The 72,089-nt window shown below is 35.9% G+C and overlaps 1 pseudogene; it reads right to left on the reverse strand.

Annotated features, from left to right (window-relative positions):
- Positions 1 to 10,183: 10,183 nt before the first annotated feature.
- On the reverse strand, positions 10,184 to 58,486 carry LOC101420473 (aquaporin-10 pseudogene; annotated as a pseudogene).
- Positions 58,487 to 72,089: the final 13,603 nt, after the last annotated feature.

Here is a 72,089-nt window from a genome sequence, read left to right on the forward strand (position 1 = left end):
GACTCAGATGTGACCTTTTCACACAAACCTCTTCTGTCACTTTTACTGAATGTGTGGTTGATGCTGGGGTTAGTGTATACCCAGGAGACTTCAATCTCTGGACTGGCCATGTGCCAACTGAGCCCTGAGTCTCAGCAGAGTTGCAGCTCCTACTCTAAGGTTTGTTGGGCTTGTATAGTTCAGCTAACAGGGAGGTAAAGATGGTTAACCACCACATGAGGGAACCGCGAGTGCCTACAACTCCAAGCAGGAGAATCACATCCATCAACCATGTGGGACCTAACCCCTCCTCCATATAGAGGTGGAGTGGACATCACCATATCAGGGGCTACAGAACAGAGGAATAAAATATGGATTAGAATGGACTTACTGGTATTCTATTATAGAACTATTGTGACTAGTAATGGAAGAAACTGTAGCATTGATGTCGAGAAAGTGGCCACAGTAGTTGCTGAGGACATGGAGAGGAAAGAAGAGATGAGATGTGGGGGAACTTTTAGGACTTGGAGTTGTCCTGAAAGATATTGCAGGGATAGATGCTGGACATTATATATTCTACCAAAACCCACTGAATATGCTGGGGGAGAGTGTAAACTACAAAGTGAACTATAATCTATGCGGTGTAGCAGTGCTCCAAGATGTATTCACCAAATGCAATGGATAGGATGCATTGATGAAGGAGGTTTTTGATGTGGAAAGAGTGGGTAGGGTGGGGTGTGAGTATGTAGGAGCCTCTTATATTTTTTAATGTAACATTTTTTTGTGATCTCCAAAAACTATAATAAAAAATAAATAAATGCTCATTAAAAATATGCAATTAAGAATGCTATTTAGGGAATCAATTTTTGTAAGTGCAGAAGAAATTAGAAGACTACTGTACTAATCTTGATGGCATTTAATTATGACTTTGACTAGAATGGTTTGTGGTAGGAATGGGGTGTATAGATTTAGAATATGCTGTTAAAACCAACATGGGATATGAGTGAAAGAAAGAAATCAAGATTAACCAGATATTTCACTATAGCAAATCGACCCATGGTGGTAAAGTTTACTGAGATCAAGAAAACTGGGGAATAAGAAGCTTTGACAAGGTTCTGTTTATTTATTTTGAGATGCCTATCAGAACACATTGCAGGGAAATAATATGATTGGTACTTTAATATGTCCAGGGTCTGCATTTCAGGATAAGGACAGGGCTAGAGACAGAATGTCATTGACATACAGATGTTATTAAAAGTCACAAGAATGGATGAGAACACTTATTTGAACTTTTTACTAAGAAAATAAAAAGTGTCCAATAATGAACCATAATGCACTTCAATATTTAGAAGTTGAACAGAAGAGGAGGAAAACCCAATAAAGGAGACTTAAATGACATCAATGAATTAGGAGGGAAATGTGGAAAGTTTGGAGTGAAAATAGCCAGGAGAAGAGAGGATTATAAGATGGAAGAGTAATCAAATTCTGTCATGATGTCAATGGAGAAAAGATTAGAAAAGTCATTGTATTAGTTAGGGTCCCTACAGACAACAGATGGCACATGCAAATTAAAGTAAAATGAGAGGGTTTAATTAAATGACTTTTTATAAAGATATGAAGCAGTATAGGGATACCATAAAAGATAGTAACAGCAAAGTTTTTACCATCCTTAGGCCAAAGCAACCAGAGGATAAAGTGGTTATATTAGCCTGGGAGGAATTTCACATAGAGAGGACTCCTATATGAGAAGCAGTGACCATGGTCACAGAACATAATCAGCTCACAGATCCCTGCAAAGACAAAGCTTAAGAATTAAATATCTCCACCTAATTCTCATTCTGTCCTCTAATTTTCTGCTGGTGTTTCCTGTTTGGTGAATCCTATTAGAGACCAAACGGCAAGAAATCAGTTTATAATCCACACAGGTAAACCTCCCAGCACAGAACAATCTAGGAAAAGGTGGGGAAGGAATCTGGAAGGTGGCCAAATGGAAGCTATTTGGCACAATGACCAGTTAATTTGCAAACATTCACCTTATGACTGACTTAACACCAGAGAAATGCTAGATGGTTGGTTGGGACAGAGACACAACTGAAATGAGTTGAGAAAAGAATGTGAGGTGGGAGTGTGGAGAAATAAATGTGGCTATAAATAAGATCTGAGATATGGAAGGGTGAAGGATTACTAGAGTCAATTGTTGGACCAACTGATTTTGTTGTTGTTGTTTTTGTTGTTGTTTTAGACAGAATATTTTAGAGAATGTTTGTATGCTCAGAGGAATGATTTAGCAGAAAAGGACAAATAATTGAGAGTGAGGGAATAGTCACAGAAAGGAAGACCTTTAGAAGACCGGAAGAGGAGAAGTTCAAGAGAAATAATTAGCATGAAAGAAAAGGTTTGGTGTTTGATGGAAACAAGGACAACTGATGCATAGTTAAAGCAGGAAAAACAGTGTATTCATGAATAGATATGGATGGGTTGGTTCTTGGGGAATGAGAAAATTAGGGAAGTTCTTTCTGATTACACCTATTTTCTCAGTTTTCAGATGAGAGTGAGGGATGCAATAGAAGAGTGAAGAGGAGAAAGATGAAAATTCAGACTTCTTTTGGGGAATGGGAAATTGAACCCAATAGGAAAATTCAATCAAACTGCCTGGAAGTTGTGATTGACTACTTGGCTCTTTAAATTCAAGTGAAACTATCAATAAAAATGTGTGTTTCTTACTAGAAATGTTTTGCTTCTTGGTCTCAGGCACAAAGGAGGTAGGAAGTTATGTTTAACCAAGGTTGAACTTACGCCATTCATATTCAATAAATGGAGAATCAAAGACTTTTCTCAAGGAAAATTAAATAGACCACATATTCTATACTTATAAGGAGGGAAATGAGAACATAAAGTTGGGTATTGACCATAGGAAAGTGATAACCATTTGCTTGAGTCTCTCTGAGGTTAAAGAAATACTGCAAAGGTTATATTACAGTAGATGAGTTAGAAAGGAAGTACTGGTAAGAAAGGAGGAGAGTGGGAGCTCAAGTTTATATTTGATGGAATTAATGTATATATCCATAGAAATGTGACTAAAGTGATGTGAAGGAGAAAAGATAGAGAAACTGAGTACCAAGGTTCTGAAATGATCATCCATGAGCAGAGAAGTTACCAAGAAGTTTGATAAAATATAGTGGTGGGAAGACAGGCAGTGAACAGGGAGAGGCAGTAGAAGGTAATGTGGAAAGAAATGGCTGTTAAAAGCTCTGGGGTTTTGAAGAAGAAGCAGAGAGAAACTTTGAAAGAAATAATAGAGAGCCAGGAGGATATGTATCCCAGTGACAAAGTCTATGTTACATAGGTAGTGACAGGTCAAAAGAAAACAGCCGTCTTTTGAGAGGGCTTCAAAGGAAGTAGTCTCATCAGAAACTCAGTATATTTCATTTTGAGCAGGAAGGGAACATGCTAAGATATGGCTGAAGATAAAGGGGTCTTTGTTGTTGATAAAGATTATCAATGAGTAGAGGAAAAGAACAGGATAGAAAAGAGGGGGCTGAAATTAGATCAGATAAAGGTTTGCACAGAGTGGTCAGGTTGTACAGAGATGTCTCTAGACAAGGTTTACCAAAACACCAAGTAAAGTAAACAAGCAAGTGAGTTATGAAAGAATTAATCCTGACACTTTTTTGGGGGAAAGTTGGGTCACCAGTTAATGTTAAAAGTAAGAAATCATAGACAATTTATATAATCATCTTAGCTATAAAGGAGCTAACATTAACAGTAAAGAGCTCATTTTTTTAACTTTTGGTGCTGTTTCCATAGAAAATAGAATCCACTTAGCAAAAACAAAATGTCTCCCCAGTTACATCTAGGACTTTTTATGAACTGTCTTATAAGGATTCAGAAACAAGTACAATATCTGGCATAAAGTGATTCTCAATAAATATTTGTCGAATGCATGGCATTTATATATGCTCTTCTGCTTTGGCCTCTTAGGTGAAATCTGCTGCCTCTAAATGATTTGAGGGAGTCACTTTGCCCCAGATCTACTTTTGATGCTATCTGTGAAAGCATTGCCTGGTGACACCCTGCCTGCCATGATGCTGAAGCTCTGCTGTGGTTGACAGCCCCACACCTGCCTGCAGGAGTGGAGAGAATGATTCTTTACACCTCTCCTTTCCAAAAGAGCTCCATCCTTCTTCCACTTGTGACTGCTGTCCCTGGTACCCTTCCTGCCTTGAATATCAAGTCACATAAATATGTATCCGAGGACTTACTTTTCCTGCACATTTCTTGCTTGCTTAGGTATAGAAAGTTTATCAAAAGACTTGATATTTGATTTTAAAATATCTGCCAATTTGCATACAGGGCAACACTTATTGCAGTGATGGAAGGCAAAATATCAAAAACAAAGCTTTTGCATTTTTTAATTTTTTTATACCCCAATTTATTTTTACCTTAATTTTTCTAAATTAATATGTATTCTATATCTAACCTTTAAACTCATCACTATATTCCATTTTACTATTAATGGAACCTGGCAATATATTGGGCTTTACCTTTGAAGAAGTTTTGGATCACAGAGAGGTTTACAAAGGCAGGGGAGGAATACTGGTGTGGGATGTTATTGACAGGGGACACATGGTTGGCAGGGAGTTCTACAGGGCATATATCCAGGGTACATAAAAATGTTTGGATATTTTCATGGCTACAATTAAAAATAACAACTGAGGGAATGCTAAGTTCCTAGCCAGGGGAGCTCTATCACAGTCCCTAAGGAACAGCAACAATCCCCCAAGTGCAAAGGCAAAGACCAAAAAAAGAAGGAAGGTCCAAAAATGAGCCCTTGATACTAATAACTATGCTTGTGAGCCTGTGAACCTGAAATAAGAACAAGGCCTAGAGCTGCAGGGTGCCTAAGAGTTCCCTCCTGAGACCCTCCGTGTTGCTCAAATGTGGCCAGTCTCGAAGCCAAACTCAGCATGTAAATGTATTGCCTTCCCCCCAGTGGGGGACATGACTCCTGGGGATGAGCCTCCCTGCTGCCGAGGGATTACTACCAAGTACCAGCTGATGATGTAACTAGAAAATGATCTTGAATAAAAGGGTCAACTTGGGCCAGCAGAATATCTCAGTTTACATATAATACCAGAAGTTAAAAATGCTTTTTGACCTGAATAAATGGGGGGAATGGAAAGGACAAATAAGTTTATATGGCTATGAGTATCCAAAAATAGCTGGGAGGTTTTCAGAGGGGTTGCCCTTATGCACACCTGAGCAGAGTCCCAGAGACAGATAAAGTAGATACAACCCCAGGTATTGGTTCTTCTGAGGGCTACAGAGACCCACAGGTTCTATGGTCATGGCAGATGGAGTTCAGTGCCATCTCAGTTGGCCCTACTTTGGAGTTTGTGTTTCTGTGTGATGGAGCTGGACTTAGATGTGATTTTTGTCCACAAGTCTCTCCTGTTACTTTTACCAGAACTGTAGTTGTTGCTGGGGTTTAATGTATACCCAGGGGACCTGAATCTCTGGACTGACCATGTGATAGCCAGGCCCTGAGCCTCACCAGACTTGCAACTCCTACACTCTGGTTTATTGGACTTATCCCACTCAGCTAAAATGGAGTTGAAGAAGGTCAACCACAACACCAGGGAGCCAAGAGTGCCTCCAACTAAAAGCAGGAGAATTGCATCCAGCATCCAGCATGTGGAATCTAGGCCCCCTCTTGATATAGATGTGGAGTGGACACAACCATTCTAAGGTCCACAGGATGGAGGAATAGAGTATGGATTAGAGTGGACTTACTGATATTCTATTCATGAACTATTGTGATTAGTAATTGAAGAACATGTGGCATTGGTGTGGAGAAAGTGGCCATGATGGCTGCCGGGGGTAGGAAGTGGGAGGAAGAGGTGTGAGTGGGTGCATTTTCGGGACTTGGAGTTGTCCTGGGTGGTGCTACAGGGACAGTTACTAGACATTGTATGACCTCCCATGGCCCACTGGGTGGAGTGTGGGAGAGTGGGGGCTATGATGTGGACCATTGACCATGAGGTACAGCGGTCCTCAGAGATGTATTCACCAAATGTAATGAATGTCTCATGATGACTGAGGAGTTTGTTGTTATGGGGGGAGGAGTGGGGTGAGGGGGGTGGGGGGTATATGGGTACCTCATATTTTTTGAATGTAACATTAAATAAAGACAAAAAATATGTAAATTGGAACAAAATCTAAAAAAAAATTTGCCTCAATTGTCTAATGTTTCCTCCTATTTTACTGTACATGATGTTGAACAGAAATGAATTGTTTTTCTTTATTTCTTAAGGTAACTGCATAGCAAAGTTTTTTTAGGATTTGGAATATGTCCATCTACTTCTCCACAAAGTTACCATGTTTGCCTATTATTTTAGAGAAGACTATTACTAAGAGTTGAGGGGGAAAGAAAAATGATACATGCACCAATAGAAGCAAAACTGTTTCTTAACTAATGACTAGATCTAGGTGGATCCAATTTGGTGGGTATTTTTAACTCATTAGAAATTTATTTTAACTTTTAAATAATTCATAGAATTGAGAAATTTTTACAATAAGCTACACAAATAAATATATTTTCTAAATTGAATAAAACAGAATCTCATAAAAAGTAAACCTCTATCAACAAAATTCACTTTTTCTTGTTATATCCAGAATTTTTTAAAAATTAAAATACTGATATAAGTAATTTATGCAATGACTTGACAAGAAAATTTTGCTCCTCATTTTTTCCAGAACTATAATCACTATTCAGTTCATATAAAATACTTAATAATAAACAGGGTATATAAAAGAAGGTAAGCCACGTCTTAATATTTTAATTTAATAATTCAATGAGGCTATGAGGAATAGGAAATGTTATATATCTGGAAAAGTCATTACTTAACTTGCCATATTTAAGATATTTTTTTCTGACCTACATTTTGAGTTAATACTTTTGACAAGGTTCTTGAAAGGTATGAGTAATATAAAAATTATAAAGCACTTGAGAAATATAAAGGACTACATAAATGCTTGAAGATGGCTATCTTTCTGTAAAGAAAGACTGAATTTCTATTTCATCAACATAAAATGAAACACTCTCATATTGCTTGAGTGTTATGAGATGGAAATCAAATCTAAATTATTCACATAATGAAGAAATAGTTGGCATAAAATAAATGGTGACACAAAATTTACATATTTCAGCTCTTACCTGACCTTTTCATATTATCTAAAAATCTTTGCCTGCAATAAATGACTACTTAGTCATCTAGAAAATCAAATTTACTTGGGCCAAATACTTTGTAATAAAACTGTCCCATAAACTAAACTGTTCTCTGAAGAAACTATTCATGAAAGGAAATGTAAGTATCAGTTGAAATATTGTCCCTGGGGAAAAATTTAAATGTATCCAGAGAATTATTTTATTGATTTTTACAAAAAACTCGTCAGTCAATTGACCCAGTGTGTCACCCTAGACGAGTCCTTTAACTCTGAGCCTCAGCTTCTGCAACCATAAAAAACAAAGAGGATAATAACACCTGTCTGACTTATGACCTCACAAGGTAATTGTATTGTGATGAGATGTGTGAGTATTTGCTAACCGTATTTCTTACACATTTATGTGAAAGGAAAAGGATGCCAAAAATCTTTGGTTCTCACTTTCTTATTTTTTTAAACTCTGCTCAGGAAAAGCAAAATATTTGGTAGATATTTTGTAGATATTTTATAATATTTTTAATAGATAGAATTACCCTATCTGTTTTCTCTGCCCAGGGGCAAAAAATTCAATGAAAACAACATTTAGTAAAGGGGCATGATTTAATTATTCCTTATTAACATTTTTTAATAAAAAAGAGTTAATTTGTAGGCATAGATTTTATATGCCGTAAAAAGCAATAAGATAATTATAGTTTTATTGTTGGTATGTTGCAGGCTGTGTAAATGGCATATGCAGATTTTGCAAAATTCATTTTGTTAGTGATTTACTCATATAAATCATCATCCCAAAGCACTGTCAAATTTGTGAACCTGAACCAATTAAATGTCAGATATGGACCTTTATTAATAACCAAGGCAAATGTAACTTTTTTATTTATTTTAGCAGCCAATTTAACACATATTTCCTTGAGTGAGTCTTGTTGAAAGAGTTAATTAAATATATTCAAATAATATGGGTTTATATAAAACAAAGATAAAGAATAATCCTAAAACTGTGGAAACAGAAGTAATCACTTTTAGTTTGGGTGTGTATGTGTGTGTACATGTGTGTGTGTGTAAAATATAATAAATATAATAATGTATTATTTTATTTGTATGAAAATGAGACTATTTTATAGATGTTTCTCTATAACTTGTTTTTTAACTTCTCATAGCTATCTATCTATCTATCATTTATCATGTATATCAATCCTTCCATCCATCCATCCATCCATTCTCCGTAATTAGTTATAGAATTTGTGCACATTGAGGAAATGTGGGGCATAGAATTAGGGTTTGAATTTAGCAAATGGTGATGTAGTAATGAATTTTTGGATTAGAGCTGGATAAGCCTTCTTTCTTATGATGGCTTAGTTAATACAAAAGAAAAATTTAAATTACTTAATGTTTAGGCCGCTTTTATTTTGGTTACAACTTAATACAAATTCTGATACAGTTAAGGAAATATTTAATGTTTATAAATTTATTATTTAAAAAACAGATCTATAAAATCTATGATATCAGAAATCATTACAGTATTTTGACTATAACATAATTGTATAGGTTGTAAGTATTCCTACAATTATACAGGAGCAATAAAATTCATTTCTTCTTACAAAAATAATTGTTTACCTTCACTTTAAAAATATACAACTAATCCTTTTTTGGTTTATCAGCATTAGACTAAGGAATTTTCTGCTACATCAGTGGTGTAGATCCCATTAACTAGCCTACTGAGATTTTCTTATCTGAAACTTCACACTTTGAGTGCCCTACTTGTTTCTCACACTCTCATTCAGAATCTGATATATGGATAATTTTATAATATCAGTTCAGTTTTGTTTTGTTTTTAATGTTAAAATAATAGTAAATTTACTCAATACTTCTTGAGGCCATCCTTCTCAGATGCTTTAATATGCGATAGAGTCCTTAGTCTTAGTTGTCCCTGAGGACAACTGGCACCCGCACCACTTTCGCCAAAATAAAAGTGGAAATTAGTGAAAATCTCATCTTCCAGAAGCCTTCACTGATACCCTATTACAAATATATTTTCCTAATCTGAAGACAAAAAATTATCAGATATAATTGTCAACTTTTTCACAGATTATCAGAAGTATCGTAGTCCTAAATGCACTTAGGGGTTTTGTTTCTTTTGTTGTTGATGTTTGTTTTGTTTTAGTTTTAGCTTTTTTAGCTTTGAGGTTTCTTTTTCTTTGGAAAGGAATAGGAGAACATTGCCTTGTCTGCAAAGAGAGGATCTCCTGTGGGGAGGAGTGTGAGAATCAGGGAATCGGTGAACTATGAGCATTTTCCTCAGTACTCGTTTCCCTTTAGCCTCCGACTTATTTCTATAGGGCAACGTCTTCCTTGGAGCCGTCTTGCCCTCTTTCCTTGCCCTGGTGCATTTCATTGTACTTCACTCTCTCCTTGAATGACACAGTACTGTAATATCTAGGTATTGGACTGTGCCTCAGTTTCTCCATTTTCCTGTCTCAAGTCGCTTGAAGGGCGGTACATCCTCTCTCCCATCTCCCACATTCTCATGACATTCCCATGACAGGGACACTTCCCCCCATTCTGAGGGTGCCTGGGTCCTGGGAGTGGGATACCCCAGTAAGGGTGAACGTGGCTGGTGCTGGAATTAGGAGGGCTGGTAGTCTGGCAGTGAGGACCAAGCTTTGGAAGTTATGCCCCTTGGTGGATAGTCTCACCCCACCCCCACCCAGCAGATTCCTAGAGCTCTCCCCATCCTGAATCAAGTGTGTACACACTCTGGGTGTACTTTGAGGAACTGCATTACTGGAATCCCTCAGAGTCAGAAAACCCACTGGAAGAGTAGTGGGTGAGGACCTCATCTTCCACCATGTCTCTCCTATCCAGGCATCCTTCCCAGTTTAGGAGGAAGAGATGGTTAAATTCATGAAAAGAGAAATTCAGGCCCCTACCCAGGGCCTAGCATTTTAACAAGAGAAAGAATGTCTGTCTTGTCATGAGGCCTGGGTCACTGGCCCTCTCCAATGTCCATGAAGAATATAAGAGTTGTCATCAATCTTAGCTTACACTCCTGCATCTGCACTGAGGCAAGAGTTTTTGATTCTGAGGCTTTATGTAGGCAAACTCAAGATATTGAGCTGGCTTGGAATCCTCAGGGTGATGCAGAGCTACCATTAGCAAATATGTGGCTGTGTCAAGATGGCACTCACCATGGGGGCTGCCACAGACACCCATGACCAGCCACTGCCAGCACTGAAGACTTCAGGGCCGCAGCCAGCCATGTAGGTGAAAAGCTGGGGACCCAGGTCCCAGGCAGGGTTGAGTAAGAATCCACAGTTGACATCATGGTTATCCTGATACCCAGGACCAGCAGCCCCACTATTACATGCTCCAGACCTGCCTGCTTCCTTTCTTCTGTGTTTCCAGGATGGCCAAGATCCCTACGATAAGGATTCTGGTATCTCATACCTGATCCAGGAAGGCATTGTTCAGGATCAATGTGGGAAGGGTAGGTAGCAAAGATGGAAGCTCTCTTCTTGAGACCAGTCACTGTCAGGTTTCCACCTATGTAATTCTGTAGGGCATCATAGTAGAAGGCATAGGTGCATCCCAAGGCACAGAAAACAGACAGTACCTGTCACAACATGTATACAGGGAGCTTAACCCAGGGGAGGCATCCCAGGAAACACATGGCCATGGGAAAGGTTGGATTCAGGTAGGCCCTTGAGACATCGCCACCCATGTAGACGGCTATCCTTACCACCAGAAAGGCAGCCAGAAATACCGTGAAGAACTTGTTTTCGGTTTCGCCACTGGTGACAACCTTGACCATGGCCCCCTGGGTGAGGAGCATGAGCACAAACACACCATAAACTCTGCCAGGTACTGTCAGTCCAGGAGTTTGGGAATCCTGAGCTGGTACTGTTTTGAGGCTGGGAGAATATCTAAATTAAGGTATCATCAAGGCAATGCTTTCTTCCAGAAGACCAGCTGCCAGCAAACTTAGCTCCTAAGCAAATGGTGGCATCTGCTGGTCTCTCCCTTCTCTTCCAGGTTTCATTGCTTTCAGCTTGTTGGCCCCATGGCTTTCTCTCATTCTGAATTTCATTCTCTTCTAAAGGACTCGAGAAAAAGAATTAGATCTCATCCTGAATGATATAGGTCACACATTAACTGAACTACCCTCAACAAAAGATCCTACTTAAATGGATTTATACCCACGGAATTTGATTATATCTGTGAACAAGTTTTTCTGGTAAATACAGCTTCAAAGCACCAGCCTTCACCCTTTTGCCCTCAAAAAAACAAGATCTTCCCATATACTAAATACATTCATTCCGTCAAATATCCCAAAAGCTTTAAGTCATTTCAGTAACAATACCAAGTGCAAAATCTCATTAAAATAGTTTACACATGTGGTTCTGTCCTGGGGCACAATGTGGACCTGTAAAACCTGGGGAAGGAGTTTTCTGCTTCCAATATGCAAAGGAGGCACAGGCATATATAGCATAAACATTCCTATTCCCATAGGGAGAAATTAAAAAGGTAATAAGGGTCAAGGCCTCAACCAATTCCATTATACCATTGTGTTCCAAGTTTTAAGAGTCCTCTATGGAAAGATGTTTTGTCCCCTGGGCCTGAGGGAGAGGCAGCCCCACCCTTTCCAAGTGCTTTCTCAGCTGCTATGCTCTCCTCAAACACTGCGGTGATGGCCAGACCCAGGGTACAGGCTCAACCCTCACAGAACAGTGGGGTGGCAGCCAGACTGTCCCCAATCCTGGGGGAAAATGCTTCACGCTCTCTAAAGACCAGGGCAAACTCAACTTTTTAATCAGAAAAATGTGCTGATGCAGCATGGTATAAGTGGATTCTCTGTACACTAGGATGTTGATATTATAAAAGAAACTTTGGTCTACTACTCCAATTTGCAGACATTTTGCTCCGGATTTCGTAAGGCTTTACTTGTTTGTAATTTTCTAAACTTTAATAAGGGGACTAGGTAAAAAGAATCTCTGTAAAATGGAGGGGATTTAATCCTCAGTTTGTGAAAAAGGGGAGCAGAAAAGAAGAGACACCACAAGGAAGAAAAAAGAAAAAAGACCATAAAATAGGTCCAGAAGTCATAAAAAGAACAGTAACATTACATACTCTAGATAAAATCAGTGAATTAGGATATCTCAGTACTTTTGCTGATAGTTAGAAAGCTGGTTAGGAAAAGGTTGATTTTGTTGCCTACAGGAGGAGAGGTGATGGGAGAGGGATATCTACATATATCAAGCGTTGAAGGAATTAGAACATGAAGGTATAGGCAACTCGAATTATGCCACTGGATATAAAATTGATGTGGGATCAAGCGAATAAAGAAAGCCTTTGTTATAGATCTTTGGAATATTTCTGTGTATTTCTGTCTTTAGTTTTAGTTCTTTGTAATTATCCCCCAATCACCAGGCTGGATAGCTATAGGAATTTTAGTTATCCTTTCTTACTACAATACCTCCCTCCCTCAGGATATATCTAATTGCTCATCTTATAAAATTAAACAAACCCAAATGATGCCACAAATCTGTATATTCACACATTTATTTTTAAGATCAAAATATGGTCCTCAATTTTTCCCTTGATTATTGATTTTGTTCCAATTTTGGCTTTGTACTTCTCATAGAGGTCATGTCCTCTTTGATTGTGCAGACCAAATGGGGATGTTCTGAAAAATTTTGTATGGTTTCTGAAATGGAGTTTTTGAAGAAGTGTTCTGTTTCTGCTACTTTTTTCCTGCTTTACAATGTTGTACATGCCCCATATCTTTTTTTCTTTTTACATTCTTTACACTTTCTTGAATATGTTCAGAAGGGGCAGGACCTTTCTGTTGTTGAATGTTTCATTCCTAATCCATAGAACAGTTACTGTCTGTGGTAACCATGATATTTGTCTATATATTTGTATAAACATCCATGTCAATGTAGATATGTGTCTGTGTACACACGCATGCATGCACACACACAGAGCAGGTGAATGTGAGGTCAGATTGAACATAGAGAAGGAATAGGAATGAGAGCTTTTAGGGCCTATGGGTTTTAAAAGGAGTGTAGTGATTTGGAGCTATGCACCCCGGAGAAACAGATTTTTTGCCTTGGTCCTTTCCTGTGTGATTAAACTCTTATAATTGGGACCTTGTGGTGAGGTTACATTGGTTAAGGTGTGGTCCAGCTGAGCTGGGATGCATCTTAATCCTATTGCTTATAGGAAAAGGGAGAGACAGCAGTTAGAAGCTGAACATTTACAGAAACCGGAAGAGAAAGGAGAGTCTTCCCTACATGTTGCCATGTGACATAAAAGAACAATGATCACCTGTGACCAGATGCAGACCACCAGTCTTCTGGAAGAAAGCATCACCTTCATGAGGCCTTAGTAGTGGACTTCCCCTAGCCTCAAAACCATGAGCCAATAAATTCCCATTGGAATAAGTCTATCCATTGCATGGTAATTGTTTTAGCTACAGGAAACTGAAAAAGAGTTAGACTTCTTTGTGAGTTAGGAAGCCATTCTCTGTGAGTTTGGCAAAGGAATGATGAAATCCATATACATTTTAAAAAGGAAAATTCTAGCTGCTGGGTTAAGAATTTGTTATATGAAAAAAGCAGTGGAAATTGAATCAAGAAAGAGAGCAAGATAGAAATATCTATCCGATCAGCTTTCCCCTCATTATTTTAACTTTTAGGCTCAATTTTAATTAAATATAGCTAACAAAGTACCATTTATTCTTTAAGAAAAGGAAAAAAGACTCAGATAATATTTACTTAGATTAGATAGTTTTGTCAAAGATACAAGTCCAATATGAAAGAGAACTTTAAAACAGAAGTATAAAATAGAAATTAGAAATTTAGGAATAGTTTCTAACTTTTTTTTTCAGGTACCAGGACTTGGGATTGAACCTGGAACCTTGTATGCGGGAAGCCAGTGCTCAATCACTGAGTCACATTTGCTCCCCTGAGTTGTTTTTATCATTTGTTTTGCTTGTTTGTTTGTTTTTTTAGGAGGTACTGGGAACTGAACTCAGGACCTCCCAGGTGCTCAACCACTTGAGACACATTCATTCCAACTAGCTTTTAAAGACATTAATTAATGTTGTTTGAAATGTTGAAAGAAATTATGTTCACATCTTATGATTTATTGATAGTACAAAGGCATTTAAAATTGGTGCATAAAGCTGCTTCAAAGAGCAAGAATGGATATAAAAGGGCAAATTGAAAGTTTCAATGAAATTCAAATACATTATTCCTTGTTACCAGGTGATATTTTTACTAAACATTGCCTCTCTAAAAAGAGAAAGCAATAAATGGATAGCAAAGGTGATCATTTATGTCACATTCAGAGAGGCATCAATAGGTTCAAATAATTTTCTGGGAATAATGAAAAATCTATTTGGAACTGCCGTAGAAATTCTGATCATGTCATATCTTTTGCACTTTTAAATCAGAAAATGTAAGACATATTACCATGTAACATGTCTTACATATTCAGTTGTTTTGTATTATAAATTTTAAAAGAATTTCAGAACAAAATGATGATCCAAAAATCATAATACACCTATAGGTTTCTAAACCTTTTCTTCAGGTTTCTGTAATGTCTAAGCATTTTATTTTCTGTTTTCTAGCTTAAAAATACTTTTCATCATTATTCTATGGTCTTGTCATAAAAACCTACATATTTTAGGGAGCTGTAATTCAACATTGTCATAAAACCAAAAGTTCATCTTATTTAAAATAATTTAAATATGAAAACAATGGTTGGAATTTATTATAATTTATATGTTTCTCAATTAAAAATAGTGTGCTTTTTCTTTATGTGATTAGCTTAGAAATTTCACAAAATCTAGAAAACCACAAACCTTACAGAAAAACAGTAGCTCTTCAAATCTATCGTTTTTAATACATTAAAGAAGAAAGTACATTAGGGCAGAAAGCTGGTTTAACTTTGTCCATTCCTTGACTTATTATGCTCTTTCCTTAGAAAAAAGACAAATACCTGATTGGTCTCATAGAAGTCATCTCTGAACACTATAACTTAGACACTTATGAAAGGCTGTATTCTCAATTATGGTCCTCTCTCCTCATTTCTAATTCATTTTTACCCAAACTTTGGTCTATGGACAACTATACCAGTCCATAAGCCTGTTGTTACCAAATCACAACAAGATACGTACAGAAATTGAGAGAGTGTTCAGAAACAAGCATGGCAATTTGTCATGATTACAATATACAAGCACATTATCAGTGGGCTTCTTTCCTTAAACAGGAGTAGAGCAGTTCATCAACATTTAGTCAAGCTGCATTTTTGTCATTCGCCATAGGACCATGTAATGAGTGTATGATTTTAATACTTTCATTTTGAAATAAGTTAAAACTTATAGAAAATTACATATATAAAATTATATATATGTATCATGTAAATGTGCATATAGTTCACATTTATATATGTGTACTATATATATACATACAAAATAATATAAATACATACAGAAAAATATATACACGTACAGAATATCATAAAAAGTATAAAGAACCCTCTTAGGTTCTTAGTCCAGAGACCCTATTTATGAGGAGAGTATATTCAGAAGGAAAGGGGGGAGGGAGGAAAGATGAAAGGAAAGTATTAAATTAGTTCAACAACTAGAAAAAAGTATAAAAATGAGAAAATATAAACATTATTTAATTTTATGACTTATTTACAAGAGTTTAAAATAATTTAAATTTTCTTTTAATTTACAGTTTAATGTTACTAGCAAATTAGAGAATAAAATTGGTTTTGTTTATTTTAAAGTATAATTTAGGGGAACAATTGTAGCTCAGTGATTGAGTACCTGCTTCATATGTATGAGGTCCTGGGGTCAATCCTTGGTATCTCCTAAAAAAAAAATCTAATTTATAGATGGCCAAAAACTATTCATTTGATTTTTAGTCAACAACAGATGCACTTTTATGAATGTGTAGGCTGTAGTGGTGGTGGTAGCATTGGTAAATTAAGTTGATGAAGTGATTTTTAGAGAAATGAAGAGCAAAAGAGTTAGTGGTGTTGTAGACATCAAGAGAGGTTCAATTATTTGCATATGAAAAAGCCAGGGCTCGTTATAATTTGGGGAAGGAAAAAGTAATTTATTTATGACCAGCCAGACTTGGGAGCTTTCTGTTGAAAACCTGAGACCCAAACATGATTTTTGAGTTCCTTTTATACAGAGGAAGGGTCAAATGGTTCTTTCAGTGCTCAATAAGCTTGAATTAACATACATCTTTTACATTCTAGGTAAGCTTTTAGCACATTTGGTTTGCATTTTCCCTGAATATTTAAAGTTTATAGAGTTTGCATTGCTAAATCATTTTTCTAGGACTGGAGTCATTGCCATGGTTACCAAGGGCAGGGCTGCAGCTCTTACTGTTCCACACACACAACTCAGGACACATACAGCTCAGGTTATTATAATTTTGGGAAGGAAAAAGTAATTTATTTAAGTTACTGGCTCCATCAGCTACCATGACTAGGCCAGTTTTAAGAAACTTGGGTGTGTGGCACAGACATGCACACAGACAATCCCGAGTTCCAGCAAATGGGGTGGACCCAGAGAGGCAAGACAGCAGAGCATTCACACACATATTCAAACACTGAAGTTTTTCTTTATAAACTACAGTCACTTTGCCAATGGCAAGGGAGGTTTCCAGCTTAACCAAACTTTACCACTTTATATAATTAAATGATCTTAACACCAGCATCTAGCAGACAGACAGATGCACAAATCCTATCAATCTGACTCAAAATTTTTATATATATTTTCTTTGGCATGGCAGCCCTCACAGCCATTACAAACTTTAGAAAGAGAGAACACTTAACATTAACACCTGAACAGGATCTCCTGCCTATGCTTGCTATCTATAAAGCAAATTCATTTGCAATTCAGCACCATAACAAAAGATTCCAGCTAGACCTTTTCACTGTTTAACTTTACACCCAGACCTAGCTTCACTAGAAAGCCAATTTGTTTTCCTGTAACCAAGTTTTTCAAATTCCAGACCAATTTCCAGGATGTTAGGACTTGAACCTATAAATATCCTTTCTTATTATAATCAAGCCTTCACTACCTCAGTGGAGACAAGACTAGACCCAGATACTAACATGCAGTTAGACAAACCCGAGCTAGGGTTTTTTCTGACTATGCTCCACGGGGAGTCTTACCTTCTTCTGTGTTTGGAGTCCTTTTTGTTCCCAGAATTTTTTTCCAGACCTTCCAATTGCCCTCACTTTTTGTTGAGGAGATTTTCAGTGGAGCCAACATATTTTCTGGGTTAAATGTAATCTAGGGGTACCCAGATTGAGGTTTACCTGAGTCCTCCTGGCTTCCTTGGGCATCTGGAAGGGGTAGTGAAATGCTACCTTCTCTGACCTTCATTTGCAAATCCTGGACAAGCCCCCAAATGTCGTAGACATCAAGAGAGGTTCAATTATTTGCATATGAAAAAGCCAGGACTCATTATAATTTTGGGAAGGAAAAAGTAATTTATTTATGACTGGCCAGACTCAGGAGCTTTCTGTTCAAAACCCAAGACCTAAACAAGATTTTGAGTTCCTTTTATACAGAGGAAGGGCCAAATGGTTCTTTATTTCAGTGCTCAATAAGCTTGAATTAACATACATCTTTTACATTCTAGGTAAGCTTTTAGCACATTTGGTTTGCATTTTCCCTGAATATTTAAAGTTTATAGAGTTTGCATTGATAAATCATTTTTCTAGGACTGGAGTCATTGCCATGGTTACCAAAGGCATGGTTGCAGCTCTTATTGTCCCACATGCACAGCTCAGGACATGTACAGCTCAGGTTATCTATGAAGAAATGGACTCCCACATCAGTGGTAGTTTCCCTTAGAAGTATTTTGGCTTAGATGACTTTGTATTTTCTCTCTCTTCCAGTTCTTTCATACTCCAGTCACAGTAACATTTCATTTCTAATTTGTTAAAAGGCAGACCTCAGGAAAAGATTGTTTGCTGACTTGTGATTGATCAGTAAACCTTGTATTATAAATGCTTGGCCTCTTCTCCTAGAAACTTGTAAGAATATCTGTTTCATTGAGTATATTTATATCAATAGATTTCCCACATAATTACTGTAACTATGTAAATTCTGCCATACTGAAAAACATTGTAAAGGTTATCTGCCAGAACACATTCTTTAGAACTCCTGCTGCCCCTCACTGTGCCTTCCCCATCTTCATGTGGACATGGATTATAAAAGACACCTCTCTGGAAGCAGATGTGGCTCAACTGAGAGCATCCATCTACCATATGGAGGGTCCAGGGTTTGATCCCCAGGGCCTCCTGACCTGTGTGGTGAGTTGGCCCATACGCAGTGCTGCCACATGCAAAGAGTGCCATGCTGTGCAGGAGTGCCCCCATGTATGGGTGCCCCATGCACAAGGAGTGCACCCCGTAAGGACAGCTGTCCAGCATGAAAAAAGCACAGCCTGCCCAGCTGCTGCAGCATGATGACAGCAACAGGGGGGAAAGAGAGAGAAATAAATAAAACAAATCTTTTTTCAAAATTAAAAAAAAATAAAAGACACTTCTCATTTGCAATGAGATGTGGATTATTGAGCTCAGAACTGTCTGGAATTGTCATCTCTCCTCCCACCACTGAGGATAAGGACTCCACATAACTCCTCTAAAAAGTGTCCTTTTATTCACCAAGTTGGATTTGTCTGAATTATTCTTTGATCTGATGTATCCCTCTCAGTTTCTCGAGAAACTATTGTTTTATACAGCTCCTCTCTGTACTCAGACTGTTGTGGAATTTAAGAGAAGTTCAATTATTTGAGTATAGAGAGGCCAGGACTCAGGAATGATTTTGAGAAGGAAAAATGGTTTATTGACGGCCGGCCGGACTCGGGAGCTTTCAGTTTGAATCCCGAGCCCCAAACAAGATTTTCAAACGTCTTTTATACAGAGAGGAAAGGCCAAATGGTCCCTTTGTTTCAGTTCTCAATAGGCTTCAATTAGCATATATCTTCCACATCTTAGGTAAGCTTTTAGCATGGACTCCAGACATTCTAGATAAGCCTTTAGCATATTTGGTTTTTGCATTTCCCCTAAATACTTAAAGTTTATAGCCCCCATTGTTAAACATTTCCTGGGACTGGAGCTGCTGCTAGTCCCCAAGGGCAGGACTGCAGCCCCCCACCGTTCCACACCCACAAGTCAAACAACTTAGTTATCTCTGAAGAGACAAAGAGCCTTCCACCCATAGCCCACATCATTCCCCCCTTTTGTCAAAGTTTACTTGCTAAGCTTTGGCATAATTATTGTTGGAGCTATGAGGTGGATGGCTGTTTGTTGTCTTGACTGATTATTTATCAGTCTTTAGTACAGCATCCAGGACCGTTTTTAGAAGTTTAGAACTTTTCATTCTGGACAGCAGAATCTTGGGCAGGGGCCTCCCGCAGTTATTCTGCTGCCACTGGCACTCACGTGGATTTCCAGTCAGGTTCCAGATCCATCTATTACTTTTATTTTACTTTTAAAGAGTTTACACCTTTAATTTAAAAGGGGTGCTGAAGGGAGACGATCTCTTTTCTATAACTGCTTCCTGCTGGCCATGGGCTGTAGTCATTGCCTAATAAGGTGTAAAACTCTTTAATTTATTCTAACTGGAGGAAGATGGATCTGGCATTCTGTACGAAGTTGGATGAAGTTTTCATATGGTTAATAAGATGTTCACTCTGAAAGAAACAAACTTAATTAAAATTTTGGAATACCTGTTTTTAAAAGAGGACACATTGGATTACAGAGGTAGACAAGGTTAGGTGCCTATAAAGATGGCATTCCTTAAAAGCTGGTGGGAACAGCATATATATTCTTTTTTAAGTTATCCATCTTTAGAGAGAAATTGCAACAGACACTTAGCTTTGTCTGAAGACACATTCCAAGCTGTTCAATGATTGACACTCATTCGCTCTGTCAGATGCTCCTGGTGAACTGGTACTCCTTGGGCAACTGGCTTCACTCAGGATTAGAACACTAATTTGGAAATACTCTTAGTTTTCACCTGTGGGAGTGATCAGAACTACAGAATAAAGATTTTTACACCTTGGTTTTCATTGTACAATTTCTAGCAATTTTGACTTGTTCAATAGGTGACTCACCATCAGCAAGCAAGCCTCACTTTTGCTAACTGAGACTGGCTGAGACTGCCACCTTATTCTATAGACATGTTATTAACTGTTTAGAAAATGATTTTACCAGGAATTTAACATGTCTAATAATATACTTCTGCACTTGATCCAAAATAGAAAAGATAACATTACAATTATTAGGCATATATTTAGTACAGGATAAAAGTACAGCACTTAATATTAACTAATGTATTACTTAATGCATAAGGATTCAGAGTTGCCATTATTAGTTTTGAGTTTCAGGTTTGTAATACTTTACATGTTATCTCTCCATGAGAGCAGGCCATAATGCCAATTGTGTTTAAGTTTTACTTACAGTCTCCTGGTATCATGGCTCCACTTAGCATGTTCTTCAACGCAGTGAGCAAGTTGCAGCATCCTTCCAGTATTCCAGAGATTTTCCAGTATTCTACTAGCCTGGTGCATAGTGCTCTCTGGCACCATGGAACAGTGCCAGTCTGGAGGCGATGTCCATTGTACACTTGGCTGTACCGAGTCATTATTGGCTGCAGGAGCTTGAAACTGCAATATAGTTTCCATCGACTTCAGGAGCAGAACCAGAGACTGATATAGCACATATTTTTAATTGAGGGGTCAGTGACCAGCCTAGCCAATAACTCACATGGAGAGGCCACCTGTAATGTATACAAGGCCTGGTTCGAATGCACAAGAGTTTGACAATGTTCAAGTTTATTCCTTGTTTTATATATATTTTAAACAACTTAACGCAATACATATATCAAATGACTATTTACTTACACAATTTTACTATGAAGATAACAGTAGGTACTTTACTTTAGTAATAGAGGAAAAATATTATTTTTCATTGTTAGAATGAAAACAGAATATTTCCAATAGAATCAAGACAACTTTTTATTACCATTTACTTAAATGTGTATTTTGCAGTGGCCTTCAGACAGGTTTATTATCATGAAGTTATTTCTGCTACCAATACCAATCTAAGTTTCTTTAGTTAACAATGACTTCTACAATTAGAACTATTTAAACATTTTCAGTTTGGAAGATGTTTTACAAACTCCTTATAATTGACTATAACCGCATTGACTAGAACACCTCATGTTTAAATAAACTTACTAAATTACAATTACCAATGAAAGAAATTTACTCTTTATTTAAGAGAGCATATCTACAATCTTTTTCCTTTAGCCTAATTTCACCAATGTGAACTTACAATTTTCATTACTGTAAAGATTTTATACATATGTTAATTTAGTTTATAAATTAACTATGGGAGATTACACTCAAGTTAAATAAAATTGAAACCATAATAGTTTATGCAAGGAATGTTCTCTTTTTCCCTTACAGGAAGCTAAAAACTTCTTTTCTTTAAGTTATGAAAATTATTAATTTAAAAGCATAACTGACTACCAGGTTTTAAAACACATGCATACTGACTACCAGGTTTTAAAACACATTACACAATTACTTAATTTTTTTAAAAATCATAACCCAGGAAAGATCTCTCCATAATTTTTATGGACTTTCCTTTACTTACTGAAATTTGTTAATAGAGCCACTAATTACCTTATTTTGTTGGAAAGAAATCTTCTGGAAGAAAATAAGGCTCACCAGATTGTGGAGAAGAAAATAATTTATTCTCAATCTTGCAAGAAGGGGCACAGAGCCAGATATGGCTGGTGCCCCGAACAAAGAAAAATGACACAATTTATACCCCTAAGCCTAGCATGCAAGCTCTTCCTCTGTTTTTCCATAGATTGGATACTTCAGAAGTTACAGCTTATCTGAGATTTAACTTTCCCATGCAAAAGTTTGATTTAACTGCTTCCTCTATCACATTCCAACCATTTTAGTTTTTACCTGCTCCCCCCTTTTTCAAATAAGGAATAGAATTTAGTGCTGAAATGGCACCGACTTAGTTAGCTCCTTCTTGGGCATCCTTCCACTGCCCATAGGACTGGCCTAAACTGGTCTCCTCCACTGCTGTCCAACCCGGGAGTGGGAGACTGAGGCAGCAGGCCGCCAGGTTACATCAACATTTTTCTTATGTGAAAATTAACCTAATCTTTGTGTGTTTTTTTTTTTTTTTTTTTTGCAATTTATGGCTGACAAAGGTTTAAACTGGGAGATTACCAGGCAAACTGATTCTTAATTCCCTAGCCTAGTAGATAGGTTTAATCTGCCACACCTAGTCTTGCCTTAAAAGCTCTTGCAAAGAGGAGGCCCTTTCCCAATTGTTTCCATAATCAGATTTCTATGACTTTTTCATCCTGCTTAGTTCAATTTGGGCTTTAAGAATATTTATAAATATAACTGCATATTTAATTTTTAACAATTTGAATAGACCTCTTTTAAGAATTTTTATTTGTTAATTTGATATTATCCTGATGTATGAAGACATACATTGAGCATTTTTTTTTAAAAATGGGCAGACACAAAGAGTTAGACACAAACACAATTCATTGATATTACTTGTAATTTGCATTATTTTATATACTGTTTAGCTTAATTAATTAGGGGTCCAGAAATACATATTACTTATATAACTGCATATTTAACCTCAACAATTTGAGCAAATAGGCAGACATGAATAGTTTGACACAACAACATGACTTTAGTTACTTTAAACTTTTCAAAGACTTTTGAAACTCTTCTTAATTTGCACTATGACCATGCAGTTTACCACAAGAATTTTCTTTCTTACTTAATGGATTGTAATAACCAAAATGTTCTCAATGCCTTAGCACCATTTTGTTTTAGAACTTTATATTTTACCTTGAAATTAGCAGAATTTTGGATAAGCAACAAGATTAATTTTATATATATTTACTGAGGCTATTTGAAGCCTCAGGGAGACAGACTGCTTTCTCTCATGAATTGCCACTCTTAGGAACACTGACCGTCAAGGCAGGAGACTTCTCCCCCCTCCACCCCCCTTTTGGTTTTGGAGATAATAAAACTCCAGTGGCCATTTAACCTTATTCTATCAGGCAGCAATTTATTTAGTTTACACTTGAATTCATGAGAGAAAGGGTTACTAATACCAGAAGAGGAGACAGTGATGTCCCAGCTCTTCTCAATTATGAAATAACCATAGGCAAAGGCAAAGGGTGAGGTTAGGCTTGAAGTAACCATAAACAAAGGAAAGGTTAGTGTAGAATTTACACTTAAATAATAGTTTCAGGCTAAATTCACCCAGCTATAATCTCAGTTATTGTCTTTCCACTGTTTTATAATATAAATGCATTTATAAATGATTTTAACTCTTAGTTACAGTTTTTATTAATTTTTTAAAACCTATTAATTTTATAACACCTTTAAATACCTTTCATTCAACTTATAACATATTAAATGAACTTAACCATTACTTTAATTTTTCCTTTAAAGTAAAAGAATAAATCTCTTGCAGTTAGTTTGAAATAAAAGGCTACTTTTCAGGATTTGATTTCTAGAACATAAAATGTTCTTTTAAAAGAGGTAAGAAGACTCTTCTTCAAACATTGAGGATATGATGAGGTTAAAGCACGAGAAGCTATTGATAAAATATTTTCTTTGTATATTGATCTTACTCAATTTAATCATAAAAATTTCCCTTCCACAAACCTTCTACACTTTCAGTATTCATTCAGGTTCTGTCCCACACTCTACTCTTTCCAATAATCAATCATTTTATCTTAGGACAAAATCATCTTCTGTTGCCTTAACAATAAAAACACACTCCATATATCCCACATGCTAAGTTACCAGGCAAACTTCTTACAACATATAATTACCATTAATACTAAACAAGTTTGTTAAAATAATGAACTTTTCTTCTCTTTAAATACTTAGTAGCATGTAATACCAGAAACAGTTTTTTTGGAAGCAAGTTGGCAGGGGAGATTGGCTGCCGAATAAGTTTGTTATAAAATTGCCTTTTATTATTATTATTATCAATTCAGTTTTGTTAAATAATGACTTTCTGCAATTAGCCACTTAAATACCTTAAACAATGCTTTGTAAAACTTTTATAATTATTTATACCCTTAAGACAGATTTTACCTTCACAGAACACATTCTCTCACTTAAGGTTACTACAATACCTTCTAAGAACCAGAGCAGAATGCAAACGTATTTTGGCTTTGACACCCTAAGGAGGGAAATTTACTGCATTTATTCTGATTCTGCTTTTCACCTCCTTCAATCCCCCCCCCCCCTTTCAGGCAGTCGGGTGCACAACAAACAGGAATGCGGCTTATGAATAGAAGGGTGGACTCACTGGAAAGGGGCAAGCCGCTCCCCGATTTCCAGCTTTCAGCCAAAATGGGCAGACAGAACCTACTCAAATTTGGCAACTCTCCCAGGAACCCAGCCGCCCTGACTGGGACATTCCCAACAAACTTGGGTGCTTGGCGCAGACACAGATGGCCTCCAAGCCCCGGCAAAGGGCCAGACCAGAGACAAGACAGCAGAACATGCACAAACATCTAGACTCCTCAGCTTTTGCCCCAGAATCATTTCACCCCCTTGCCAATGGCAAGGGAGGGCTCCAGCTCAGCTGTAATTCTACTTTATGTAAGGACACAACTCCAACACTAACATTGAGCTGACACAGACAGAAGCACAAAGGTCACTAATCTGACTCACAAGTTTATATATTTATTTTCACCACGGCTGCCCCCACAGCCATCACAAACCTCAGAACACTTAACATTTGGTATAAAGCGAATTCATTCACAAATTAGCACCATAACAAAAGATTTCAGCTAGACTTTTCCACTGGTTAAACTTTACATCCAGACCAAGCTCCACCAGAAAAGCCGATCCATTTTCCTGTAACCAAGTTTTGTTTTCCTTAATCTAGACCAATTTCCAGGATATTAGGACTTGAACCTATAAATACCCTTCCTATTAAAATCGAGACTCCACTCCTTTAGTGGATATAAGACCAGTACCAGATTCTAACATGCAGTTAGACAAACCCAAAACACCAGGGCTTTTCCCCGGTTTTCCTCCTTTTCCCAAGCCTAGAGAGAACGGCTTCCCCCCAGCCTTCTGGGGCTACTAGGGTTCTCTCGGGAGGTGATCAGCCTCCCCTTCCTAGCAATTAAACTAGGGCCTTCCAGACTGTGCTCACCCGGGGAGTCTTACCTTCTTCCATGTTCGGAGTTCTTTTTCGTTCCCAGAATCTTTCTCTTCAGACCTTCCATTGCCCTCGATTTTTGTCGGGAAGATTCTGGTGGAGCCCACATCTTTTCTGGATTAAATTTAATCCAGGGGCGCCCAGATTTGGGGTTCACCCGAGTCCTCCTGGCTTCCTCGGGGATTTGGAAGGGGCAGCAAAATGCTACCGTCTCTGGCCTTCATTTATTATCCCACCAGAGTCACCAAAAATGTTGTGGAATTTAAGAGAAGTTCAATTATTTGAGTATAGAGAGGCCAGGACTCAGGAATGATTTTGAGAAGGAAAAATGGTTTATTGACGGCCGGCCGGACTCGGGAGCTTTCAGTTTGAATCCCGAGCCCCAAACAAGATTTTCAAACGTCTTTTATACAGAGAGGAAAGGCCAAATGGTCCCTTTGTTTCAGTTCTCAATAGGCTTCAATTAGCATATATCTTCCACATCTTAGGTAAGCTTTTAGCATGGACTCCAGACATTCTAGATAAGCCTTTAGCATATTTGGTTTTTGCATTTCCCCTAAATACTTAAAGTTTATAGCCCCCATTGTTAAACATTTCCTGGGACTGGAGCTGCTGCTAGTCCCCAAGGGCAGGACTGCAGCCCCCCACCGTTCCACACCCACAAGTCAAACAACTTAGTTATCTCTGAAGAGACAAAGAGCCTTCCACCCATAGCCCACATCAAGACCAAGTAGAGTTGCTCATTTGTAGCTACAGTTGATGACTGTATTAGTCAGCCAAAGGAGTGCTGTTGCAAAATAGCAGAAATTGGTTGGTTTTTATAAAGGGTATTTATTTGGGGTAAGAGCTTACAGATACCAGGCCATAAGCATTAGTTAAAGTCTATTTTCATGTGTTGGAGCAAGATGACTGCTGATATCTGTGAGGGTTCAGACTTCCTGGGTTCCTCTCTTCTAGGTTCTTGCTTCTTCCTCAGCTCAGAGTTCCTCTCTTCCAGGGTCCTGCTTCTCTTTCCTCTGTGTGCTTACTTCCTGGGACTCCAGCTTAAGACTTCAGCATCAAACTCCAACATCAAAACTCCAATATCAATAACCCTCTACTCTGTCCTTTGCCATGCCTTTTATCTGTGAGTCCCTAACAACTAAGGCGTGGGGACTCAACACCCTAATGACATGGCTCAATCAAATCCTAATCATAACTTAATCATACCCAGGTTCAGACCAGATTGCAAACATAATCCAATATCTATTTTTGGAATTCATAACCGTATCAAACTGCTACAATAATATAGCCTGTGCATGAATTCAAACTTACCTAATTCTGTGTCCAAGTGTGCTTAAAAGCTAATTAAGTTATATAGGCCCTATAGGCTTTGATTATTCAAAAAGGAGGTAGACTGAATGTGTATTAAAATTTACATCCAGACAGCATGTGTACGATATGTTAATTCAAGCTTACCTAGAGGGTGGGCGATATGTTAATTCAAGTTTACCTGGAGGGTGGGTGACATGTTAGTTTAAGTTCACCTGGAATGTGGGTGATATGTTAATTCAAGCTTACCTGGAATGTGGATGACATTCAAGTTTAGCTGGTATTCAAACAAATGGCTAAACCCTAACAAATTAACAAAGTTTTTTTGACCCCTAAACCTCTCCTGGCCCCACCACATGTGTCTCTTGTATAAAAATAACCTAAAAGCTCTACTCACGGCTCAGTTTTTTGGACAGGAGTCTGCCAGGTCTGGCCAGTCATAATAAATCTTCCTTCTCAGAGATTCCTGAGTCCTAGCCTTCAATACGTGATCATTGAGTCCTCTCTGCTTCCACAACAACAATGATGGATCATTAAAACTACACTGTGCTATTTCTGTATATACTAGAGTAATGAAGAATTGAAACCTAGGACACTTACATAGCATGTATGGCTACTTGACAGTTAGCTTAACTGGATATATTATCCTTGGTTCAAGATTTCTTAATTTCTTGAAAATGCTGCTCCACTGTTACTTTGTTTTCTATGTTGGCTTTTAGAAGTCTGTGTCAGTGTAATTCTCTTACCCTTGTTAATTATTTCATCATTTTTTCTGGAGACTCTGTATATTTTTCCTAATATTTAAAGTCCAGTAGTTTAACCAGGATATGGCTTGGATTTGACCATTCTGAAGCAAGCTAGTAAGATAGGGAATCAATAGATGGGTCTGGAACCTGTCAAGAAGTACACATGGACATCAGTAACCCCCAAAATGACTGCTAGACAACCCCCACCCCCAAGATTCTGCTATTCAGAACAAAGACTTCTTCTGGAAGCCAGAAGAAATCCCAGATATTCCCCAAGGACTTTATCCTTGGGTCCTCACTGGGGGATTGATAAGTGGGGTAATCAATCAAAACAGCAAACAGCTGAAAATCATTCCCTGCCATTAGCAAAGAAGTGGAATAATTAACAGTTCAAAAAGGCAGGCACAGAGTCTAAGCACACTCTCACTCTCCTCTCTCTTGCCTTTGAACCCATTCCCGCCCTCTGTGAACCGTTCTCCCCATTTATCCTCTGCCATGTGGCCATGCAAGTAAACCTGGGCATTTATAATCTATAACGGGAAATTGTAGCTTATAAATTAGCACTCTTTATCACTTTTCATGCCCTTCCTCTCTACCTAGGACCCCTGATCTATTATTTCTCCCATTTCTCGTCTCTCCCTGCCTGAATAAATTACTGGCCTAATTCACCTGGCATGCTCTTAAAATTCATTTCTGCAATATAGCAGAACCTGGTAACAATTCTGTTCAAATTCCTAGGTTACTTGTTGGGATGCTTTAACGTAATATTCAGACCTTTTTACATTTGTGAAAATTTATGGGCTACAGTTTTAAATATTAGTTCTGATCAATTGATTTGAGATCATTCTGAGACTTCAGTATAGGAATGTTAGATCATTGTTTCCTTTCTTCCATATCTATTATTTTTTTCCTCTGAACATTTTTATTTCATTCTTTACCTTATTCTCTTAGTAACTTTACTGCTTTTCCTTTATTAAATTTTAATTTGAATAATTTCCTTCTTGGGTACTTTGTAAATTAGGCTTCATATCTGATGTGATTTTGTCTTTTTCTTTTAATTCTTTCCTGATTTTAAAAAACCTCTTATTTTCTTATTTTTGTCCATTATATTCTTATCCTTGTATTTATAATTCAAAGTGAGGGTTTGTTTTTTTTTTTTAATTTCTTCACATCCTTGCCCAAGGATATGCAATTTTGCTTGGAGTGTCTCATTATATTTTCTCCGCCTTGTTTAGTGGAAGGAGAATTTTCACTAGCAAAAGATGTGTTTGTATGTTCCCACATACTTACTTGAAGACTTTAAATTCAGTTTAGAATGATGTGCTATAGTTCTCTTCAGTTTCATAGCTTTACAGCTCACCTATCTAATCGCTACCATTATTCATTTAACATATTAATTTTGCACAAGAAAAAAGCATGAACTTTCACATTAAAATATTATAGTCAAAACACCACACTCAGCTAAGATGGAGTTGAAGAAGGACAACCACCACACCATGGAGCCTAGAGTGATTACAACTGAAAGTGGGAGGATTGCATCCAGCATCCATGTGGAATCTGAGCCTCCTCTTGACATAGAGGTGCAATGGACACAACCAATCCAGTGTCCACATAGAAAAGGTGGCATTGGATTGGGAAAAGTGGACATGGTGGCTGATGGGTATGGGGAAAGGCAGGAAGAGATGAGAGGTGGAGGCGTCTTTGGGACATAGAGCTGCCCTGGATGGTGCATCAGGGGCAATCACCGGACACTGTAAATCCTCACAGGGCCCACTGGATGGAATGGGTGAGAGTATGGGCCATGATGTGGACCATTGACCATGAGGTGCAGAGGTGCCCAAAGATGTACTTACCAAATGCAATGGATGTGTCATGATGATGGGAATGAGTGTTGCTGGGGGGGGGAGAGGTGGGGTGGGGGTGGTGGGGTTGAATGGGACCTCATATATATATTTTTTTAATGTAATATTATTACAAAGTCAATAATAAATAAATAAATACTAATTGTACCTTATAAGAAGAATCTGTTGATAGATCTTAACTACTGAGGAAAATAAAGAGTAGGCATTTAGCCATACAGTTTAAAAAATATATATATATATTATAGTCAAAACATATATCAATGGTATTTATATAACTAAAAAAAGTCATAAAAATACACACTATTTTCTCTGTGTACACATCTTTGAACTTATTATACTCTTCCTTTCATCATTATGAAAGTGATTCATGATTTTTTTTCATTCAAAATTTTCTCATTCAAAGAAAACCTTCACACTAAGAAAACTTGAAAATTTGAGGAGACAATAATAATCACTATTTTTAATCACTTTCGTTTCTAACTTATAGAAAAAAATTTATCAAATAACATTAATTTGGAAAAAGCATTGTAAAGTGGAACAAACATCTAAAGAATAAGACCAATTAAGAGGAGGTGGGTGAAAGAAATAGAAATTTTCTCTGTGCTTTTTATCAATACTTCCACTTTGGTAAGCCTGGAGGACAATGATTAATGAAGAATATATAATATGCTAGTAAAAAGCAAAAACAGTCCAAATATAATCATTTGTAATAAACCATCTTTCAAGACCAAAATAAATAAATATTGGGCAAATTTAAATTTAGAATGGAAACCAAGTGCATTTTATAGTAGCACAACCCTTCTTATTATGGAAATTTCTTCAAAATTCAAGTTTATTGTGGCTATGATCTCTTTCTCACCTGACTTATGGGGCCTGAAATATCACTTGACTATAAACTTTTTGGCTGATAAGATAATATACAGATGTTTTATGTAATTGTGACTTTTTGAAAGTAATGAAGCTATTTTAATGTTGAAAATATCATCTGGGCAAAAGATAATTAAAGATAAACAAGTCCTTTATCCACATCTTCAGTGTAAATCCTGTTGCCATGCTGATTTCTTCCTATTCAGAATTTTTTATTTGTCCCTCGTAAAACATGGCACATAAAACCAAGCAGTAATGCCTTCCACCAAATTTTAGTGGTAATGATGGAGTATAAGCATAGAAAAAAAGAAGGGGAAGAAGAGATAAATGAAAGGAGGTATAAGAGAATTTGAAGGGAATTTTTAATATTGATATTAAATTTTGGCAAAAATGTTATATGTTATGGATATATTATAATTCATAATATATATATTTCTTATCCTGCTAGAGACAAATACGTTTTTTAAAAAGATGCCTGTTTAATATATCCAAGATTAGCCGAATTATTATCTCTAAAATATGTATTTATATATTAGAATCTGTTGATGAATATTTCAATAAAAGACTTCAGAAATCCAGGTGTATTACTCATTCAACTAAATTTGTAGGTCTGAAAGAGCTTTGAGTTTTCTGATATGCTTCCATCTATGATTTCTAAAAAAATAAACACGTCATTTTTTCATAGATTAATTTCACCGTTTATCTATTTTGTAGAAGTGAAATGCTTACAGACTAAAAGGTTTTAGTAAACAATAAGGAAAAATCTCACTGCAGCTTTTTGCTATTTGCTTTAGTTGCAACCCACAATTGCAAATTCCATTCGTTATAGGCAGTTAGAATGCCCTTTCTTGCCACTGTGCCTCGTCTGCTCAATTAAAGCATTGGCTGATAGCGGTAGGAAGCAACGCTGTCTGGGCTTAGGTTGATACCAATAAAATGAAATGAAGTATTTGTGGCAATTACCAGAACAAAATGGGATTAGAAAAAATACTGCCAGAATGAAAAGAAAAATATTGTTTTGATTTGAAATACCTTGACAATTAAAGCTAAAATGAGGGTGGTGTTCGCTTGTCTCTTTGTTTTATTTTTGCTATGAAATATTTAAAATGCTGCTTCAGTATTCAAGCCCACATTATTAGTGAAACTGAATACTTGAAAAAGAAAATGATAGCAAATAAAATTTTGTGTACTTTTGAGTTTACAGAAAGCTTACAATGCAATAAAAAAGGGACGTGTTCACCAAATAATAGTTTAATAAAGCATGGGGAAGTAGAAAGTGTTCAAAAGTTGAAGGAAGGAGTCTTGGATTCTGGTTCCAGACCTGCCAGTTACAAAACTTGTATGACCACTGATATGAGGTTATTTTCAGGCAGTTTCTATATTTTGAAAATAAAAATTAAAAATAACTGTTGCCTTATCTACCTTACACATTGCTGTGCAGATGGAATCATAAAATGTGGTTGAAAGAGACTAATAAAAGTTGCACATGTATTATTGCAGTTAATCTATAGTAAACTCTAAGAACTCTAAGTAACATACTCAAAATTATGAGAGCCTATCAGGTAGAAATCCATTTTTATGCCATCTTTACTCTCCTAAAATGAAATTCATAGAAAAGTAATTTTCCTACATACACATTTTGAACAAAAGCATTGCAATTACCTGTCATAAAATTTGAAAAAAAGTAAAATGATTTATAATTAAAAAATACATATTTCAGTATGTAAATGTCAAGACATAACCCTTCTGAAAGACATAACAAATGAGCCATATGGTCATATATGTAGGATTACTGAGAAAATCATATCTACAAATATAGACTGTAGCTAGGTTGTACAGGAAATTCAACACCACAAACTGTGCTGTGTTCATTGATGTAACTTCCTGAAACTATAAACAATTCTTGTGAGTATACGAACCAAGAAAACATACCCACCTTTCTATTCCCGGAAAATTCTGCATATATTAAAATGATGCATAAATACATTAGCTTTATTTGAAAAATGAATTGAGTCGAAGGTTTTTGACAGGCTTTCCAATGACATGAATGTCTAGTGGAACATTAAAAAATTTTGCAGGATATGAGATAAGTCTCAATTACACAAGAATATATTGTAAATATTGCCGATTTTCTAATATCTCTGACTAGTAGATAGTAGAAACTGAAGGCCAATAATATGCTTAAAATCATTTTGATAATCAATAATACATACATTTTGCAAAATATCCACCTATGAATCTTTAGACCAATAATGTCCAAGTTATTTTTTCCCACAATATTAAGTCTAGTGCACAAAAAATGACTATGTTTTGATAATGATGATTGGTTGATTTGGTCCATATTTTATTTTAATGCTAGTCAAATGCATGTGGAGGTTTTCTTCAATCTTATTTTTAATTTTGACTGTCAGTCTTTGTAAAGTCCCAATTTTAGTAAAATCATTCAACTGCTTATTACTCTAGATTTTTTCAGATTCAACCTGTCTATGTACAGCTTATGATCTTTCACAAACTTAGCTTGTTATTATGATATGGTTTATGCCAGTGAATAGTTTTTCTCTGAATCTAGATTCTCTTGTATCCCTGTATCAAATTAATATCTGCTAATTCAAGATCTTCACTACTGTTCACATTAGGAACATCCTACCCAAGTTCATTTAGGATGCACATGTTCAGGTTTTCACCATTCCTCAAATGAACTTTTGCAATAATTTCTTAAATGGTGTCAGATTTAAACATATGTCTGGGAATGGTATTTTCTTGTTTATACCTTTCAGATTACAAGATAAAGCCCATTTTCCTTGCTAAGGCACTCAAGACACTTTAAGATTAAGTAGTTCACCCAGGATACGGATTCTATGCTTTTCAGGTTTTTGCAGGTTTCTTCTTGATCCTTATTCCTTTTATATTAAAATAATAATAATGATAAATATTTGTAGTTCTTGGTATAGCCTGGGCTGATTTATATATTTGTGGCTTTGCTCACAACCATTCTGCTTGAAAATACTTATCTCCAATCTCACTCCCACTGTATTCTCATTTCACCTCCCTTAAAAATGAAATCACCTTTCATTACTAGTTTAATAGTCATGGTCACCTTTCCTAGGAATCTTTCTTATCTTCTAATTCTCTGAAGAAATAAATGCCTAAATTTTAAGCATATTATTATCAAACAAACTGATATCCAACATTTGACAATTAATTTTAGTACTTTTATAATACTGCCTTCTCCTTCTTGATTGTAAGTTGCTAACAGACATTTGATGATTATTTCTTATTCATCTAAACCAAGTATTAAGTATAATATCATAAGTAATTAATATTTTCTAAATGTAAAATTGATTTAAAACTAGTACTGGGTAAATTGATAGGCTTTAAGACTAATGGGCAAGTTAAAACAAACCAAAAAAAAAATTAGTTTATTTTTTCTAGAAATAGCGAGTGAGCCCAACAAGAAATCATTCTGGTTTCCAGAGCACATTTAACATCTTCAGGTTTACAATTTGGCGAGTATTAAATGAAAAATCTTAACAGTTTTTAAGAGTGATCTGACAACACTAAAATCTCTAGAGTGAAACCAGATGACATTCCAATGAGATGATGTCTGTCATTTTTGCCTTTTAAGTAGTTGCTTCTTGTTTTAGTGTGTGTGTGTTTTGTTTTTTTTTTTTGCCTAAGTAAATTAAATTAGGCCTTGGTAGTTTCACTGGACATATTTTGCCTGTGTGTTTTTAAAAATCCATATAATTAATGTGTGTATATACCGGTTCAAGAAAGAAAGGCCATTTCATTCCTGAGAGGAAATATTAACTTCATATTAAAGCTACTTGGAAATAAAATGGACTGCTAGGATTTGCTGAGGACATTGCCAAAGGGCAACGAGTTCAACAAGTCAAGATTTCCTTAATTCTTAGTGAATTAAAATTGGATTTCAACTTATTTTGTATGAAATTCATGATGGTACTTTATGAACATCAAAGAACTGTTTTAGCTGCAGTAGATAACTGATGTCAGACACATTTTCTTTAAAAATAATTACATTTATTATAAATATGAAATTAATTCAATATACTGTCATCACCTTACAGAGATCAGTGATCAGTCTTTATAATAAGCTTCAGAATTTGAATTCTGACTAATTTTTTAATTCCCATTAGGAAATTAGGTCTTAAAAATTGAAAAAGCATGTCAAATTCTTAATTGCATTGGCATAAATGTTTAATTACAACCAAGATTTTGATTAATATATATTTATATATCTTTTATATCATTATATATTACAATAACACATAATATATGAATATTTCATATGTAAATATTTACATTATATATTTATAAAATTATATACATTTATGTGCTATCTATCTGTCCTTTTTGGTAATGTTTTGTTGCTGCCAAGTTTATTGCTTCTGTAAATGCTACCTATCATAATAAAGAAATTTTAATATTTTCGTATGCTGATATTTAAAACCCTATTAGGCTGGAGAACTTCTCTACTTTGTTCAGTTCTGAATTTTCAATATCTTCAAGATGATACATGCCTAATGAATATTTACTGAATAAAAGATAAATCAGCAATGGATATCTCTGTGACAATTTAGAGGGAGGATTATTATTTCAGTTTTATTTTAGTGGGAACTCTGCTATTTGATCTTTTTAAATACTTGGTGCATGCCCTAATTTAATAACAATAATAATAATCACAAGAAGGAGAAAACAAACAAGAAGGAGAAGAAAGGACAAGAGAAATAGAAAGAGATTGTACAGGAATGGCCTTGAACTTGAAAGAGAAAGGAAACATAAAAGAGAAGGAAAAAGAGGAGTAATTTGTAGATGATCTAGTCAATAAATGGTCTTTTAATAGTTAACTATCCATGTAGAAAAATAAAATTAGACTGCTTTTTCACACCTCATATACAAAAAATAAATTCCAGATGGATTAAATATTGAAAGAATATTATAAGAATTTTTAAAACCTTTAAAAATATGGAAGAATATTTTATAGCTTTAGGATAGGAAAAAATTATTTAAAAAACAAACACACAAATACACTCCTAAACAAAAAAATTATTTCATCAGAGTCAAGTAAAAAATAAATACCTTTGTATAGCAAAACATCCTGAAAAAATTTAAAATACAAGTGGCAGATTGAGAAAGCATATGTGCTATGTATGTAATAAACCTAAAAATTAAATTCCTGACTAGCTCTAATATCTACACATCCATATGGTAAAGACAAATAATTTAAAAATATGAACAAAGGACAGGAGAAAAATCACAGAAGAGAAAAAGAGTTTGGGAAGTAAAGATATGAAAAGATTACTCTACCAGTACTCAGAAAAAAGAAAATTAAAAGAAAAATGAGGTACTATTTCATATCCTTCAAGTCTGAAAAATATAGGATATAATAAAGATATAGAATAACTGGAACTCTTATCCACCACTGCTTGAGGCATTAACTGGAGAGCAATCTTAAAAACTCAAAATGTATGCATCATGCCAGAAAATAATTTCATGTCACTGAAATTCTTGTGTATATGTATGTGTGCACAAGTACACATCTGCAAGATATTTAATAAAGCATTGTTTTTAATAAAAAACTGAAAATTAAAATGACCTAAATATCTATTAATAAGTCAATGGATAAGTTGATAGTGATAGAGCCTTTGCTTCAGTTAAAATAAATGAACCAGACATGTGCAACACACAGAGAAATCTCAAAAACAGCAGCCCTCTGAAGCTGGAAAAGAGTTCAAAAGGAATTTCAGATTTATTTATACTTTTATATTTTAAAACTATTTCAGTGATAGTTGATAAGATTAAATTTAAGTAGAATAAGACCATTGTCATTGTTCTTAGTGGTAGGTATGTGAATGCTTACTGCGTAGGTCTGTGTATTTTTTTAACAAAAAATTAATACTGTCAAAAAAAAAAAAATGCCCCAAGATTACACTGGTTAAGCTAGAATCCAAAACAAAATTTGTTTGATTCTAAAATCCATTAGGAAAATTGGTCTCACACCAGATTTTTTTGCTACTTTGAAACCAAAAAAGCTTTAAAATCTGGAAATGTCTCCTATCCCCATGTCTTGGTTAGGAGTGAAAGCTGACATTTACAAGTGCTTCTAATTTCGGCATCAGTTCTTTTAGGTGGAAATAAACATGAGGCTGTAGTTTTTTAAAACTTCAATGAAAAATACCTTAGCCATTCCCAAGAGCTTCTGTTTATAACAAGGAATTAAATAATTATTTTATTAATGAAAATACCTGGGCATTTAATGAACCATTTCTCTGTGCTTTGTATCCAGTCTCTGTTTGGACATTACTTTCTGTAATCCTCCCAGTAAGTGCATATAATAATGGCAGGGTCTATTCACTGTTCCACAATTTGCAATCTGTACTTTTTTCCTTTATAAGGAGATCCCTCCAAGTTTTAACTGGGTGCATTACCTCCTAGCTGAACACTATGTCTCAGGCTCCTTTGCTGCCAAGCTGACCTTGAGAACAAGCCCCAGCCAATGGGAAGAAAGCTGGAATGCTGACTAGCTATTCCTTTCGACATCCTTAACATGGAAACTACTCGGCCTTTTCCCTCCCTTTGCCTCCCAGTGGCTGGGAAGAGATGAAACCAGCCTTGATCCCAGAGAGAAAAGACATATATTGAGGATGACAAAGTTACCTTGTCAGCCCTTGGCTGCTTAACTCTGTTGTTTCCATGAGAGAGAACTAAAATTTCTCACTTCTTTAAATGACTGTATTTTTGCATGCCTTTGTGACAACAGGCTAAATTTAGCTAGTTCTCTACCTAAAATAATTAGTATTAACACTTGTGTGTCAAAGAATAGTAAACTGATTCTCAGAGAAATTAAGAAACTTGCCCCTGATGGCACAAATGGACGTGTGGTGTGGGGTTTCTGAATCTAAAACCCAATCTAAGATTCTCAAATATAACTGTAAAGGCCAGCCTCAAAGTGACTACTAACAAAATAAAGCCTGGGCACACGGAAACACTAATTAGAAAACATTTGGCTCCATTACATTTGTTTTAAAAGGTTTCAGACATTGCGCTAGTAACAACTCTAGGGGCACATTGGCGGATTTAATCTGGCTTTCATGTGACGAGATCACAAAATAGGTTTCTGAGTCATTCTATCCCTCTACCCTGACAGAAAACATGAACCATTTTGCTACCCTAAAGGGACACAGTTAAATTTCCTCATTCTGAGCCTATAGCACATAAAGTATAACCAGTATATTAGGAAAGAGACTGACAGAATCAGTTTAATTTCCTCAGTGGCCTGATAAGGAAAGTGCCAGACATGGAAAGAGTTCACCAGATAATGCCCCAAACAACAATGACTGCAAAATTTCCCCACATGGAGGTACAAATAGAATAAATCTAGGCCAAGAAGAGCTATTTGGTTACCAGGCAGTGACTTGGAACCTAAGCAGCAATTCTCTGTCAATTTAAATAGGAAAAGTATTTTATTCTAGCAACTGGTTCAATTAAAATAAAATACAAGAAAACATTAAATTCTCTTTTCCTTGGTGCCAGAGTTCCAGGAAGACTAAATAGGCACTTCACATGGGCAATATTTCAGTCATATGAACAAATTTGCTTTGTTAGTGATGTATTCAGGGGAAAATTCAAACCCATCCAGTTCGTTAGAGGCTGAAATGCACAGCAGATTCGAGTAGCAAAACAGCAAGAGGAGCTTTCATTAGAAGCAAATATCCTTGCTGTCAGAACCACTATTATCGAATAAGGACAGATTCTTTGAGGAGGAACTGGAGAATTAAGAAGGAAAATTGAATAGTTCTGTTTGCTAAAAAATACATGCAAATATCCCTGAGCAAAATGAAAACTAAATAAAAATTAAATTAAGTTAAAAATTGTAATTTGTTTTTGAAAATTAGACTTGAATAGTAAAATGCACACATGTACACACTTGCTCACATTTAAGGAAATTGGAAGTTAAAGGAAGCTGGGTTTTTGGTCTTTAATTATAATGTTGAGGAAATGTTATGGTCACCTGCAGAGGCTGGCAGACTCCAAACCCTGAAGGTGGTTTGGAAGCCGAGACTGATGGCATCATACACAAACCAAAAGGGTAAGAACAGTTTTCTTACTTAAATAGTTGAGGTCTTTGGAGAAAGCCAGGAAAGTAGACTGGCCTAGCATTTTCAGTGTGGTTGGGCAGAGGATGGTGGGGATGAGCTGTCTAGCATGGTGGCAGGGGCTTATGTGAATTGAATCTTCTGCTGGCAATGAAGGAAGGAGCACCCAGGCTTTCTTTTCAGCTTATTCAGATATGGGATACAAAGAAAAGAGGTAAGGGTGAGGTTTAAAAGCGGTCAGCAGTTAAACTTAAAAAAAAAAAAAAATGGAATCAGACTTCTCATCACAGGGATATTTCCCAGATTTTTATTTCAAGTAGAACAATAAATTCTTTCTCTGGTATCTTTCCATAGTAAAGTTTTTGACTCCCAATGGACCATTGAACAACCTGAACATAGGTAGTAGAGGAACTCTATATCAGAGAACAAATTTACAATTTGCTTTATGAAATGGGATGTAGTAGTATTAGCCAAAGGGATGCTGATACAAAGTACCAGAAATCTGTTGGGTTTTATAAAGGGTATTTATGTGGGATAGAAGCTTACAGTCACAAGGTCATAAGTATAAGTTATTTCCCTCACCAAAGTCTGTTGCCACATATTGGAGCAACATGGCTCTCAGTCTCTGCAAGGGTTCAGCCTTCCTCTTCCTCCTAAGACTCTGTGGTCCCAGCTCTTTCCAGTCTCAGCTGCCATACGGTTTGTCTCTCTCCCTGGGGCTTGATTCTTTCCAGGCTCAGCAGCTCTATTCTCTCCATAAGGTCAGCTGTAGACTCTCAGGCTCTCTCTCTTTCTGGGGCCTCTGCTGTGTCTATGGAACCATCTCTATTCCTCTGTGTTCTTCTCTTGTGTGCTTACTTCCCAGGGCTCCAGCATCAAAACTCAAACTCTCTCTTCAGCCATGTTGTTTTCTTTGTGAGTCCCTGCCCCCTTGGTTGGCTGGGACTCAATATTTTACTGAAATGGCTGAATCAAAGCCTTAATCATACTTAAATCAAGTAAAAGTGAAACCTTTGAATCTAGTGCAATCTAATATGTCCAGAGGAACAGACCAGTTTACAAACATAATCCAATATCTATTTTTGGAGTTCATAAATAATACCAAACTGCTACAAGTAGTCTAAACATTTCTATAAGATGCAGTTTTGATGTTGAGGATGAAAGAAATACAGGAAATAAAGACTGTGAACTCTTTTTTTTAACAGCTATATTGAGGTATAATTGGCATACAACAAACTGCGCATATTTAAAATTTACAATTTGATAAAATATGATGCATGTATGGACCTGTGAAACCATCCGCACAATTAAGATATTGAACATATCCATAACAACAGAGTTTTCTTGTACCACTTTGGAATCTCTCCTTCCTGCCTAATCTTCAGATTACTGTTTGTCTGCTGTCTGTCAATATAAATCAATATCCTTATTCTAGAATTTTATATAAACAGAATTATAGTATTTTTTTTAATCAGGTTTCTTTTACTTTGCTTATTTATTTTGAGATAAATCCATAGTATTGTATATATCAATAATTTATCATTTTTTAAAATCCTGAGGCATGGACACACTCTATTTGCTTATCCATTAATCTTTAATGGACATTTGGATTGATTTCAGGTTCTGCTATTACAAATGCTAGGCTTCGTTTTGCATAGTTCCCATTCCTATGTCTTCAAATTTATTAATCTTTTCTCCTTCAATGCCTAATCTGCCATTAATCCCATTCAGTCTATTTTCATTTTAGACAATGCAAACTTCATTTCTGAGTTCAAATTGAATTTTTTATACTTTCCATTTCTTTTTGAACTTATATAATGAAGTTATATATACTTGTTTTAATATACTTCTTTGTTATTCTATCGTTTGTGTCAGTTCTCATTCAGTTTCAATTATTAATAATTCACCTCTTTCTGGATTGTGTTTCATGCTTCTTTGTATGCCAGACAATCATTAATTGGGTGCCAAGCATTGTGAATTTTACCTTGTTGGGTGCTAGATATTGTTGTGCTTCTGTAAATATTCTTTAGCTTTATTTTGACCTGTGGATTATGCTTGGATACAGTTTTATACTTCAGGATCTGTTTTTTATTATTTTTTCGGTAAATAAGGAAAAGTCTTCAATTAGGGCTGGATATTCCTCATGACTGAGGCAAGGCATTCCTGAGCACTCTCACAGTCCTGGTTGAAACAAGCACTGTTCTTGGCATTGGTATGTGCACTGGGCACTATTCCTTTCAGATACTTCTTTTCCTATCCTTGTGTAGTTTTCTCACATATACACACTGGTCAGTACTTTGTTGTATACTTTAGGGAGAACATCTGTAGATTGCCTGAGATTTCTGTCTTTGTAGCTCTCACCTTTTTGGTACTTTGTCCTGCAAAATCTAAACGCCTTGTTTCTCCTGCACTTTCAGTTCTGTCCCCTTAACTTAGGGAGTTCGCTGGTACCTACAAAGGCTCTCTCTCCTTGCACAGCAACTTGAAAATTCTCTAAGACATGAAGCTGGGGCTATCATGAACCTTCTCTCATTCATTTCCCATCTCTCAGTTACATATATATTTTTTATCCCCTGAAGTCCAGTGTAAGTCTTTATTTCATATATTTTTCCAACTTTTAAGTTATTTCAGATGGTAAAGTATATCTATTTCTCCTTATTCTATTTTGGCCAGAAGCCTGTGTATGTTCCAACATTAACTAATGTTGTTAGAGTATTGAAAGAATTTGACCAAGGAAGAGCTCACTTCTGGTAAGTTCTTAAAGTACAGAAACTAATTTAATGGATTTTATTGTTCTCAGTGTCCAAAAGTTAAATGAGTTTCTATAAATGTGTATTTGAATGAATGAGAAAGATGGAGATGGAGGGTGTTGGAAAAGGAGCACTTTTATTTGAATATCTACTGCAGGATAAAAGAAAAACAGATGTTACTAAGTTCTAATATATAAGTTGAAAACTTGAATAATTTAAGAGACCTCAGTTCTAGTCCAAGTTCTGCAATTTACTTATTGTGTGAGTTCACAAAATTACTTTTCCTTTCTGGAGTCTTATTTTATCATCTGATAATGAGCCTTCTAGGTCAATAATTCTAATACAGTCCTTAACTTTTCATAAAGGTTGAGAATGGGAAAAAAGCCAACTAGTCTAATAACTCATCTGATACCTGCAACACTTCTCAGGCTTATAAGTCTTTCACTGCTTCTTATTGATTTGCTATTTCATTTTCTTCAGGTTTTCCTTTTAAACTTATTCTTTTGGTATCATTCATATGATATCAGCCTTTTCCTGAATTGTGGACTTTTAGTAGTAATGTATAGAATTTAACTTTAATCTGTAGCTCAGGTCTCATTACTGTCTGTATAGGAGCTAGAAGAACAAAATACTTAGCACAGGATTTGGCCTACATTGGCAGAATGTTTAATCCTTCTTCCATGTGACAGCACTTGAAATATCTGAAGATAGGTATCAAGTTCCTAAAGATTTCACTTATTAAATCTTTATATTCCCAGTTTTCTTAAATGCAACTCATAAGAGAGAGTTTCCAAATAATTTAACATTCTGGTCTGTCATTTCTAGATTTACTACAATTTGGCAAAGTTTTTGTTGTTGGTGATGTTTGTTATTGTTTGCTTTTTTGTTTTGTTTTGTTTGTTTAACATAAATCTGATAACAATACAATACATGTCATTGGTAAAGTGACCTAAATAAAAGTACCAGAGCAAAACAAATAGATCAAATTTGTTTATTTAGCCCTGACTCACTCTAAATTTGTTAAGAATATTAACATCAATCATGGTTTAGCTGAGTTTTCCAATTATTTAAACTCATAATATATTATAAGAATAATTTTCTTCTTATGTAACTTTTTATCAGCTCTCAAAAAAATGGATACTCCTTGGTAGGTGAAAGAAAAAATGTGATCCTTTTTCTGACCTCATAAATCTATTAATTGTCACAGTATACATGCTAAATTTTGTCCATAGGTTTCTACCAAAGATTCTAGATTAGATACAGCTTCTGTGGACAGACAGAAATGGGTCCATGCATTGAGACTTATTTTGTTATCTAATGAGAAGTTTGTTTCCAATCAGGGTTTCAGACTTGTTTCAATCCTGCTGTAGACTTCTTGGTAAAAGGTCAATCTGTAGTAGTTCTGGCTAAGTATACAGGATTTTTATATTGAACCCATTTGGATTGTCTTTTAATGACTTCAGTAAAAGGTTTTCAGCAAAATAACTCCATAGAGTATAAAAGAATATGTTTAGGATACATGTTCAGACTTAGTGCAGCTACTCAGGATGTTTCTACATCACACATTCACTCTGCCTAGCAAAAGCAGGGGCAGAAACAGCAAAATCTGACTGTAGAAGGGGTGAGGATAGTTTTTAAAAGTGTTTTGTTTTGGATAAAACAAACCCACCTAAATAGGGAATATTTAGAAGATATAGCGCAAAAGTGAATTCTTAAAGAAATGAAAGACAATATGAAAATGATAAATATATATGTATTATATACCAATATGAAATTTCAACAAACATTTTATATGATTCAATAGCAATACTAAGAAGAAAACTTCAATGGAAGGGATCAAATAAAATGAATAAAAATGGCATTTTTTTCCTTGGTTGGTAAGTACAGCATTACATAATTCATCATGAGAGTCACTTTTACTATCCACATAAATGAGTTTTATGTTGATAGCAAATCAAAGGTATGTGAGAAATATTACAATCTGAGTCAAAATAAATTTACCACTAAAAGTCTGGTTTAGTTTATGGATAACTTAAATTTATTTGTACTTTAGGCTCCTATAGATAAGGAACATATGCCAGTCAATAAACATTACAAAGAGTAAAGGAAAACTAAAGTGGAAGACATTGGAAAATAGTTCTTTAACTTTTTGATTAGAGTAGGTATAAAACTCAGTGTAGGAGAGCAGATGTAGCTCAAGTGATTGAGTGCCTGCTTTCCACATACAAAGTCCAGGATTCAATCCCTGACCCCAGTACCTCAAAAAACAAAAAACAAAACAAAAACAAAAACATGAAATCCTCACTGTACTGAAATTTATAAGTATAGAGAGAAAACATGAAAAAGAGAATGCATCATACTTTACCAAATTGCTCCTGGATAAGATCCAACATGAGCTTTTTTTGGACAATAATACCATTATTATTGCTTTGAAAGACTACAGTTTAGGTCTAGCCAGATGATACTGAATGATGAGAGGAAACTGATGAGAAATAGCTAAGGAAACCAGAATAGTAACAATAGCAATTGGATTGTTCCCATTAGCTATAAAATTAGAAAATACTTTAAAAGGGTAATAAACATATGAATTATGATTTGAGAGATTCAGGCTAGAAGTTATAAAATGAACAGTGTCAGAAAAAAAGACCTTGGGGTTGAAATTAATCAAAATTGATCAAAGTTCTCTAGCATGGTTTTCCTTTTCTGTTATCAAAAATTTTTCATTTATACCTTAATACTAAACTTGTTTAGTTTTAATCAAGACAAATTATATCAATCCTTAGTTCTGGTGCCTCCTATTAGTTTCTTGAATGAGAAGAAATAGAAAAAACCGATCAACCAAAAGCCATGCTTCATACATTAAACTTCTAATGTTAGTAATTATTTTGTGAAAACTAAGGCAATAGAATCAATAATTGCACAGGTTTGAGCCCAGATTTGGTATATATTAGTTTGTCAAATAAAACAAGATAGTAATCTGTTTGGTCTTCACTTTTCTCCAACTCTGAAAATGTGTTCAATTAATACCTACTAAATTTTTTTTTCTTTCTCTGAATAGGTTATGACAAAAGAAATTTTCTGCCTTCTCTTGACACCATTCTTCTGTTCCTTATCCGTGTCTTCCTTCCTCCCTTGCTCTCAGAAAGTCATAAAGGTATCGTGTGCCACTGTGTTAGGCTAGGATCACAAAGCAATACAATAGTTTGCTGAGATGCTGGGTCTGAAAATCTCTACATGAAGAGTTAGCACTGGCCTGGAGACCTGTAATGCGAAACCTAGCACTCATTTATGGCCCAGACATGTTCAAATCCTAAATCTGAGGTGCTCACACTAATAAAAACCAAAGATTTGTAAGTCTTCTTCCTACAGACTTCTCACATTCCCTGTGATGAGGAGAAATAAAGGAAGAGTTTCACGACACTTTAAGTACAGACTTATCCATGTTAATCTCCTTCTTAATGGAAGTAATAAAATGTTACCTGACAAATAAGCCTAAGCAAGGGTATTTAGCAGGACTTTTTCTATTTGGGCCCAGAGAAATAGAATCAGAAAACTATTACATAACTGGCTCATTATGAATGGCCCCCATAGTAGTAGCTGAGTGAACCCACATCTGATTCACCCAGTTCTAGCTTTCCATGGTTGATATTTTACATATGGCACAAGCCACATCCTCAGTTACTGAAGGATTCCTTAGCACTGCTTCAGTATTGTGTAAATGCCCAAGTTACCAAAATGACCTAAGGAGATCTCCTCACAGATTAGGGGATCCTCAACCATAAACACTTGTTTCCACAATAAATATAATCCTGAGAGTAACCTACATTTTATTAACCTTTATTTCCCTAGAGTCTAACATAACACCTCATTGCTCTGCAGTAATGAAAATCATGTCTAGAAAGAAGGGACAAGAGCAAGTGGAGGAGAGAGAGACTTAAAATATATCTGTATTTTTGCAATACATTGTCAGCCTATACATCCAAATTTTGAACCAGCATTGTGACCCCTCAGAGACATTAAAAAATATATTAACTAGAAAAGAGATTAAGTCAGTTTGATGAGCTATGGCTTTGTGAAAATTGAGTAACATATTCAGCATCACTTCTTAAATTGAAAGTAATGGCAGGGATATAAGAATGACATTGGTTTCTTATTGGCAATGGATGCTAATTATTTTTCTGAAGTTAATCAACTGACCCTTTTGAAGGAACAGCTATTTTAACCATTTTTCTAGGGTAAACAGGTAAAAAAAAAAAGCAAAACCATAACTTCTTGAAAGAGGCTTGCATCACCATCTTTATAGAAAACTAACTAGTTCCTAACTTGAAGGTAGGGGCCAAGTCCTTCATTAAATTATTCAACAAATAAGCATTCTTGTAAGTGATAGGAATATAGGAATAAAATCCCCAAATCCCTACACTCATAAGGTTTGTATTATACTTTTCTGCAGATATATATTGAACACAAGTAATTTTAAAAATACATAATGATTTTGGTAAAAATAAATGCTGAGGAGAAAAAAAAATAGTTGAGAGGAGGGATGGAATTTTTGAGGTGAGGATGCAGGTTCAAATTTAAATAACGTGGGCAAGGGAGGTCTCACTGAGAATATATTTTTATAAGTAAAATTAGTAAGGGAATAAACCATGCAGATATTGGGGAAAAGCTTCCAAGAGACAATGGAACATGCAAAGGTCCTGAGACAGGAAGGTGCTTGGTATATTTTTGGAGGAGTACTGAGGCCAATGTGGCTGAAATGGAATAAACAAGAGAAAGAGTAACAGAGATTAAATTTGTAATAAAGATATCAGCTATATAGAGTTATACAGATCACTGTGGACTATCACTATCTGTGAGATATCAGAAGCCATTGGCACATTTTTAGCAGATGTTTGACATGACCTGAAATATATTTCAATGTGGTTACTCTGGCTGCTGAATTGAAAATAGATTGTAGAAGACATGGCAAAAGCAAGGATAATTGTTAGAAGCAGATTGTCAAAACCCAGGAAAGAGATTACAATATTTTGTACTCCATAGCAACAGGAAAAGCAATGTAAAATTGGGATATATTTTGAAGGTAGAAGCAATGTGATTTGCTGAAGACCTGGGCATGCAGTGTGAAGAAAAGAAAGGAGTCAAGAATGGTTTCAAGTTTATTGGCCAACAAACATAGAAAGAAGAACAGAACTATTATAAATTGAGATTGGGTAGATTGGGAAAGAAGCAGATTATGGAGGGGGAAATCAGACAGTCTTTTACAAGAACAGTTTTTATATATGGGGGCAAGTGAAAGGAAGAATGAGAGAAATAAAAAGAAAGGAAAGAAAGAGAGAGAGAGATGGAGGGAGTCGTTAAACTGAAGACAGTGAAACAAACTATTTCTTCAAGAAGTTTTGCTTTAAAATGAAGGAGAAAGATGAGGCTGCAGGGGGATTATGGGAAGACAGTGTTGGATTAGACAGACCAGTCTCAACTCTCACAAAAACAACAAAGAAAGAGTCAAAAGCTGCCTGATGAACACGCTTTGGGGGTCAGCAGAATGGGATAGGGTGAGGGATAGAGAGATGAAGAAACTGAAACAACAAACTGAGTAACTAAACCTCCTGGCCACCAGGAAGGGCTCCCCTCCCACGCTGCTGACATATTAAGTGGGGATAAAACTCCTGGCTCTTACAGCTGACTGAGAAAGGAGGAGAGATCTTCCTCACTATGAGCTGTTACATGTGAAAAGGAAGGGGAAGTCAGGGGACTTTTCTTCAGTGAATTCAGCCAGTGGAGTCCACTTTGAGTCTTAGCTCTGGCCAGACCAAAACAAAGGAAAACTGAGAGATAAACTTTCATGGAAAGGGGGTCAATGAACACCATCTGCTGACTCTTATGGAAATTGTGTGGACAAAACTGCAATTGGGTGTCTCTATTCTCTAACTTCTTAGAGAAAATCTATGCCCCATTACTTTGTCCCTGACATGATTTTGATAACTTAAGCTGGCAACTTTAAAGATTAGGATAGGTTGAAGAAAATATCAAAGAACTGTGAAAAAAAATATTAAATTAAGGAAGATAGACAAATTGGCCATAGAGTAAATTCACCAATATATTCAAATGCCTAGACATCAACAAAAAATTATAAGCAATATTAGGAAACAAGAAGACATGACCCACCCAAAGGAAAAAAACAAATATTCTAAAGATATATAGGATTTCAGATAATTAATCAATGATAATCATGAAACTCTCCTAAATCAATTCAAGAAATGAAAGAAAATATGGCTGTATATTAAGAAGACACTAGGTGAGCATAAATAAATGATCTGAAAGTCTGCAAAGAAATATAACAGACCTTATGGTACTGAGAGACATGATGGATAAGAATAAAAATACATTAGAAGCACATAAAAGAAGATTTGAATTGCTCAAAGACAGAATCAGTGATTTCAAAGACAGAACATCTAAACTGGAAATGACAGGCAAACAGAGAGAGAAGTGAGTGGAAAAATGGAACTAGGTTTCAGGGAATTGAATGGCATCACAAAATGCAAAAGCATATGTGTTATTAGTGTCCCAGAAGGAAAAGATAAGGAAAAAAGGAGCAAGAAGAATACTCGAAGAAATAATGACTAAAAACTTCCCCACCCTAATGGAAGACATAAATATCAATATCCTAGAAGGACAATGTACCACAAACAGAATACATCTGAATAAACCTGCTCTAATACACCTACTATTAAAAATGACAAATACTAGACATAAAGAGAAGATTCTGAAAGCAGCAAGAGGAAAGCAAATCATTACATATATACAAGGGAACCTTAATAAGTTTAAGTGCCAACCTCCCATCAGAAACCATGAAGGAGAGAAGGAAGTGGTATGATGTATTTGAAGTTCTGAAAGAGAAGAACTACTAGCCAAGAATTTTGTATCCAGCAAAGCTATTCTTCAAAAATGAAGGGGGGTTCAAAGTCTTCACAGACAAACAAAAACTGATACAATATGCTACCAATAGACCATACTTACAAGAGATACTAAAGGGAGTGCTGCAGCCTGAAAGGAAAAAACAAGAGTGAGAGACTAGAAAAAGAGTATACAAATGAAGATTATTAGAAAGGGTAAATTAAAGGGTAAAAATGTAGGTAGTAGTACGATATGACAACGAAAAGCAAAACTCAAAGTGGATGTGATGGGCAGTAGATGTGGCTAAAGAAGTTGGGTGCCTGCCTACCACATGGGAGGTCCTGGGTTCACTTTCCGTTTGCCTACTAAAGAAAATGAGCAAGACAGAGAGCTAAGGTAATGGGCTGGCACAGAAAGCTGACACAAAAAGATGATGCAATGAAGAGCCACAACAAGAAAACACAATGAAAGACATAACAAGCTGGAGTGGAGGTGGCTCAAGCCATTGGGTGCCACCTTCCCACATGGGAGATAATGAGCACAAACAAAGGGGGGCAGGCTAGAAATAAATAAATGAAAATAAAATTTGAAAAATGGATGAAGTAAGTAATAATTTTACAGTAATAACATTAAATGTTAATGGCTTGAACTCCCCAATCAAAAGATATAGATTGACAGAATGGATAAAAAAATATGAACTATCTATGTGTTGTGTACAAGAGACTCAGCTCAGAAGTAAGGACATAAGGACACAACCAGGTTAAAAGTGAAAGGCTAGAAGAAGATACTCTAAGCAAATAGTAACCCAAAAAGAACTATAGTAGTAATACTAATATTGGACAAAATAGATTTTAAATGCAAAACTGTTATAAGGAATGAAGAATGTCATTATATATTTACAAAAGGGACAATTCAGCAAGAATAAATAACTATACTAAATATTTATGCATCTAACCTCAGTGCCCCAAGATACATGAGGCACACACTAGCAAAGCTGGAGGGAGAAATAGATGTCTCTACAATAATAGTGGGAGACTCAAATACACCACTCTGAATATTGAATAGATTATCTGGACAGAGGATAAATAAAGAAACAGAGAGCCTGGATAATATCATACATGAACTAGATATGACAGACATCTGTAGATGTATCCCTAACAGCAGGATATACATTTTTTTTCCAAGTGCCCATGGATCTTTCTCCAAGACAGACCACGGTGGGTCACAAAACAAGTCTCAATAAATTTAAAAAGACTGATATTATACAAAGCACTTTCTCTAATCATAACGGAATGAAGCTACAAATCAGCAATGGACAGGTAAAGGGAAAATTCATAAATATGTGGATATTAAACAACACACTCTTAAATAATCAGTGTCAAAAAGAAATTGCAAGAGAATTCAGCAAATATCTTGAGATGAATGAAAATGAGAACAAAACGTATCAAAACTTATGAGATACTGCAAAGGCAGTGCCGAGAGGGAAATTTATAGCCTTCAATGCTTACATCAAAAAAGAAGAAAGAGCTAAAATTGAAGACCTAACTGCACACTTGTAGGAATAAGAAAAAGAACAGCAAACTAATCCTGAAACAAGCCAAAGGAAAGACATAGTAAAGAGGAGAGGAGAAATAAATGAAATCGATGACAAACAAAAAACAAAAAACAATAGAATCAACAAAACCCAAAATTTGGTTCTTTGAGAAAATAGCAAAATTGACCAACCCTTAGCTTAGACTGACACAGAGAAAAGAGAGAAGATGCAAATAAATAAAATCAGAATTGACAGGGGTACACTACCACTGACTGCAGAAATAAGAGAACTACTATGAACAACTGTATGCCAAAAAAACTAGAATATGTAGATGAGATGGACAAATTTCTAGAAATACACAAACCAACTACACTGACCCTAAAAGAAAAAGACCTCAACAAATCCATCACAAGTGAAGAGATTGAAAAGTCATAAAAAAACTCCCAAAGATGAAAAGCCCAGGGCCCAATGGCTTCACAGTTGAATTCTACCCTCTTTCAAAGATGACCTGATACCGATCTTGCTCAGGCTCTTACATGAAAAATTGTAAAACAGGAAAGAATGCTACCAAACTCATTCCATGAAGTTAATATCACCCTTATACCAAAACCAGATAAAGATACTATAAAAAAAGAAAATAACAGACCAATATCTCTAATGAATGTAGATGTAAAAATCCTCAACAAAATACAAACAGAATCCAAAAGCACATTAAAAGAATAATACACCATGACCTAGTGGGTAATTCAACATAAGAAAATCAATTACTGTAATAAACCACATTGATAAATTGAAGAAGAAAAATCACATGACCCTGTTGATTGATGCAGAAAAGATGTTTGACAAAATACAGCACCCTTTCTTTATAAAAACACTCCAAAAGATAGGAATAGAAGGATGCTTTCTCAGTATGATAAAATGCATATATGAAAAACCTGCAGACAGCATTGTACTCAATGGTGAACTATTGAAAGCTTTCAAGCTAAAATCAGGAAAAAGACAAAGATGCCCACTGTCACCATTATTACTCAATATTGTAATAGACTTTCTAGCTAGAGCAAAAAGGCTAGACAAAGAAAAAAGGCATCCAAATAGGAAAGGAAGAACTAAAACTTTCACTATTCACTGATGACATGATCTTATATCTAGAAAATCCTGGAAAATCCATAAAAAAGCTACTAGAATTAATAGATGAGTTCAGTATAGTGGAGCGATACAAGACTAAAATGCAATAATCAATAGCGTTTCTATACACTACTGATTTGCATAATGAGGAGAAAATCAGAAAAAAAAATTCAATGTATAATAGAGAATAAAACAATAAAATATTTAGGAACAAACTTAACCAAGGACATAAAACACCTGTTTTCAGAAAACTATAGTATATTGCTAAAAGAAACTGAAGAAGCCTTAAATGAAGGACATTCTGTGTTCATCGATTGGAAGACTAAATATCTTTAAGATGTAAATTCTACCCAACTTAATTTACAGATTCAACACAATCCCAATAAAAAACCCAACAACTTTTTTTGCAGAAACTGAAAGTCAACAACCATATTTATTTGGAAGGTAAGGGGCCCCAGATAGCCAAAAATGTCTTAAAAAAGAAGAATGAAGTTGGAGGACTCTCACTTTCTGACTTATACTTAGCTACAGTGGTAAAAATAACGTGGTACTGGCACAAAGACAGACAGATTGACCAATGGAACCGAACTGAGAACACAGAAATGGACTCTCACACCTACAGTCAAGTGGTTTTTGAGAGGGCTGTTAAGCCCAACATTTGTCTAATTTAAATTGAAATGTATCGGTGAACTCAGAGGAGCTAGTAAATTTTCAAATACTGCTCATTCTAAAATTTCAAATACTGCTCATTTCAAATACTGCTCATATTAGCTTCTAGAAAGCACCTTTAGACAAGAAAACTTTGAATGGCCATTCATCTACCCAAAGTGTTTTCTGAGTAAAAAGGCAAAAACGAAAACAAAAAATAAGTTTTTGAAAAAATATGTCTCCAGAATTTGGACTCACAGAACCACTTAAACCCCAAATGAATCCGTCAAGTTAAGCCTCATTATGCTGCAGTAACAGCACAAAATCTGAGCCCTTTATCACAAAATTCTTTGATGTTTTGCTTTCACAATACAGCATTGTAACTTAAAAATGTCTGTTACTGAGAGATTCAGGTTGTCAGAGGCTCCATCTCAAACATGTTTTCTCCATCTCTGGCAGATTGAAGAAAACACAGTGTTACACACTGCAATTAACTTATTTCTTCCAATAAGCAACAACTATTTAATTGATCAAAATGAATGTATAATGTTTTAGTTTCCTATGCTGCTAAACAGATATCATGAAATGGTTCACCTTCAGGAATGGGAATGTATTTGTTTGCAGTCAGACCCAGGAAATTGTACAAATCAAGGCATCATCAAGGAAATGCTTTCTTCCCAAAGACCACCTGCCAATGATTCTTGGCTCTTCTGCCACATGACAAGGCATACGGCAGCATCAGCTGGTCTCTCCCTTCTCTTCCTGGTTTCATTGATCTCAGCTTCTTGCTTCCTGAATTTCCATCTATCTCTCTGTATTCATTCTGTTAATAAAGGACTATAGTCAGAGTATTAAGACCCCTCCTGAATGAGGTGGGCCACAACTTAACTGAAGTAATCTTTTCAAAGAAAGAAAATAGTTTAATGTACATAAATGGATTATAATTAAGAACATGATTTTCTGGGGGTACAAACAGATTCAAACCACCACACTGCACCCTCTGGACCTCAAAAAGACATTTTTTTTTTTCCTCATACAAACTACATTCATTCCATCACAACATCCCAAAGACTTAAGTCATTTCAGTAACAATACTAAATACAAAGTCTAATCAAAATCAGTTGTAGATATGGTCTGTTCTGGAACACAATTCTCCCTCTCTTGGGCCTGTGAAACCTAGAGAACAGGTTATCAACTTCTAATATACAATGGAAGGAAAAGCATAGGATAAACATTCCCATTCTTATAGGGGAGATTAGAAGGAAAGCAGCAGTCATGGGTCCCAAACAATTCCAAAACAATGCAGGGCATACTCCACTATATTTCAAGGTCTGAGAGCCATCTATAAAATCATATATTGTCCTCTGGGCCTGATGGACCAGCAGCCCCAAACTTTCCAAGTGCTTGTTCAACAGTCATGTTCTCTTTGAAAACTGGGGTGGAGGTTCCACCCTCTGAGAACACTAGGGTGATGGCCAAACTCTCCATAATCTACCAGGCACACAATCAACCATCACAGAACACTGTGGTGAAAACCAAATCCTCTGTAATATCCAGTGAATATGTTCCACCCCCTCTGGAGACAAAGATGGTAGCACTCTTCCTGAACAATAGGACAGAAGGTCTGCCCTCTTCAAGTCCTGGGGCATACTTACCCTTTCCACACACATAGGTGGGTCTGCTCTCTTAGGCCAAGAAAATGTTTTTGATCCAGTCCTCAGCTTCCATGATTCTGCCCTTGAAATGATTTTCCCATCAATCTGTCCCTTTTCTGTTCCTTTTAGTCCAGGCTGGCAGTGGTTCCGTTCATATAGTTCTTGCAAAAAGCTTGTTGGTTTTGTATGTAGTACACAGGACTCCAGCCCATCAGAGTGTAGGACTTTCCACAGATCCTTCCTGGATAGCTGTGTGTCTGATCATGACTTGTACTGAAATGGCTGACTGAATCCATGTTCAGCACTATTCACTGGAGCACTATTCTCCAGAAACAAATTTTTACCTACAATTTCTGTGAATCAAGAATCCAGAACAAGCCCTTTGCTCCAGAGTCTCACAAGGCTGGAAGCACAATATTCGAAGACTCAGTGTGGGTAGGATCCATTTCTAAGCTCACTCATGTAGTTTTTATTATGACTCAGTTCCCTGAGAACCATTGGATTGAGGCCTCAATTCCTTGCTGGCAATTGGCCAGAGGCTGCACTCTTTGGATCTTTCCAGATTGTTCTATCAGAGCAGGTACATGGGAAGAGCCAGAGAGACAGACAGAGACAGAGAAAGAGGCAGCAATAGAGAAATCACAGTCATTTATAAGATAATCTTGAAAGTGGCATCACATCACTTTTACCATATTCTATTTGTTAGAAGCAATTTACTAGCTCCAGCCTATAGTCAATGGAAAGGATTACAGCAGGCCATAAACACTAGAAAGTGGGAGTCATTCAGAACCATTTTACAAGTTCGCATACCACAACAACCGGTAAAATCTTCAAAAATTTTGTTATTCAAAAGGTTTTCTCCTAATTTAGAATATTCCAGGAAGCCATGATTACTGGGAAGTGGAGGTAGTTCCTGTATAATTAAAATACAAAAAGCCAGAAACAAAAATTTTAATTTATTTATTTTAAATTATTTTTAAAGGAGTTCTATTTATTTACTTTATTTTTATTTTTTATTTTTTTACATTTATTTTTATTTTTTTAGGAAGTACCAGGGATTGAACCCAGGATCTTGTGCATGGAAAGCAGGCACTCAACCACTGAGCTACACCCATTCCCTTTTAATTTATTTTAAAATATTATTCATTTTATAAATTAGAATGCCATGCTAGTTTTTTAATGCCTTCGTTTATCATTTTTAAAAATATATTTTTATAGAAGTCTATCATTTATACATGAACATATGTAAATAATAAGTGTATAACAAAGATTGTGAACTTACAAAATAATCATACATAACACCATATAAGGGTCTTATACATCCTCCCTCCAACAACACTTTGTATTTTTATGAAACATTTGTTACAAACTATGCAAGAGCATCATCAAACTATGCCTACCAACTATAGTCCCCATCTTACATTTGGTGTATTTTTCCCTCAAACCCCCCTTTTTGTTAATAAATATGTTTTTATTATAGAGGTTGTGAACTTGCCAATCATAGACATGTGCAGACTTCCTATACAACACCCCTTCACCAACGTACCATGCTGGGGTGGAATATTTGTTACAGATTATAAGATAATATCATCAGGTCATTACCACCAACCATGGTCCATAGCATACATTTGGCACACTTTTTCCATACACCTCCATTATTAACACAGTACATCTTTGGTATTGATACAAGGATATTATAGTATTGCTGTTAAGTACAGTCTATAGATTGCACCAATTGTAGTTTTCCCATGCTTCTCCACATTCATACCACCTGCAATAATGATGAACATCTATTCTAGCTCACAGTTTAAAAACTGTGGGTGGAATTTTTATTGGGATTGCATTGAATCTGTATATCAGTTTGGCTAGAATTGACATCTTAATGATATTAGTCTTCCAATACATGAGCATGGAATGTTCTTCTAATTATGTAGGTCTTTTTAAAATTTCTTTGTCAGTGCATTATAGTTCTCTGAATGTAAGTGTTTTACATCCTTGGCTATGCTATTCTTAAATTTTTGATTCTTGTAGTTCCTATTGAAAATAGAATTTTGTTCTTGACTCCCTTCTCAGATTGTGCATTCCTAGTGTATAGAAACATCACTGATTTTTGATCTTGTATCCTGATATTCTATTGAAATCATTTATTAGCTTTAGCATCTTTGTTGTAGGTTTTTTGTGACTTTCTAGATATACATAATATCATCTCTGAATAGTGAAAGTTTTAATTTTTCCTTTCTGATTTGGATGGCCTTTATTTCTTTTTCTTGACTGTTTACTTTAGCTAGAACCTCTAGCACTATATTGAACAATGGTGGCAATGGGCATCCTTGTCTTGTCCCTGATCTCAACAGGATAGTTCTCAGTCTTTCACCATTGAATACAGTGTTAGCTGTGGGTTTTTCATATATGGCCTTTACCATGTTGAGAAAGTTTCCTTCAATTCCTATTTCTTGTAGTATTTTTATCAATAAAGGATACTGTATTTTGTCAAATACCTTTTCTGCATCAATCAATAAGACCATGTGATTTTTATTCTTTAATTTACTAACATGGTAATAACTCTCTCAGTTTCTATTTGTCTGTGAGTATTCTAATCTCACCCTCATTTTTGAAAGATAATCTTGTCAGATATAAAATTCTTGGCTGGCAGTTTTTCTCTTGCAGTATCTTAAATATATCATACCACTGCCTTCTTGCCTACATGGTTTCTTAATCTTACTGGGTATTTCTTACATGTTATGCATTGATTTTCTCTTTCTGCTCTCACAATTCTCTCTTTGTCTTAGGCCTTTGACATTCTGATTAATATGTGTCTTGGAGTTGGTCTATTTGGATTTTTTTGGATGGGAGTATGTTGTGCTTCTTGGACAGGGATATCTATGTCCTTCAATAGGGTTGAAAATTTTCTACCATTATTCCTTTAAATATTCCTTCTGCTCCTTTTCCCTTCTCTTCTCCTTCTGGGACACCCATGACATGTATGTTTGCACATCTCTTGCTTTCATTTAGTTTCCTGAGACCCTGTTCAATTTTTTCCATTCTTATCTTCATCTGTTCTTTTGTATGCTTACTCTTGGAGGCCATGTCTCTGAGTTTACCAATCCTTTCTTCTGTTTCCTCAAATCTCTTGTTATATGCCTCCAGTGTATTTTTAATTTCATTTATTGCACCTTTCATTACCATAAGGTCTGCTGTTTTTCTATGTATGCTTTCAAACTCTTCTTTGTGCTCATCCAATGTCTTCTTAATATACTTAATCTCATTAGTCATCTCAATGAATTTATTAAGGAGATTTGTTTGAACACATAAGATTAGTTGTCTCAACTCCTTTATATCATCTGCAGGCTTATCTTGTTCCTTTAACTGGGCCGTGTCTTCCTGTTTCTAGGTATGGATTGTAATTTTTTGTCGGTGTTTTTGCACCCGGCTTGCTAGATGTATATATTCTGGTGTAGGTTTTCCCTTTAGTTTAGGGCTTTCTTGTCTTTTCTTCCTTACTGGTTGTGTAATAGGAGCCAAGGATGTAGTTGATGCTGTAAGGTATTAAAGCTGAAGTTGCCTATATTGCCACAGGAATTGATGAAGCTTCTCCACCTATCCTCTGACAGGAGTAGGGACAGAGTGAAACTGTGTATAATAATCAAAGTCATGCAGGGCAAGACAGTCTGTAGTTTCCTGGAGAGACTGATGAAACTTCACACCCCTTCCTTCCTTACCTTGGGAAGGGTTGGTAAGGGATGGAGCTATATTTGTGGGCAACAATCTATGCCATATGGGTCCAAAATGACCACAGTTGCTCAGGTAACCTGACATAGCACCGGATCCTCTCCCTTCCAGGGGTGGGAACGGACCCTCTGGTGTTCCCAAAAATCTAATCTTTGTGAGACAAATTCACCTGCAGTTGCTCTGAGAGGCTGAGGGAGTATTGTCCTTTATGCCCTTTAGGGGTGGTAATGGAACTCCCAATGCTGAACAGTTCAGTCCCTGTAGGCTGGTAGTACCCACCATTGCCCAGAGTGGCTGAGAAAGCACCAGCCACTTCCTATCCTATTAAGGTGTGGGATTGGATCCATAGGCATCCAACAGTTCAGTCCCTGTAGGCCAAAATTACCTGCTGCTGTCTGGTGAGGCTGTGGAGACAGCATACCCCTCCTATTCTTTTGGAGTGAGGGTAGATCCACAGGCATCCAACAGCCAGTCCAAGCAGCCCAAAGGTCTGCTGTTGCCCAGAAAGGCTGTGTAAACACAAGCCCCCTCCTCTTCTACTGGGGATGAGGGTGGATCCACAAGTATCCACCAGTCCAGGCTGTGTGGGCCAAAAACACCTGCAATTACCCGGAGAGGCTGGGCAAACACAGCCCATCTCTTGTCCTATTGGGGATAGACATGGAGCCACAGGTGCCTGAAGGTCAGGTTTGTGCAGGCCAAAAGCATCTGCAGTTGCCCTGAGAGACAGAGAGGGAAGACCAGCGCCCTGCTGTCTTACAGGGGTCAGAGGTGGAGATGGGCTTGAAGACACTGAACCAACCAGTTTGTGTGGGCTGAAAACTCCTGCCATTGCCAAGAGAGGCTAAGGATAAGCAGCATGTCTCCCTAGTAGGCCAGGGATACCGTCTGATCTTGGTGGAAAGAAGCCACTGCCACTGGATTTTCAGTCAGCCTGGCTCCCCCAGCAGCAGAGAGTAAGTCAAAATGGTGGCTACCAGACTTGGACAGGCTCAGATCCTAGATGTTTCTAGGATTATATTTTAGCCAACCAAGTTCACTAATCAGTAGGTGAGGTCAGTGGACAACTGTGTCTTCCTCCACTGTTTACAGGAAATGGAGATTCTAACTCCATCCATGGAATAGCTCCTGAGGTGGCTTGCACCAGTACCTTAGGATGGGCACTGGCCTCTGTGGCATGGCTTGTAGCTTCCCAGAGAGGTGGTACAGGTCCCCCCACATTCCTCCCTGCTAGACAGGGGGGCTGGGGTTTAGGCTAGACCTGGGTGGAAAGAAGCCAGTCCTTACCAGTAGTGTGACTTTCAATCAGCCCCGCTTCCCCGCATGCCAAGAGTGGAGTCAAAATGGCAGCCACCGGTCTCCTTCCAACATAGACAGACTCAAAGTTTAGCTCTTCCTAGATTATACTTCAGTCCACTGAATCCACTAATCAGTAGCTGAAGTTGTTGCCACACCTTGTCTTCCTCCTACCTCTCTACCCACATTTTTTTGGGAAATGGAGCTTCCAACTCCAGCCACAGAATAGCTCCCAAGGCAGCTTGTGCCATAGGCACTGACCTCTACAGCATGGAGGGCTCTACTCACGAATCCTCTCTGCAGTTGGGCAGTCTCCTCCTTCCACACTCTCAAGGATGTTACAGGATACTCCTCTGTTCTACTAGGGCCCCCAAACAGTGGCTCTGGGTGATCACAAACTGCCCTGCATCACGAGCTGACTCCAGGAGCTCCTTACTCTGCTGCCATCTTGGTTTCGTCCCCATGTTAGTTTTTGATCCAGTAAAAAATGAAAACCCAATATCATATTGCATCCCAAAACAAAAATTTTCTAACTGCTAAGGAAAATCTCAGATTAATTTTTGAAAGAGTAACCAGCTCTCTTTCCCAAATTCTACACTTTAAAGAGACAGTATGGCAATCTCAATTCAAGGCAAATTTATTCCTGACGTAATAAAACAAGGCATAAAGACCCAGCATGCTTCCAAATGATCAGGTATTATAGAAATTATAGAAAGGTGAGGGAAAAGGAGGTATTTCCATAAAGTAAAATACCATTTGACTGAAGACCAGGTTCACACCACCTAATAATTTTATGTATGGAGAAAATGATTCAGTGCACAATGATGAAGTCCTATTTGATAACTATTGTGTTATTTAGTCAGATATTCATTAATCTAGAATATGTTTATTGAATATTTACTATGAAAAGACATTATACTTGGCTAGGGATTATAGCAGTAATAAGATTAAGTGTCAATTAATAGTAATTGTTCTTATTTAGAGAAGAAAATACAGAAACCATTAACTGTAATGAAATTTAATGAATGTTATGCTACTGAAAGTTGACATGCTTTTGTAATAAAAAGCAGAATCACCTCATATCCTAACCTAGTTACAAGGTTAGTATAGCTCAAATGACTGGACCAGAAAATATAAGGCAAAACAATGTGATGGAGGACAGTAAAGAAATAAACATTTCCCAGCTCAACATTCCCTAATAAGTTTATTTAGTCCTTAAATAAATCTATAGACTCATTTATAGTACTTAATATCAAAATGAAGTACTAACATCTCACTCATCACAAAGGGTTTTCCTTGGACTCCAGTGACTAATACTTAGGAATATTACATTAATGCTTGGGTTAATCTCCATTTACATGTTTGAGATTAAGCAGCAATAAGAGCAGGGTATGAGGTCTTTTTTTAAAGGTGTAAGAATGTTTAGACAAACATTCAAACCTCTGAGTTCTAACATCTGTTCTAACTTCAAACATTTTTGAATTTATGAGTTGCCAGTACCAAAAGGTGTTTTGTTCTTCTGAACTTGAGCAACATCCATGATCATTTATCCTTTCTTGGAAAAACACCCAGAGAAGCATAATTAGCAGTTGGCAATTGATTTCTTTCTTTCCTCCATGAGAACATGGGTCAACAGTTCACTCCCTGTGAAGTATATCGTTTTTTCAAGCAATAGTCCATAACTGTTTCTGCTCTTTCTTTAGAATCAGCATATTGCTTAACCTTGAGGTTAGCTGCTGTGAGAGTCAGCACCAATGTGTGAATGCTCTATTTTGCAATGCAGAGGCTATACAAAAATGTCTTGCTCTGAAAAGTAAGTTTCAGTGCAAGTGACAGTATTGTTTTATACCTTTCCTTTTGAGCTTTATGAAGGATCTTACTGGATTGTTTAGTTTCTTGCTAAAATCAGGAGATCATGAATGCAGATGTTGTGGCTTTTAAACAAAGGGACACAATACCATAAAAAAAATTGGCCAACATATATGTATTTTCATGTCATCTGCAGATTGGGAGAAGTAGTATCTCTGAAGTGCCTGGCCCTAATGTAGAGATCAATAAATATTGAAGTAATATTTAGTGAAATGAGTTAATTTAAGTAATTAATATCATAGGCAATTGCGGTATCAGTTATTTTAAGAATCCTCTAAATAAAAAGATTATGTTTTTGAACTAATCCATTTCTGTGGATGTGGGGCCATTTTTTGTGGACTACATCAGTGAGGCATGACACAGGTAGGTTTCTACCCTCTTGCTGGGCCTTATATACACAGAGACACAGAGGGAGAGACACACAGAAAAAGGAAGCTGCTGTTTTGATCCTGCTATGTGAGAGAGAGAAGGAGAGAGAGAATGGACTCCAGGTTCGCCTACAGCTGGAGAGAGGCAGAGAAGCCCTGAGAGGTTGCGAGAGGTTCTGGAGTCTGGAATGACCAGAGCACAGAGGCACTGAAAGAGGCCCTCAAAAGGGCTGGGCCCAATGAGCAGTTCAAGACTGAGAAGAGGAGCCCTGCCATGTGACTGATAGCCATGTGGCAGAATGCTAGTATCAGCAGCAGCTGACTTGGGTGAGAAAGCATCTCTCATGGTGCCTTGATATGGATATTTCTCAACCTCAGAAGTGTGAGCTTTTACCCTAATACATTTCTCATTATAAAAGTCAACTCATTTCCAGTACTTTTTCAGTGGCAGCCCTGTGGCGAACTAAGACAGCACTGGTCTTCACATTAGGAAAAAAAAGGTATATATGTGTCATTGGAGGTAAAAATAAAAACCACTATTTCCTCAAAAGAGGTAGGAAAATCTAAAGTCTAAAAATCCAATTTGTCTCAAGGGAAATTTTCTAAATGTTTTCCTTTGAATTCCTTACATCTCTTTGGGAAGAACAATAGAGACAAAGACAAATATAGCAGAAGAAAATCCTGCTGTACAGAACTGACCCAGAGATATTCTGAACTGAGCACAGAAATTCTTAGAGTAAAAATTAGAAATAAATAAATAAATAATGCTATTTATCACCTGGTTTGGGCAAAATCCAGGAGCTGTATATGTGAGAAGTGTTGAAATTTTCTGTTGTAGCAGCATCTATATTGTCGAGTGCCTTGAGAGTTGTGGAAGAAAGTGGAGTTAGATAGTCAGGCTTTTAAGTAGTAGGAAAGAAGTTCTTGTGGAGCTCTTAGAAAGAAAGGAAGAAAGAGAGAAAAGGTGTTCATCTGTCTCCCTATCTTTTGTCACTCTTTCCTTTTCATATCTGGTATTCTTTGACTATCTCAGAATTCTTGTCTATTTACTTTCTTCTTATTTCATGTTCTTTTCTCCTTTTTCTATCTTTTCTCATGTTTTTAATCTTTTTTATTTTTTTTTTCTGTGCAACCAGTCATTAACTGGAAAGGTATGTTTGTTGCAATTAGTGATTAAAATTTTGTATTAATGGCTCTCAATTCCAAGATCAAGTATTGGTATTTCTTCCACTCACTACCCCCTAAAATTAGTTGCATTTTATTTTTTAATGTTTGTGTGGTTTCCCAAAGATTTTCCTCTGAGGTCAACAGTCGTAGTTACACAAGATAATCTTTTCCCCTCAGGAGAAAGTTTAGGCAAAAATTCAAAGATTTAACATAATCTTTGCGACTAGACTTTTGAAAATGGTTACTGTCTCTATGACATTTAAACCCCCTTCTTTCCTTTAGAGAATAAATAAATCTATACTCAAAGAAAAAAATAAAAAGAAACATGAATTAGAAGGTCTTTGGAATACTTGCTAGCTGACCCATTGAACTATAAAGGCCTTTTTCTAGCCCTATCTGTGTTTTCAACAGACATACACCACAGCAAATAAGATGGGGAGGATATGCCTTTTGCGTACAAGGAGCATAGTTCTTACTGTCTTTTTCAATCCTCCCTGTTAGACTTTGGAATCCATGAAAATAGTTTATAATAAACTCTTCTATCTAAACTAGATACTTTTTTCTTCACTTTTTAAGTTTATTTGAGTAAACTGTAATGTTTTCAGGATCAAAAATATTTGCATCAGCCTTTGATGAGTTATAAATATTTCTTTACATGTTGTCTCCACCAACTGAATTGACTTTTCCTTGATATGACAGATATTATTCCTCATATACCCAAAGCAATCAAAAATTGTTTAAAGAAAATTAGGAAGAGACGGGGAAAGCAGAGGAGAGTTAAAACAAGTAAGAGAGGAATAAGACAGAAAAGGAGGAAAGAAAGAATAAGGAAGAAATATTTTATTATGAGAACTTTAATGTTGGTACCATTTGACTTGGAACTTGTCAGAACCACTTGGAAATTTTAAGGAATGTATGGAGGAGTAGTCACACAAGGAAATAATTAGAATAAAGAATAACAGTATGTAGAAAAATGGAAGTATATTAACAAGAATAAATATCATTGAGTACTTATGTCCTAGGTACTGTATTAAGCACTAGCCATGAATTATTGAGCTTCAACCTTGCAACAAATTTCTGAGGCAAGGGTAGCTGATCCAAATGTGTCTAAATTCTCAAACCTAGAAAGTGGCAAGATTGGGATTTAAACCCAGTACAGCCAAAACTCACAGTAATTTTTCTTAAGCCTTGTATTACATTTCCTACTGTGGGCCCAGGAATAATTCCATCAGTATGCACTTTATTTGTTTCTGTGGTGCCTTTATTTGTTTCTATAGATTCTTTGGCATGCTAAATCCCTGTTTCCCTGCAATATTTTTTATTGTGAAACTTTGCTCCCAACTTTTCAACCTACTTGGTCCCATTATCACGGTCAGTAGGACACTACCCTTCTCCTTAGTATCAAATATAAACTTGGATTTGATGGTATCCTGAGTCAGCTATGTCTGTAAATATATTGCCCTTTTTCCTTCCTAGTTCTTGTGTTTGGACCTGACATGGACACCCACCAATGTCTAAACAAGAAGCCTTCCAGCCAAGCAACAACATCAAAGAAATTACCTGAAATTATTTACCCTATCATGATTCCTCTGTAAAGAAATCTTCTAATACGTTTAAAAACTAGAAGTTCATTCTTTGTACAATTAACCGTCCTTCTGAAGACTACAGAAATTACCCTTCTCAAAAACATGATCAGTGTTGAAATAAAAATGCAAACTAGATTGTAAACTTTAAGCATATGCTAACAAAATACTATAATATTCTTTTGATGACATTTTAATTGTATATTCACCACATCGTCTTGGGGGAAAATGATAGTGACACCTATATTCAGACTGAAACCTTATGGAATAACACAATCCTTTGAGGAGAAAACAACACAATCTATGAGGCAAAAAGCAATAATGCTAAAAGATGAAAAAAATGTTTTTAGGAGATTATATACAATCTCATTTACTTGAATAAATTGTTTTTGTTCTATTATATAATGTCTTAACTTATGGAGTATGATGACATATTGTTTATAACATGTAGTAACCACTATTATCTCTGAATGTGTTTTCAGGAACAACTCCAAGTTTTCCAAGCAGTAGTTATAAAACCAATTTACATTTCAAAAATGACTAAACACTCTGGAAGGAGTGACATCATTTTTCAGCGTTATTGGACACAAGTCCAGCAGTTTCCAAGAAGTTTAAGATGATGACCCTTTCTTTTTAAGCAGTTCCTTATGGTTATTCAGTACATCAAGAATGATTTCAATTCTACTTAAAATTTAGCTAGTATATAGCATAATGGATAGGGGTCAGACATTCATACTATCGCATTAAATTAAAAAATATAAGTAAATTAGAAAAAAGTGTTTATTATTTATTCACATTTTCAGAGGGCAGCTACAGAAGTTTTGGCTACATCATTTATTATGAAGCTTAATAATTAGCTCCAGTATAATTAACTGTTGAGTCAAGAAAATATATTCAGCTTTGCTGATGAGAAGTATAAACAATGCTGTGTTATCAAGTATGAAATAAATTTTTACTCAAAGTAGACCAATAATCTATTTTCCTCCTTTCATGTAATTTCAATAGTGCCTATTTTTCCCAAAACTGATATTTTACAATTAAATAAAGATCTTGAAAGTGTCGAGTATTCATAACAGTAACTCTATGGAATGATATATTTCCTTGTTAAAGCTTTTTTATTTATAAAACTTTTTAATTGATAAACCTTTAAGGTTAGACATTTGGTAAGGACCCTTTCAAAACTTTACATATTGACAAAATGTGGGGCACCTTGTTTGTAGCTATTTTAAGAGAAAGCTACTTAGTGCCATCTACTATTAATAGCTTAGAATAAAATTAAAGGTAAAGGGATAGAAATGTTTCTTAAATAGTGCACAAAAAGAAAAAAATAGACTACATTAAAATGAAAGACTTCTGTTTATCAAAGGATACCATTAACTCTTGGAAAAGGAAATCACAGAGTAAGAGAAGATGTATGTAAGATACCTATTCTATAAAGTATCTGCACTTGAACATAAAAAGAAATCCTGTACATCAACAAGAAAAAAGACAATAGAAAAAAGGGCACAAGATTTGAATAGGTAATTCATAAAAGAGAATATCCAAATGGCTAATAAACATAGGAGAAGATGCTTTTTAGCTACAAAGGAAATGTGTATTAAAATTGCAATACTGTATACAGTCACCAAAAGACAGACAATTCATGTATATGTGGGCAACTAGAACACATACAATGCTAATGGGAATACAAATTGGTACAGCCACTTTGGAGAAAAGATTGTCAGTTTCTCCTAAAGCATACCATATGACTCATCAGTTACAATCAGATACACACACACACACACACACACGCCTAAAATAAATGTACTAATGGAGACAAAAAATTATGTTAAAAAATGTATATAATAATGTTCTTGATGATAACCTCAAATTTCTAGTGAGTTAAATGTTTACCAATAATGAAATGGATAAATTAATTGTGATGTATAAAAGAATTAATGTTATAAAGTTAAGAGAATGAATAAAGCTATTGCTATATGTAAAATATGAATTAATTTTTCAATTTGAGCAAAAGTTGCCAGAAATTGAACAAAACTTGCCAGACACAAAATAAAACATATTGTTATATGTGCTAATGATGTTCTATTTCTTGTTCTGGGTGCCGGTTACATGCAGGTATTTATAATGTGAAAATTCATTGAATTTATTTATAATTCATACACATTCGTGCATATAACTTATACATCAATAAAAATTCAATGTAAAAGTAAAAACAAATTGAAAGGAGGATATATTTCCTACAACAAAAATCAAGTAGTAGTGCTTGAACATTATTCAGGGAGAATAATAAGCATAGTGAAATAGTTCATTTGAAGGTAGATGTTAAGAAACACTGGAATTATTCATAAAAATGAAGTCAAATCCATTCTTGAGAGAAAAACACTTCCCTTAATGTAGTCTTTATTTTGATGGGTAATAAAGAGGCAGAGCAACTTAATGGAAGGTCACAGTTTGGGAGTTGAACATACCTAGGACAGAATCCTAATTCTAAAATGTATCTGTATGACTTCAAGCAAAGAGTCATTTAGATATTAATATAAAATGGGGACATTAACAGCTACCTTGAAAGGCTGGTAAGGATTACAGATGATATATGAAAAGTGTAGTTTATAAAGTCTGCTACACTGTATATGCTAAAAATGGATACTTTAAAGAAACCATCACATGAATGCAACCAAGGTCCATGTTCAATGATACGAGTGTATAAAATGGGTCCCAAGAGCAGATGGTTTAAGGAAATATGGGAGTAACAAAGGAGAGATTATTATTGCACAAAAAAACTCATATGAGGCTTTTCTTTGTAGTGTTCAGAAAATGTTGACTACCTCAAGTGTCAATGAATTCTGAGAAAAAAATCCTGGAAATTTTAATGCAATAGTTCATAATATTTAGTTGCTTACTTTACCACAAATAAATTTTCTTGTTATATTTAAATTCCAGACCACAATAGAAAAATAAATAAGTGCTAAAATATCATTGATTAGTTTCATGGCCTCTTACAATGTTTGTTATCATTTTATGTGATTTCATTTTGGACTCATCATTAAAAGTCTATTTATTTTATTCACAATTAGAGTGAGTTGAGCTGAAATAAGCAGTGGTCCACTACAGGCAAGTATACTATGTTATAAATGAATTCCTGGAAAATCATATAATGTCTATCAAAGCAAAAATTTTAATAAGAAAGTAAATTAATATGTTAGAAATGTCACTTGTAATGGTAGGTAAGTTTCATCATATTCCTCTAAACTAAATTAACTTGAACAATTATGAACTATGATAAATTTATGAAAAGAAATAATGGTAAATAATAGAAATTCCATGTAGTGAAAAATCTAAGAAAAACCCTAATAGTGCAGTATTTATATCAATGATAACAATTCTTCTGTTTTAGTGTAAAAGCAGCCATAGACAATATGACAATATGTAAAAAAATAAAAAACAAAATGCTGTGTTCCAGTGAAAATTTATTTAGAAATACAGCAGAAAAAAACAGATTTGGCCCATGGGCCATAATTTACTGATCTGTTCCCTAGAGCATTATGGTCATAGATTTGAAGCTGGGTTGCTACCACTTTTGGGTTCCAGCCAATTGCAACGGGGAATTCAGTAAATAGAAGGGATAAACTTCACTAGCTTAAGTGTCATTTCCAGCAGTGGGGCACATCACTTTTGCCCATATTTCGTTGGTGAGATTTTAGTTATAGATAGGAGGAATGAGAACTAGGAAATATAATGTGGGATGCAGATATGTAACTGCTACAATTTTTTTTTAATATGGGAAAAGAGTAGAATGAATTTTCATGGGTATCTAATAGTCTTTGTCACCAGAAGAAAGTCTGATTTTCTCCAATATGCTTGAGTTCCAACAGCAGCTTTGTAAGCTCTTTAATGTGTGTCTTTGGTATCCTCAACCATAAAATGAGGATAGCAAAACCCACCTCATTGATTTATGGTTAACATTGCTTGTTACTGCATAAAGCACTTTGAATACCTTACCCTCAATTGTCTTCAGATCCTTAGAAGTAATGTTATTTTCTATTTAATAGTTTAAAAAACAGTGGTTCAAAGTTTGAGTGTCTTGTTTAAGATCACATTATTATTAGGTAGCAGAGCAAAAATTAGATCAGGTCTTTCTGATTTTATACTTTTACTACACCACACACTGAGCATAGAAGAGGGACATCGGTGGAAGAAGAATGTGTGTGTGGGGGGGGTACCACATGCACTTTTAAAAGATAGACAATATTATAGCATATTTGCATGCTGATCCAATAAGAAGAAATGAAGAAAGACAACACTGGTTAGTGGTCAAGAATTTTAAGAGTAAAGCTTCAGAATAGTTTTGTTTTTTTCTCCATCCAAGGCTGTCACCAAAATGCAGATGTGCAATAGGCAGATAATTGGAATTAAGCAGGCTTGGAATTTAACCAAGTGGATATGCCAGGAGAGAAGAACAAAGAGAGCTGAGAGTGTATGCAAGGGAATTAGTCCAAGGTTGGACTACAGACATTAAGCTGGCTAGGAAAGGATGGGAGGACATTAGGGAGTGGGGAACAGTGACGAGTCAGTAGAATCAAAGGACATTTTGTTTAAATCCTGATAAGGTAAAAGAATTGTAGTAGATGGGGCAATAGAAAGAGTGAATTGGAAAGTTAAGGAATGGTCTTCTGAGGTTGGGATTTTGATGATGGAGGAAGTACGTAATTGATATTCACAGCATCTGTGGTATGTGTAAGACAGTGGGGATTGAGGAAATATGGCAGATGAGATCAGGTGAAGAGGAAGTGCAGAAACTGGGAGGTGGTCAAAAAGAAAAAAAAAACTATTAAGAAGAAGGTTTATGTGGATACAGAAATTACCAAGAATTATGACAGGAGTGGCATTGGAAAGTTTAATAGTAAATAAAGTGCTAAAACTTTCAAGGAATTGAAAGCAGTAATCTGGGAATTTGTAGGGGACTATGATAAGAACGGATTGCAAAGACAGACTGATGGGATGGCAAAGTTTACATTCCAGTTCTAATTGTGAGACTTGGACTTTCTCTTTTCATTTTTCAAGTATTTTCTGAGTACAAATAATTTAGTGTGGATAATAGACTTTCATAATTGAAACAATAGGTAAGAAGCCCTTTGGGTTCAAGATTTCCTGTTCTTTTTAAGAGTCAAAAGAGAAATAATTAAATTATCTAATGAGCATTTAAAATTAAACTAACCAGTTGAACTTCCTGTAAGAAATGTTTTGATAATTATAATTAAAATGCTTAAAAATTGTATTTGCCTCAACTAATTTTAGTGACTGTAAAATTGGCATACAATCACTGAGGATAGCTAGAAAGAGATGTGAAAGATTGAGGGGAAGTCATATATGCAATTGGACCTTGCATCTGCAAACATCAGTTCTTTGTAATCATAGCTAAGAAATCTAGCAATTTAATGGTTACATAGCTTGATATAAATCTAACAGGCACAACTACGTAAACATTGAACAATATTTCACAAAGAATAAATTTGGTGGTCAGCAAAATCAGGCAAGAGTTAGCAAAAGTTAAACCATCACTTGGATGATATAGATTCTTTTATAATGCCTTTGCTTAATGTCTCAACATGCTTAAGCTCTGTTTATATATCACTAAAAGGTTAGGCCATTTTAATTGACCAAATATCTGGTTTGACTATATTTTGAATTGAATTAGCTAAGTTTTTAAATTTATCTAGTCAACGGTTTACCAAAAACATAAATTGCGAAAGGATTGTTATTTGTGTCACTGTGCACTTAAGGAGCAGAAAGGCTTAGGAAATCATGTTAATATAATAAAGAAAGCAGAAACTCTTCAAAGAGAGAAAATGTGAGTAAGACCTATAGGCTTCAGGTCAGGCATACAGTAAAGCCTGACATAACTAAGACAGGGTGGAAATTACTACACCATCCATGTAAATTGGTACATGGCCACGGTCAGAAATGAATCCTCTAGAGTCACGGGAAATCAGGAATCTGGTTTTGCTGCTCTGTCACATTCTATGAAGCTGGTATGGAATATATTATTAAAAATAGATGCCATTTTATCAAGCTAGGAATAATTTAGGACTATGTTTACAAATTCCATTCTTACTGTATGCAGCCTTTCTTCCAAAACATTCTGAGGTTCCTGTCATGCTTGAGAGTATTAGCCTAGCCTCCAAAGTTTGCGTCTCTTTTATTAAGAGAGTAGAATAGCAATTCAGAGAAAAGTGTTTGCACAGCTTTGATCTTTCACTTTTATTTTTTTATACAGCTTTACTGACATATGCTAACTTACCATACATTTCATCCAACTTAAAGTGTATAGTTAGATGGCATTAAATACATACACAGAGATGTGCAAGGACTGCCACAGTCTAATTTTAGAATAATGTCACCCCCCAAAGAAACTTTATGCCCGTTAGTAGTCATTCCCCATCCCCCAACTCTCAGCCCTAGGAAACCACCAATCTAATTTCTGTGTCTATAAATTTGCCTATTCTGGCCATTTCATTAAAATGGAATCATACATTATGCGGTCTTTATGACTGGCTTCTTTCACTTAGAATAATGTTTTCAAGGTTCATACAAGTTCTGGCATGTGTTAGAACTTCAATTTTTATTGCTAAATAAGATTTGATTATATGGAGATTCCACATTTTAGTCATTCATTCATCAATTGATGGACATTTGGCTTGTTTTCACTTTTTGTCTAGTGTGAACAATGCTGCTATGAACATTCTTATACAACTTTTGCAAGGATGCGTGTTTTCATTTTGCTTGGAAACATACCTAGGAGTGGAATTGATGGGGCCTATGTTTTACCTGTTGAAGAACTGCTGGCTGTTTCCAAATGACTACAACGTTTTACATTCTTCCACATTCTCACCAACACATTTTTATTGTATATCATTTTGATTATAGCCACCCTAGAGTGTGTGAAATGGTATCTTGCTGTGAAATTGATTTGAATTTCACTAATAAATAATGATGTTGAGCATGTTTACATGTGCTTATTGCTACTTGTATAACATCTTTGGAGAAATGTCTTTTCAGATTATTTGCCCAGTTTTTAATAGGGTTGTTTTTTATCGTTGCACTGTAAGAGTCCTTTACATATTCTGTATACAAGTTCCTTGTTACATATGATTTGCAAACATTTTCTCCCATTCTGTTGGTTGTATTTTCACTTTCTTGATAGTGTCCTTTAAGGCACTAAAGTTTTAATTTTGATTAAGTCCAATTCATATGTTTTTCTTGTGTCGTTTATGCTTTTGTTGTTACATCTAACCTAGTTTGGTGTCCTTAATCCAAGGACACAAAGATTCACTCCTAGGTTTTCTTCTAAGAGTTTTATAGTATTAGATCTTACATTCAGGTCTTTGATCCATTTTGAGTTAGTTTTTAAATATGGAGTGAGGTAGAGATCTGATTTCATTCTTTTTGAATATGAATATCTAGAGAGAATGATTTATTGGAAAGACTGTTCTTTCCCCATTGTAGTCTTGGCACCCTTGTTGAAAATCAATTGCGTATAATTGTTTGGGTTTATTTCTGGAACCTCAGTTCTGTTCTATTGTATATGTCTATCCTCATGCCAGTAACACAATATCTTGAGTAGTGCAGGTTTGTAGTAAGTATTGAAATAGAAGAGTGTGAATTCTCCAGTTTTGTTATTCTTTTTCAAGATTGTTTTGACTATTCTGGGTCCTTTACATTTCTATATGAATTTTAGGATTAGCTGGTTGTGACAGTTTGAAGCTGGTAGACCCCAGAAGATCATATCCTTAAAGCTAATCCATTCCTGTGCCTGTAAACTTATTGTAGGTGGGAATTTTGATTAAATTACTTCAGTTAAGGGATTTTAATTGATTGCATGACAACCTATTGGGCGGTGGGCGGGGGTCTTAATCTTCTTACTAGAGTATTTATAAACAAGAGAAACATGAAGCGACACAAAAAGAAACACCCAAAAGTTGAAAGAGAAAGACCCTGGGGTCAGAAGCTGATCAATGCAACACAGAACCTGAGAGGAGCTTCTGAAGCCAGAAGCTGAAAGCAGTGAAGCCCAGGTGATGGGAGGGAGGAGCAGATGCCACTGTGCCCTGTCATGAACCTGATCATCCACAGCGGCAGCTCGGGAGGAAAGCACCTCCTGATGAAGTCTTGATTTGGACATTTTTGTCAGCCTCAAAATTGTAAGATTTTAAACAAATAAATTCCCATTGTAAAAGCCAACCCATGTCTGGTATATTGCCTTGGCAGCTTTTAACAGACTAAAACACTGGTCATTTTCTCCAAACCCATCAGCTGATATTTTGATACACAGATTGCGATGAATTTGGAGATTTACTTGGGCCTTCTTTATTTAGGTCTTTAATTTCTTTCAGCAATGTTTTGTAATTTTCAATGTACAAACTTTGCAATTTTTTATTAAATTTATTCATAAGTATTTCATTCATTTTCATGCTATTGTAAATGGAGTTTTCTTAAATTCATTTGCAAATTATTCATTACCAATGTACAGATATACAGAAGATTTTTGTATATTAATGTTGTATCCTGCAAAGCTGTTGAATGCATTTATTAGTTCTAATAATTTTTTAGTGGCTTTCTTAGGATTTTCTGTATATAAATATGATTGAGTTGCTGTATGGTGTGTCATAGGAAAACAGACTCCAGCACAAAAGAAACTTTCAGTAAATGATTGCTTTATTAGATCCTTTAGTTCAAAGGATTCAAAACATCAGGGGAGGAGCTCCCGTAGTGGTCAGTCTCCCATGGAGGTCAACTGCTCAGGTCAGGGTCAGTAGATAGCAGCTGCACATGTCCCATTTTCATCAGAGGGGAGAGACAATTCTGTGATGCCATAGAGTGGGCTATTTATACAACCCCAGTGGGAGGAGGCCCTGATACTGACAGTTCTTGATCTGATGAACAGCTGATATGGCTTGCTCTTGGTTTCTGGGTTTAAAGAATGGTTACAGGAGTGGTTGTGGCTCAAGCAGTTAGGTGCCCACCTCCCACATGGGAGGTTCTGGATTCGGTTCCTGATGCCTCCTAAAAGAAGATGAGCAGAG

The sequence above is a fragment of the Dasypus novemcinctus genome, chromosome 4 (assembly GCF_030445035.2).
Source record: "Dasypus novemcinctus isolate mDasNov1 chromosome 4, mDasNov1.1.hap2, whole genome shotgun sequence".
NCBI lineage: Eukaryota > Metazoa > Chordata > Mammalia > Cingulata > Dasypodidae > Dasypus > Dasypus novemcinctus.